Here is a 72,089-nt window from a genome sequence, read left to right on the forward strand (position 1 = left end):
AAGGAGAGTACCCTCAATAATGTGGAGAGGCCTCATCCAATCAGTTAAGGGCCTTGAGAGCAGAACACCAAGGTTTCCAGAGAAGAGGGAATAAAGAATTCTGACTCAAGGCCATAACACAAAAATTCTATCTGAATTTCTAGCTGGTTGATTTGCCCCACAGATTTCAAACTTGCCAGCTTTCACAATCACATGAACCAATTCCTTAAAAATGATTCTTTTTCTCTCTCTCTCTAAATATACACACACGTAAATGTATATATATATATGTATTCTCTATGTGTATATATGCATGCTTTCTGTATACATATAAACATACACACACACATATACACATACATATATAGACACATACATATTCTACTGGTTTTGTTCCTCTGAAGAACCCTCACTGATAAAGTAGCCAACTCAAATTTTTGTGAAACTCTGTGTAGGCCAAACAAAACACATACCTGGGCCTAGATCCTACGTCACGCCACCAGTTTATAACCTCAGTCCCCCGACAATCCAGCCCATCTCCTTAGGCATTAACGTTTCATCCACACATTCCTTTCCCATGTTACCTTCCCAGTCAAATCCATTGCCTCCTAAAAGCACAAGTCAAGAGCCAAATAAACTTCCAGGCTCTTCTCTTTCAGGAAGATTCTATAATAATTTGATGCCATGATGATTTCCACACATTACTTTTAGTTTCTTCTATATTTAGCATTCATAGATTCTACTTGATACTTTATACTATGTTTATTTTTTATTTATTTATTTTTTGAGACAGGGTCTCACTCTGTTGCCCAGGCTGGAGTACAGTGGCGTAAACTTGGCTCACTGCAGCCTCAACCAGCTGGGCTCAAGCAATCCTCCCACCTCACCCTCCTGAATAGCTGGTACCACAGTCACATGCCACCATGCCAGGCTAATTTTTGTGTTCTTTGTAGAGACAGGATTTTGCCACATTGCCCAGGCTGGTCTTAAACTCCTTAGCTCAAGCAATCTACCTGCCTCAGCCTCCCAAAGTGCTGAGATTACAGGTATGAGTCACCACACCCAGACTTATCCTATATTTATAATCTTTTTAAATTGCTCTCAAAATATTATTGACTTCGTCTCTCAAATAATAACAAACATCTAACCTGTAGAGATTGTCTGCCATCATTCAGCAACTTATAACAAAAACAAATTGCTCTAGAAATTAGAAGACATGAGTTCCAGTCTAAACTCTGCTATGAGTTTAAGGCAGAGTGACCTTGAGGAGGTCACTAAGCATCTCCTGGCTGCAGTTCCCTCATCTGTAAACCAAGATGGAACTACTTAACGGCTAAAATGTACTTAATAGTCACCCTGTGTGAGATTCTGTTCTACAAGCTTTACGTGTATTCATTCACTTAATCCTTAGAATTTTATAAGGAGGTACTATTATATAGAATAAACAAAGGTGAAGAAATGTGAAGTTACTTGTCCAAGGCAGGCTTGCAAGCAATGGAACCAGGATTTGGACCCAGGCAGTCTGGTTCCTGAGTCCATGTTCCTAAACATTACATTAAACAGACTCATAATGCATGCTGCATAATTCCAAGCAGCTCTAAAGTTCAGTAATACTACTTTTAAAATCACCTTCAGTATGCTCTTTATTATAAACATAAGGACCCAATAAATGTTTGCTAAAACAAGTCAACTACTTAATTTCAGGTTTGTTACCATAATGACCTGTCTGGTTGCCTAAGTATGGTGGACTAGATTTGACCGAGACCACTTTCACAGGTCACCAGTTGTATTAGTCTACTTTCATGCTGCTGATAAAGACATACCCCAGACTGGGTAATTTATAAATAAAAAGAGGTTTCATGGACTCACAGTTCCATGTGGCTGGGAAGGCCTCGCAATCATGGTGGCAGGCGAAAGGTGCATCTTACCTGGCGGAAGGCAAAAGGCATGTCTCACACGGTGGCAGACAAGAGAGGATGAAGCAAAAGGGGTTTCCCCTTACAAAACCATCAGATCTCATGAGACTTATTCACTACCACAAGAACAGTATGAGGGAAACTGCCCCCATGATTCAATTATCTCCTACAAGGTCCCTCCTACAACATGTGGGAATTATGGGAGCTACAATTCTAGATGAGATTTGGGTGGGGACACAGCCAAACGATATCACCAGTGATGGGTTCTAATCTGAAGGACTTTCAAGCACTAACTTGGCCATGAAATGCCTGTCTACATTTCATCCTATATTCAGACTTTAAGTTACTTATGGGTCAGCTTTTATCAAACATCATTTGTTTCTTGTAACGTAAGATGAAAAGATGTCCCCAGAATTTGTTTCTATGGCAAGTCCTTTGAAAATGTATTACATGCTACTACTGATCATGTAGTTGGTACCAAAATAGGCAGTTCCAGCTGATGACACAATCCCAGAATATAAGAGGTAGCTTTTGCCAATAGAAGCAGAAGCAGTAAACCTAGGCAATACCATTCAGGACATAGGCATGGGCAAGGACTTCATGTGTAAAACACCAAAAGCATTGGCAACAAAAGCCAAAATTGACAAATGGGATCTAACTAAACTAAAGAGCTTCTGCACAGCAAAAGAAACTACCAGCAGAGTGAACAGGCAACCTACAGAATGGGAGAAAATTTTTGCAATCTACTCATCTGACAAAGGGCTAATATCCAGAATCTACAATGAACTCAAACAAATTTACAAGAAAAAAACAAACAACCCCATCAAAAAGTGGGCAAAGGACATGAACAGACACTTCTCAAAAGAAGACATTTATGCAGCCAAAAAACACATGAAAAAATGCTCATCATCACTGGCCATCAGAGAAATGCAAATCAAAACCACAGTGAGATACCATCTCACACCAGTTAGAATGGCCATCATTAAAAAGTCAGGAAACAACAGGTGCTGGAGAGGATGTGGAGAAATAGGAACACTTTTACACTGTTGGTGGGACTGTAAACTAGTTCAACCATTGTGGAAGTCAGTGTGGCAATTCTTCAGGGATCTAGAACTAGCAATACCATTTGACCCAGCCATCCCATTACTGGGTATATACCCAAAGGACTATAAATCGTGCTGCTATAAAGACACATGCACACGTATGTTTATTGTGGCACTATTCACAATAGCAAAGAGTTGGAACCAACCCAAATGTCCAACAACGATAGACTAGATTAAGAAAATGTGGCACATATACACCATGGAATACTATGCAGCCATAAAAAATGATGAGTTCATGTCCTTTGTAGGGACATGGATGAAACTGGAAAACATCATTCTCAGTAAACTATTGCAAGGACAAAAAACCAAACACCGCATGTTCTCACTCATAGGTGGGAATTGAACAATGAGAACTGATGGACACAGGAAGGGGAACATCACACGCTGGGGACTGTTGTGGGGTGGGGGGTGTGGGGAGGGACAGCATTAGGAGATATACCTAATGCTAAATGACGAGTTAATGGGTGCAGCAAAACAACATGGCACATGGATACATATGTAACAAACCTGCACATCGTGCACATGTACCATAAAACCTAAAGTATAATAATAAAAAAAAACACACACACACAAAAAATAAAATAAATAAATAAATAAATAAAATTTAAAAAAAAGAGGAGTGATTCTGGCATATTGTTATAATTGTTTTATTTTGTTACTGGTTATTGTTATTAATCTCTTATGCTGTACCTAAAATTAAACTTTTATCATAGGTATGTATGTACAGGAAAAGCACAGAACCTATAGAGTTTGGTACTATGTGAGGTTATGGGCATCCACTGACGGTTTTGGAAGGTACTGTCTAAGGATAAGGGGGAATTACTGTATAGGACTATTTATGCAATGGGTGCCAAATAAATACTCTGCACATCTTCAAAAAAAAAAAAAGAAGCAGAAGCAGTGACCTTAAAAGATGAGTTAACCTGGGTATGGCAGATGCTGTCAATAAACCTCTCATATCCCCCTCTCCCCATGTAGAAGTCTTCAGAAAACACTACCCACAAATACCAAAAGATTCCAACCTTAAGCACCTGTATCTCTTTACCCAACGGCATGTTCAGCCCAAGCTTAGGAGAGACCAGAAGTGCCAAAGAATTAATGTGCACAGGAGCAACCCCCAACCAATGAAGAATAAATAATCAACTTCCTTCTCCATCAACAGGCCAGTTCTGAGGCATGTTTCACCTATTTTCTTAGAGGATACCAGAGGAATTGAGTCCTCATGCCCAGAGTGATCATCAATATATCCGTTGTTGACTTCCCCCTTCTCTGTCTCACCATCTCATTCTTTCACCAGGCTTCCTGGGATTATTTCCCAAATAAATGACTTGCATTCAAATCATTATCTCAATTTTGGAATCCATCATTTTTTAAGAAATTTAAACTAAGACACTGAACCTTCCATTCCATGTTTGTTTATTCCTGTATCTCAGTTTTAGGAGCGGAGATCTTCAAATCAATGTGGCATCATACCTCCCATATCAGCCATCTAATAGTGCTTTGAGTTTGCCACTTGGGGAAGCCACCAATTGTGCACGACAATGCTTTGCAAGATTGTATAAATATACATTGAACACACACACACACACACACGAAGCAAAATAATTTGGAGCAACATTTCCCAAAATACATTCCAAGGAACAGTAGTTTCCACAGAATTTTCAATAAATTTTACTTGAAAAACCATGCTAATGTCAAATAAATTTTGGAAATAATAGGTTACAGAATAGAGGGATATTATCTATACCACGATTCTGTTGTGCAAAGAAAAAATCGCATCTATTTTCTATAACCAATCTCATCTTTTTTCAGGGTCTTCATTCCCACCAACAGGAAAAAATTAAACTTTCCACTTAAAAGTACCTCAGTGTTACCAATTTTGAAATGGTCTCTTTGGAGGTAAATATTTAGCTAAGTCAAAGTTCAAACTCCAGGCCGGGTGTGGTGGCTCACGCCTGTAATCCCAACACTTTGGGAGTCCAAGGTGGGCAGATCACTTAAGGCCAGAAGTTCAAGACCAGCCTGGCCAAAATGGAGAAATCCTGTGTCTACTAAAAATACAAAAAAAAAAAAAAAAAAAAAAAAAAAGAGCCAGGCATGGTGGCACACACCTGTATGTAATCCCAGCTACTTGGGAGGCTAAGGCACAAGAATCGCTTGAACCTGGGAGGCAGAGGTTGCAGTGAGTCGAGATCACACCACTGCACTCCAACCTGGGTGACACAGCGAAACTCTGTCTCAAAACAAAACAAAAAGTTGAAACTCAGAGCTTTTTCTCCCCTCTCAAACAGTGTCACCACCACCATCTCAAGGTGGCTTCTGGGCACAGAGTGAAGTACACACATATCCTCATGGCAGATGGAAGACAAGGAGGGCACTCGGCTCCATGTGCTGTCCTCTGAATGGCCCTCTATGCCCTTTGCTGAGGCAGACCCCCCGCCCAGCAGAATTACCTAGAGAGATTGTTAAGAATACAGATCCCCAACTCCTTTCTCTGGATGTTTTGATTCAGGGAAATTGGAGGGAAACCTAGGAATCTGTGTTATAAGTTTCCCAGAGGGTTTTGATGTAGCCAGGATATAAACTGGCATTTGTGAATCATTAGTATACCCCACCCTGTTTCCTACCAAGCTTTGAACTTCATTCTGTACTGTGAAATAGACTCATAACCCATTATCTCACATTAAGGTGTATATACATGGTTTACTGTTGTCATCATCTTTATTCATATTGAGGCATACAGGGGACAAAGAATATAAGGTATCCACAGTGAATCTTGGCACTGTTAGCAAACATACTGATACTGCAATTTAAATACGGTAATCACAGAATTTTCAAAACAGAACTGAGGAGACAAAAGGAGAAATAGGATCATCTGATATTAATTCTGGTTATTTCAATACCATTAAGAAGGAGGAGGTTCTAAGAAAAGCCACACAAAATCCCTGTGGGAAAGGAGAAGCAGTTTCATAAAGAAAGATAAAAAGATTTAAATATAATTTACTTTTACTAAAAAACACATCTAAAACCCTGAAAATTATATCTCATTTAAAAGCTGCTGATAAAAGAAATTTGCTAATATTTTTCTATAATTTTGTACCTTAAACATTACATAAATTATTAGTTGTCTCTCTGGTATTTGTATAATAAAGGAGTTTATAATATCACACTTCTGAAGCATTTTTAAATTATTACATTTAATGAATAAATAGAATTTTTTATATCACTTAAAGTTTATTTCAACTAGATTTCCACCCCCAAGAAATCCTTACATTTCAAATCCTATTAAGTGAAATTTAACCTTATAAAAATCTGATCCAAAATATTATGTCAGCCTATTTTTTCAAGAATAATCTTTTGTATCAATCAGAACATATTAAATTGGACTATGGTTACAAACGATCCCAAGATTTCAACAGCTTGACCTACCAAAGGTGTATTTCTTGCCCACATAAATGTCCAACAGGGGTCAGCTGGGGGTTCTACTGACCCCAGTCTCTCAGGAGTCAGGTAGACACGGTTCCATCACAAGTGCTTCCAAGGTCTCCACAGCAGAGGGAAGGAAACATGGCAAATTGTGACAAATTTCTTCTCACATTTCATTGGTCAAAGTAAATCACATCATCACTCCTAATTTCAAAGGGTGGGAGAATATAGTCGTACCTCCTGCCTTCTGAATTTGAGTACGCATGACCAGCCCTATTGACTACCACACTTGCCTTTGGTTTTCATTTCCTTTGGACCTTGGCACCATGTAATAATCCACGCTCTTCCCCTGTCTGGGACTCATATTATCAATCCAACAAATTTATATTATCATATCACCAACAACAAACATTGAATTATTTTAGAACTATCATATTAAAGCAAAGTTTCCTTTCTTTTTCGTAAAAGCAGTATGTCTAGTACATCTAATTTAGGCAGAGCCAGCGTACTACATGTAAGTTTTTTTAAGAAGAGAAGTTGGGTCCAGGCGCAGTGGCTCACACCTGTAATCCCAGCACTTTGGGAGGCCAAGGAGGGTGGATCACCTGAGGTCAGGCGTTCAAAACCAGCCTGGCCAACATGATGAAACCCCGTCTCTACTAAAAATACAAAAATTAGCCGGGCATGGGGAGGGGTGCCTATAATCCCAGCTACTCGGGAGGTTGAGGCAGGAGAATCTCTTGAACCTGGGAGAAGGAGGTTGCAGTGAGCCAAGATCATGCCATTGCACTCCAGCCTGGGTGACAAGAGCTAAACTCCATCTCAAAAAAAAAAAAAAAAAAAGAGAAGTTGGTAGCCTGGCTGTGACAGAGATGACTAGTTATTCACCAAAGACCGGCCCTCTGTCTCCACCCCATCCCCACCCCCACCATAGGTAGAGTCACTGCTGAACTGCAGCAGGAGCTGTATTTCTCTGACCCCCATTCTCACAATACTCAATGAAATGTTGATGGAAGTGGCATTTCCCATGTTAGACCCAGCCCTAAACCTCCTGCACCATCCTCCACTCTCATCTTCTAGCCTGGTATCGATGCCTGAAGCTTTCTTGAAAGCCACGTGTTGAAGAAGGCAGAGCCCCTGTCATCCCAGTCTCCAAATGACTACATCACACAGACCTTCCACCAGTCTCCCTCCTTGCTGACAGTACATATAAACCTATTACGAAAAATAGTTTCATTTTTAAAGTTCACGAAAATAAACTTTTATTATGGTAAACTTTCATAGTGATGGGGTAGAAGAATAAATTGACAAAACACTTCAAAAGTGTGAATTTTAAGAGTTTCTGGGGGCTGGGCGCGGTGGCTCGTGGCTATAATCCCAGCACTTTGGGAGGCTGAAGCGGGCGGATCACTTGAGGTAAGGAGTTCGAGACCAGCTTGGCTAACATGGTGAAACCTTGTCTCTACTAAAAATACAAAAATTAGCCAGGCGTGGTGGCAGGCACCTGTAGTCCCAGCTACTTGGAAGTCTAAGATCTGAGAATCGCTTGAACCTGGGAGGAGGAGGTTGCAGTAAGCCAAGATGGCACCACTGCACTCCAACCTGGGCAACAGAACAAGACTCTGTCTCAAAAAAAAAAAAAAAGAAAGAAAAATTTCTGGGGTTAGCCTTGACAATGACAAGTTCTAACAATGTAACCCCGTAGCTACCTATTAATCTCTCTTCATGTTATGTGCACCGTCTGATTAGAACAGAATTTCCTGGTGAGTGAAGGAAGAAGTGCATCGTTATAGAACAGTTTGGAAAAGGCAACAGGGTTAGGACTGCCAGTTTCTAGTTTTGTAAAACCCTTTACTTATCACTTCCACTCACCATAGAGACAAGATATAATCATGACATCAATGATTGTCTAATGCTGGAAGGCTATAATTCTAAGTGTCTCATGATAGAAGTAATTCATAACACATGAAATTAGATGTAGGATAGTACTTAAATTTCATCATATTCATAAAGTTCTATTATGTATAGTATTTTCTTGGCAAACATAATGCTACGTGTTTGCCAAACCTATTTTCTTTTCCCTCTAGTCACATAGATAGGCTGTATTTCCCAGCCAATCCCATGGTTAGATGGGTCATGGTGACAGAGTTCTGGCCAATGGAAAATGGGCACAAAAATGTGAGCCATTCTCAGACTGAATGGAGGACTCAAGGCCCAAGGGAAAATCAGAACCACCAACTAGAAGGAGGCAGGTTCAGAATGAATGATTAGAACAGCTCCTCTCCATCCAACCTGCATGGGACTATAGGGTGAAAAAGAAACATGCCACTGAGATTTTGTTACAGCGATCAGCACAGTTAGCATAACCTAATGAATATGTTAAGACTATTTCATTTGTCTCAGAGAACTATGTCAAAGACTAAAACTGGCAGGGGTGGGGGTGGAATGTTAAGTATACTTGAATAAAGCCATGATTTTAAAAAGAAAGCAGGGGGTCTTTACAGATGTACTGCATCCCCTCTTCTACTCCCACTTCCACCCTGTTCAATTTGGTTCTTCGTAATTATTTACCAATGTCTACAAATGAAGGCCATGTTTCTTGCCATGGCCTTCTCAGGAACACCATGGCTTGACCACAGCCCACCCTCCTTGGGCCTCCTCTCCCATTCAAGGCTACTTAAGTGAATGAATTTCACTCTTCTGAACTTTGGCTGCCTTACACTATTCCCTCTCTGGAATGCTCTTTCCCCTCACCCCTGCCTACCTGAATTGCGCTGTTCTCCCTGCCACTTCTACTGTGGTCTTTCTGCTGAAAGGTTCAGTTGGAAAGGGCAGCATCCTGCTGTGACTCCTGCAGCCCTTTCCCTGTACAGCCCAGAGGACACTTCTTACATGCCATGCTTTGTGATGATGACAAGTGCACATCTTCTCTGCCCTGCTAAGTTTCAAGTTCCGTGCACACAGAAACTCCATGTGCCATTACATAAGATATTCAATAACAAATGCTTAATGAATGCATGAACACAATGCACTCATGGCATTCATTTATTGCATAAGTCAATGAATAATTGAATGGAATGCCACAACATCAGCTTGAATGGGAGACCCCTTTCCCTCCAAATGAGTCTGAATTACCCGTGGCCCCCAGCCAATATAAAGATGGAGCCACTATGCCAAGGGCAGAGCTTGTGAGAGGCAAACCCAACAATTCCGATCTAGGCTCCACTTGAAACATCAAGGTTCACATGGAAAGGAGTCTGCAAGAATGTAGCAGGAAAAGGAGGGTGGGGTGGGCGAGAAACACTCTTAATTGTTTAAGAAAGTATGGCCAGGTACAGTGGCTTATGCCTGTAATCCCAGCACTTTGGGAGGCAAAGGCTGGAGGACTGCTTGAGGCCAGCAGTTCAAGACCAGCCTGGGCAACATAGCGAGACCCATCTCTATGACAAATTTAAAAATTAGCCATGCATGGTGGTGCACCACCTCCAGTCCCAGCTACTTGGGAGGCTGAGGTGGGAGAATTGCTTGAGCCAGGGAGATGGAGGCTTCAATAAGCCCTGTTTGCTTCACTGCACTCTAGCCTGGGAGACACAGTGAGAACCTGTCTCCAAAAAAAAAAAAAAAAAAGGTATGGAAAGTAGCTTAAATCTTTAGATAAAACTAATTTTTGACATTCACATACAGAAAAGTGATCACTGAGTGCACAAGCTTTTTATGTGCCAAGCTTCATGAACTTCCACAAACTGATCATAAGCTAGGCCGGCACCCCATCAAGAAACTACCAGCAACCCAGAAGCTCCTCCCCTTCAGGTTGTACATACTATTTTAAAAGAAAAAGAGGCAAGAGGGGAGGAGGAGAGAATGAAAAAGGCTCGAGGAATGGAGACTGCCCAGGCATCTATTTGAAAAGAAAATGAGAAATGCTATGGCAGCAGAGGGGCACACCCGGGGGAACTCGAGCCCTCACTGAGACACACCCTGCAAGGCATTTCCCAATCCGCAGAAAATTCTCACGTGATTCAACAGACGCACATGATGGGTAATTCCAGAAAATGCAGGCCAAGCTTTGGAGGCAAAAAGATTCCTCCTAGGTACAGAGCAAGGCAGGTAGAGATCCCTCCCTGTCCCACCCCAGGTCCCTGCAGGAGCAAGTGCCGTTGTCCGCAAGGTCCTTGTCTACCCGTCAGGAAAGAAAGCAGTGCAGAGGCCACTGGAATAAAGTTGATTTTTGCTTGAAAAGAAGAAGAGGGAGGTGCAGGGCCATGGCCTCACAGCGACCCGGCTCACCCTCCTGGGGGCCAGGAAAGCACTTGGCTCCTGGCCAGCCCCACCACCCGCTTCCCAGCCCCAGCCTGCTTTGCTCCTGTGCCCTTTTTCTGAACCTGGAGAGGTGGGGCACCCTCTTGGCTTCCTTCCAGCTGGATGTGACTCCTGCCAGACTCAAAGCTGAGAACCCAGGGCTTTGGAAGGAACAATGTTCCCTAAGAAGGCCTGAGAAGCAGCTCCTATTATAATCTCCCTTCCAGCCTCAGGACCAGGGATTTGAGAGCAGACTCCAACCAAGCTGGTCTACTCAGTCTTCCTCTCTCCTAGGACCCTCTGCTATGCTCTTGAACAGGGAAAATCCTATGAAGGAAGGAAACAGACTTGGTTCAGAAACTACTCCCTTATTGCAATCAGCTTTGTCTCTGTCAGGATCATGGTGTGTGTGTGAGAAGTGGATGAGACAGTTAGGTAGGTGATTAGATAGGTGCATAGATAGGTAGATAAAATTCCTTAGCAGCAAGCAGGTAATTCTGAAGGCAGGGACTCAGGGATGGGTCTGAATATCCATTCTGTGGGAGGATTTCTTGCTCACAGGACATGGTACCAATGGTCTTTGGTCTTATATTTCAGTCAATATTAGGAATGGAACAAAGAAAACTACTAAATTGGACCAAATAAGAGCTATAAAGGAGATGTTTCTAAAGCATTGTGGTTCCTTATAATGTCAAATTAGGTTCCCTCCTAAGTTCCACACTCTGCAGACCATTTTCCTCCCAAGTTTCACACTGCAAGGTTTGAAGAGGAGGCAGATTGGAGAGTTTTATGTTACGTGGTTATATGGAAGGGAGGGGCTGTCTGGGTTTTGGTTAGTCTGGGAGGCTCTGGGAATATCACTCAGTACTCCCATTGCTTCTGTAAATACAAAGGAATCCAATGGCTTCCAAAAAGAGAGACTCTATACAAACTAACCATTCCATCAACATTTATCAAGGCCCTAGCTTTGTATGTGGCAAGCACTGTATTAAGCTCTGGGGAATACAGTGAGTGAATACAGAGCAGTCACTCAAAGAACCCAGTCTGCTAGAGGAGGCAGCCCAGTCACCAGCTATCCTCACCCAGGAGAAGTGCTATGATGTCTGCCACTTACCACCTATGGCACCAAGGGCAAGCCACTCAACTTCTCTGTGCCTTGCTTTTAGCACCTGTAAGTGGAGATAATAGCAGTGCCTCTCTCCTTGGAAGGATGTGAGGATTAAATGAATGAATGTACTAAAGTTCTTAGATCAACGTAAGACTCAAAGAAAGTGCCATAAAAGAGTTAGTGAGCCAGGCACAGTGGTTCATGCCTGTAATCTCAACACTTTGGGAGGCCAAGACAGGCAGATCACTTGAACCCAGGCATTCCAGACCAGCCAGGGCAACATGGCGATATCTCATCTCTAGTAAATATACAAAAAATTAGCCGGGTGTGGAGGCTTACACCTGTAGTTCCAGCTACTCGGGAGGCTGAGATGGGAGGATCACTTGAGCCCGGGAGGTCAAGGCTGCAGTGAGCTGAGATTGCACTACTGTACTCCAGCCTGAGCAACAGAGTGAAACCCTTCCCTAAAAAAGAGTTTCCACTTATTGGTGGTGATATTGTTATTGTGGTGGTTACTATTGGGAGACAGCTTCCCTAACCCTATGCTTTCCTGACCAGAAAGCCCTCTCAGTGGAGGTTACTCATTCTGAATACCAATGAAGCAGGAGCTGGTCAAATGGCTGAGGGGATGAGAGAAGGGGGAGGGAGAGGAGAGAGAATGAGGGGAGGGGATAGGACACAGGGAGTGACACACAGAGGCACAGAGGTGTGGTGGAACACAGAAGGTATGAGAGTAGAAATTGGTGGAATTCAATCATGGAAGGGAATTGGAAGAGGAGAATCTGGAAGAGAGAGTTAAGGATAGTTCATAAGAGATAAATCATAAAAGGTCTAACGTATTATGCAGGCCGGGTGTGGTGGCTCACACCTGTAATCTCAGCACTTTTGGAGGCTGTGGCAGGTGGATAACTTGAGGTCAGAAGTTCAAGACTGGGCTGGCCAATATGGTGAAACCCAGTCTATACTAAAAATGCAAAAATTAGTTGGGCATGGTGGCGCATGCCTATAATCCCAGCTACTCAAGAGGCTGAGGCAGGAGAATCACTTGAACCTGGCAATTGGAGGTTGCAGTGAGTTGAGATCACACCACTGCACTCCAGCCTGGGAGATAGAGCTAGACTCTGTCTCAAAAATAAAAAATAAAATAAAAATAAAGTATCGTGGCCGGGCGCAGTGGCTCACGCTTGTAATCCCAGCACTTTGGGAGGCCGAGGCGGGGGGATCACGAGGTCAGCAGATCGAGACCACGGTGAAACCCCCTCTCTACTAAAAATACAAAAAAATTAGCCAGGCGTGGTGGCGGACGCCTGTAGTCCCAGCTACTCGGAGAGGCTGAGGCAGGAGAACGGCGTGAACCCGGGAGGCGGAGCTTGCAGTGAGCCGAGATTGCGCCACTGCACTCCAGCCTGGGTGACAGAGCGAGACTCCATCTCAAAAAAAATAAATAAATAAAATAAAGTATCACGCAAAGGATTTTGGATTTTTAAAAACCAATTTATAGAAAAATATTTTCCAGAAATTTGTGAAGTGCTTACTACTATGTATTGGCAAAGTTTAACTAAACAAGGAAACAAAAATGCGCTCAATGGTCAGTTTCTGATACTAAGAATGGAGAACGAAGTGGAAGGTCCCATAGGGACCTAGATCTGGCTGTAGGTCCATGTAGTTGTGTTGACTGTGACTGATTTCCCATAGCTTCTTTTCTCAGAACCTGAAGTGGCTCCCCCCCACCCACACGGCATAATAATAGCCTACATTCCTAATGGCATCAAGACTGTAGTACAGTCTCCTACAATCCTCCCTAATCCCATTTGTCCTTACAGTCAGAGCCCTGACATTTGGTTCTGGTGTCCACTACTCTCTAGCCAGCCAGGAACTCAGGGGACAAATCCTGATTAGCTTAAACCATTCACATAATTCTATCCCCTTTCCTACTGATTGGCTAAGGTATCGATGGGCCCTTGCCACAATTCTGGCCAGAGACATAAGGGGACCCAGAAGACCTTTGGGAAAGTCTTCCTCTCTCTGAAAAAGAAACACACAAGATGGCATGGACTCTTCTTCCTCTGTGTGTCGTGTTGGTGTTTGATACCTGGAATTCTGTACCTTCTAGAGTCATCTAACATAATATCTTACGTAGTACAGTGAGGTAAGTTTTTGTTCCATTGAAAACTGAAGATTTATAACAACTTCCTATGAAATATGTAGGGTGGTTGTTATCCTTTGGTAGATTAGGAAGCCAAAAGAAATGAAGGGGCATATATGAGGCCTAAAGAATGTGCAGGAATAAACCTAGGTCTCATGAATGTGTGTGTTTCTACAATACCAGGATGCTTCTCTTAAATCTTACCAAATACAGACCAAAAAATATCAGGCACAGCTTCATAAAGGTTTGCCTTTGTGCTCAGACAACAAAGCAAGGTATGAAGGTGAACTAAACTGTCAGATTAGATTAAAATGCCTTTTTGCATATTTATCACAATGTATAAACCATCTGAAGCTGAGCTAAAAAAATATGAAAAGATGATCATGTTTTTTCAAGATGAAAGATTCCCTCGAGTCTGAGTGACACAGCTACTCCAACAGTAAATAACCAATAACAGAGTTCCCAGCCAGTATGCCCAAAGCAGTGAGGTCCTTGGGGATGCACCCGTTGTCTCACGCTTTGAAGAGCTTCCTCAGTTCACCCCAGTGTGCCATACACATGTCACCACTATTTACATGTGGCAACACATGAAATACGTATGGGAAGCACACACTTGTCTGGCCATGTCTCTCCCCGTCTCTCGCACTGCTCTCTTTCTCAGACTCTCCATTTCAGTGAACTGATCTGTTCACTGTCCCACAGTTGCCTTCTGGCTTGAGGACTTGTCCCTGTGATTCCTCTTGCCTTGAATCCTGGACCTTCCCCTGCATATTTAAAACAAAAATTTTCAAATCTCACCCAAAGTGAACTCCTCCAGTAAACTGTTGGCTTGCATAATGAAAGTTACATCACACAGTTAAACCGCTTGGACTGCATATGCTAACGCATTGCACATGTTATTCTTTCCTCTGCATGTTCTGTCTCTCCAAGTAGACCATAAATAATCTCTCTGAAGGCCATTGCAAAGAGCCTTCCTCATAACAAATAATTAATTTTTAATGTCTATTAATCACTGATACTTCCTACTGTGTTCTTATTTTCTAAACTGTTCTATCTTGTCATTGCTGTGACCACTGATATGATATAGAAGGTCAGAACCTTTGACTGTGTTTTTTTTTTCCCAACCAAAATGATTTCTATGTCCACAGATTCACAGAAGGGAAAAATAATATATTATTAAAACACGATATTAATGAGGACTGAAGGTCTTCTAAATATTCTGGTGATATAAAATATTCTTACTCGTAAAGGATGCCTCTGCATGGAGGAAGTATCCACAGAGGAAGGAAATCTTTGCCATTACTTCCGCCTGGGAACATTTACTACAGATAGTCAAATTTTAGTGGCTATATTAAGATTTAGGGAAAAGCAGGGTACTTTTAATCTCAAGCCACCAATAAACCTGACATATTTGCATGTTTAGTCATAAAACAGAAAATCCTTTGCCTAATCAAACTTAGCTGAATAGTTCCTTCAGAAGCAGGCAGGGCCAAAGAGGCTGAGTCTCGTGTTTCTGGAATAATGTGGCGTGTGTGTGTATGTGCAGTGCCAGATTGGGACTTGGCCCCCTGGAAGTGACTGAGCCAGGACAGGGAATGGATCTATTGAATGGTCTGGGGAACACAGCTGGCCTAGCTCATGGTCCCTCTGAGGTCAGCCCTCCCATCCTCAAACCTCCTCCCACTCCACCCACTCCCAGGAACCCTCCCACACACTCTGGGTAAAACACAGCTTGGCAAGCTCTCACATCATGGCTTGGTGGCTACAGTGTGTTGATCTTCCCTCAGGACCAACCAAGAAAGCCAGCCTCGGTGCTTCTAAAGCTGCCAGCCTCCTAAGGGAGTATTCCTATATAGGAATGTACTTTGAGAAGCTCATAAGCCCCCTCTAAATATTTGGGAGGCAGCCTTTGAATTAAATTATATGCCTGCTGATGTCAACTATTAGAGTGCTATTTACAAGTTAAAACCCAAGAGGCATATGTAAAAGGAGGTAAGTCAAATCAATCATTTATCTCAATATCAGAGTAAATCAGAGGAACTCTGAATTATATACCTCCAAGAGACTTGTGAAGTCAACTCCTTTCTATCTGCTGCCCTTGAAGCTCAGCTAGAGTCCCTCAACACCCCGATTGGAGGATGAACTCTAGCATAGGGAATTCTGAGATGGAGGGAGGGGGCACTGGTTCAGGATGCTTGGAGGTTCTGGAAAGAACTGAGGTCACCTGGAAGATACAACGCTACTCTAAAAATGATTCAGGATGGCTTTTCTATGCATTCTCTACTCCCATAGGAATCAGGACCCAACTCCCAGGATGGAATCTGCCTGATGCTATAACAGTGTTCAGCTCCCCAATTTCCCCATGATACCAGGCAACCTCCTTCTATTTTGTCTACAGTCAATTAATCAACATTGCTGACAGTAAGGCTCCATTGTCAACACAGGATATTTTCTGAAGCATTAATTTTTGTTTCAATATTTGATCCTTCTTTGGAATATAATGTGTTACAATGTAGTAGTACTTAGTATTAAAATCAAAATACCTTTTTATTCATCTTTCAATTTTAATACTTTTAGCATTTCAACCATTATTTGAAGGGTTACTTACTGCAGTATGTCACATTTATATACACACATACACATACTGCAGTGCTTTCAGTTTGAGCCAGTGATATTTTAGGCCCCAAACGCTCTGAAAAAATAGAGAAAGCTCTCACCAAGCTAAGGAAGTGAGCTCCCAGACCATGCCTTTAAAAATTTTCAGCTTGATAACTTAGTCCTCAAGATTACTAGGTTTCTCTTCCCCCACCCCTCAGTTAGCGTGTGCGAACAAGGATTCTTTTGAATTCCCAGGAGGAGAATGAGTTTAATTTGACTGGTAAAAGTTTTCCTAATAGGATACCTAATACTGTGGCTCTTAGAACTAGCTACAAAGATATTTCATATGTTTATGTCTAATAATGGGTAATTTTGGTTTGGATTTATGTCATTTTGTCTCAGTATCACAATTTTTGAAAAATTAGTTCAAAGAGAAAAAAAAAAGAAAAACCATGGTAAACATTGCTCAGTCTCATACTCCTACCCTCTCTATTGCTAAAACAGGAAATGCATTTCTGACACTTAAAACGAGCAATCGCACGTATAATCAACTTGGTTAAAACTTCCTTCCTGGTAACTGCAACACTTCCTCTGCATCTGGATATGAAGGGAGCCCCAGAAAAGCGGAAGAATTTAGATGCACACTGGATAGGTTTGAATTTGTTTTGTTTTCAAAAATTAAACAAATGATCCTTCAGCATCATCGCCTCCGCTGCTTTATCAGGTATTGCTTCCTTCTATTTTTTGCTCTTTGTGGGGTCTGACTCGGAATAGTGGCACTTCCTTCTCGGCTAGATTATTTTTATCTGAAACTGTTGTCGGTTCTCGAGATGATACTACCACCGAATGTCTGTGTTTCATTGTCTAGTCCAACCTGTATTGTGGATATCCACAAGGTTCCGGCAATAGTTTTGCAGGTGCATCAGATTTTTGTTTTCATTTTGGGAGGAAAAGGGAGGGCACGGCAGCCAGGCTTCATATTCCTACAAGTGCATGCTTCAAGATTACTGTACTTACAGTGTTTCCAACATCTTCTCATAAAAGGGAAAAGCTTCATAGCCTCAACCATGAAGGAAACCAGTGAGTATTAGTCAGCCTGTTTTCCTCTGCATCTTATAAGATCGTTTGGTATCACTGAGGCAGAAGTTATTGCTGTGTATTTATATGCTGCCTAAATTTGGACATGTTTTATTTCAAGTTAGTGTCAATATCAATGTATCTTACAGTTGTCTTCTTTGTTAGTTATTCTATAATGTAGCAAAAGACCAAAGTGAATGTTTTAAGCCACAAGAGACAGTTCTTTGGGACAGTTGGTTTCACTTACTAAGTATAACTTCATATTTTAAGAGAGGGAATATTGGTTTTAAAAGTTAAGCCAAGATTTGAACATAAGTTTGGATCAAATGAAATTTGTCTTTCTTATCTTTTTATCAAGCTCTCCTTTTTTGTATACATCAAATGCTCCACTATTTCTTAAGGAAATACTGTAGTTTTAAGTCTAACATTAGTTATTTAAGAGAGTAAATGATATTTTCTGAAACATTAATTTTTTGTTTCAATAATTGATTCTTGTTTAGAATATAATGTATTACAATGTAGTGATACTAAATATTGAAAGCAAAATACCTATTAATCTTTCAGTGTTAATACCTTTCAAATTTCAATTACTATTTGAAGGATTTCATATTGCAGTATGTCCCATTTATACTTAAGTGCTTTGTGAAGGGTAGGTACTTACTGAATTTTGTGGAAAGAGTGAGTAGGTTAATGAGAATAAATTTGTGAATTTGTGTTACAAAAATGAAAATACTAGAGCAAAAAAGAAGTTAAGTGATTGGGGGTCTTAACAGAAGGTCACTGGAGTCCAGAAATCCTGCCTTCCATCCTGTGGCTCCTCCACTATTAAGTAGAGACAGATCAAATTAACTTAAATTAATTAATTAAACAATGTTAAAATTACCTAAATGTTCCTATTGGGAGAGTACAGCCTTGGGTGACTCTTCTAAGATACTGCCCTAATATAGCAATGACAGCCAGAATGCTGACAAATTCCATGATTCAAAATTTTACATATATGCAAACGGTTTTGACTGCAACTTTACTAATTCCGACATGTTTTAGCTTTACAAATGAAACGACTTGCTTTCCTAATTAGAAAGAAAAAATGAAACCAAGAGACAGGAAATTTATTAGGGAGTAGATCCTGGGTCCAGGCAGTTTGAAAACAGGCAACGTGAAGCAAGGTTGGGTGAGGTGTCTGGGTTCCAAGAAGTGTGAGACTTAACAAAGAGGAAGTAAGTTAAAGGCCTGTTTTCAAAGTGAGGTTTTTTGGCATCTCGTGTTGCACCTTGTAAACTGGGACTTGATCCTTAACTGTACTATTTTAGACATCTATATGTTTCAGTGTGTTTAAGAACAATTTCCATTCTGAGCCATTATAATGTGTCATGCGCTGTGCTGGATGAGTGTTTTACCTACCTCTTTAAAATTTTCAAAGTATACAAAAGTAGAACGACCAATAAGCCCCCATATACCTATCACCCATATTGAACAAGTATTACTTTATTTAACTCTCCCTCTGGGGCATTCATTACTAACCCGTTTGAGAGATAAGAAATAGGCTCGGAGATTAAACAGCCCAAATCACCCAGAAAGTAAGTGGCTGGGCCAGAACTCACGGGCCCGACTCCAAAGCCCATGCTCTGAAGGGCTATAGTGCTTCCAGTTTAAAATACTTGGTTCCTCTGGGTCCCTGTGCATATGTAGGCCGCCTATACCTCCTCTTCCCTCATCTCACCAGAAAATATAAGGGGAAAGTGCCTTTCTTGTGACAAATCCCTGTGTCCCTCCGCTCCCAGGTCGCATAGGGCATGGAGCTGGAGAACTATGAACAGCCCGTGGTGCTGAGAGAGGACAACTGCCGCAGGCGCCGGAGGATGAAGCCGCGCAGTGCTGCGGCCAGCCTGTCCTCCATGGAGCTCATCCCCATCGAATTCGTGCTGCCCACCAGCCAGCGCAAATGCAAGAGCCCCGAAACGGCGCTGCTGCACGTGGCCGGCCACGGCAACGTGGAGCAGATGAAGGCCCAGGTGTGGCTGCGAGCGCTGGAGACCAGCGTGGCGGCGGACTTCTACCACCGGCTGGGCCCGGACCACTTCCTCCTGCTCTATCAGAAGAAGGGGCAGTGGTACGAGATCTACGACAAGTACCAGGTGGTGCAGACTCTGGACTGCCTGCACTACTGGAAGGCCACGCACAGGAGCCCGGGCCAGATCCACCTGGTGCAGCGGCGTCCGCCCTCTGAGGAGTCGCAAGCGTTCCAGCGGCAGCTCACCGCGCTGATCGGCTATGACGTCACGGACGTCAGCAACGTGCACGACGACGAGCTGGAGTTCACGCGCCGTGGCTTGGTGACCCCGCGCATGGCAGAGGTGGCCAGCCGCGACCCCAAGCTCTACGCCATGCACCCCTGGGTGACGTCCAAGCCCCTCCCGGAGTACCTGTGGAAGAAGATTGCCAACAACTGCATCTTCATCATCATTCACCGCAGCACCACCAGCCAGACCATTAAGGTCTCGCCCGACGACACCCCCGGCGACATCCTGCAGAGTTTCTTCACCAAGATGGCCAAGAAGAAATCTCTGATGGATATTCCCGAAAGCCAAAGCGAACAGGATTTTGTGCTGCGCGTCTGTGGCCGGGATGAGTATCTGGTGGGCGAAACGCCCATCAAAAACTTCCAGTGGGTGAGGCACTGCCTCAAGAACAGAGAAGAGATTCACCTGGTGCTGGACACGCCTCCAGACCCGGCCCTAGACGAGGTGAGGAAGGAAGAGTGGCCGCTGGTGGACGACTGCACGGGAGTCACCGGCTACCATGAGCAGCTTACCATCCACGGCAAGGACCACGAGAGTGTGTTCACCGTGTCCCTGTGGGACTGCGACCGCAAGTTCAGGGTCAAGATCAGAGGCATTGATATCCCCGTCCTGCCCCGGAACACCGACCTCACAGTTTTTGTAGAGGCAAACATCCAGCATGGGCAACAAGTCCTTTGCCAAAGGAGAACCAGCCCCAAACCCTTCACAGAGGAGGTGCTGTGGAATGTGTGGCTTGAGTTCAGTATCAAAATCAAAGACTTGCCCAAAGGGGCTCTACTGAACCTCCAGATCTACTGCGGTAAAGCTCCAGCACTGTCCAGCAAGGCCTCTGCAGAGTCCCCCAGTTCTGAGTCCAAGGGCAAAGTTCAGCTTCTCTATTATGTGAACCTGCTGCTGATAGACCACCGTTTCCTCCTGCGCCGTGGAGAATACGTCCTCCACATGTGGCAGATATCCGGGAAGGGAGAAGACCAAGGAAGCTTCAATGCTGACAAACTCACGTCTGCAACTAACCCAGACAAGGAGAACTCAATGTCCATCTCCATTCTTCTGGACAATTACTGCCACCCGATAGCCCTGCCTAAGCATCAGCCCACCCCTGACCCGGAAGGGGACCGGGTTCGAGCAGAAATGCCCAACCAGCTTCGCAAGCAATTGGAGGCGATCATAGCCACTGATCCACTTAACCCTCTCACAGCAGAGGACAAAGAATTGCTCTGGCATTTTAGATATGAAAGCCTTAAGCACCCAAAAGCATATCCTAAGCTATTTAGTTCAGTGAAATGGGGACAGCAAGAAATTGTGGCCAAAACATACCAATTGTTGGCCAGAAGAGAAGTCTGGGATCAAAGTGCTTTGGATGTTGGGTTAACAATGCAACTCCTGGACTGCAACTTCTCAGATGAAAATGTAAGAGCCATTGCGGTTCAGAAACTGGAGAGCTTGGAGGACGATGATGTTCTGCATTACCTTCTACAGTTGGTCCAGGTAGGGTATGTTGGTGTTATCAATGGAAGCCTTCTCAAAAGGAATTTATTTGCATATGCACAGGCACTCCATTCAGTTGTCATCAAATGCCCTTTGTTCAGAGCTTCATCATCGGCAGAAGTAGATCTAATGAAGCTGCCTCAAAAAGTAGTAAACTGGGCCGGGCGCGGTGGCTCACGCTTGTAATCCCAGCACTTTGGGAGGCCGAGGCGGGCGGATCACGAGGTCAGGAAATCGAGACCACGGTGAAACCCCGTCTCTACTAAAAATACAAAAAATTAGCCGGGCGTGGTGGCGGGCGCCTGTAGTCCCAGCTACTCGGAGAGGCTGAGGCAGGAGAATGGCGTGAACCCGGGAGGTGGAGCTTGCAGTGAGCCGAGATCGCGCCACTGCACTCCAGCCTGGGCAACAGAGTGAGACTCTGTCTCAAAAAAAAAAAAAAAAAAAGTAGTAAACTGTTCCATGTACATTTTTACTGTCTTTGAGGGTTTGCTGACAAGCGTTTTGCAGACATTAGTACTTCACGTTTTTATTTATTTAATTTATTTAATTGGCCATGTGGGAATACTTTGTTCTCATTTATTATTTTAATGATAGATTCCACTTACTGAATGCTTCCTTGTGCCAAGGCTCCAAGTGACTGACATGCTTTCAATGTATTATCTCATTTAACTCTTCCAATAACTATGATGGAGGTCAGATTAACATTTGCGCTTTGTACATGAGGAAACTGAGGTACAAAGAGGCTAAGTAATGTGCCCAAGGTCACATACTTTGAAAGAGGTAGACCAGAATTCAAACCCAGGAGGTCTGCCTCCAGATCCTGCTCTTTTCACTACCCCAAATCCTTCACAAATCCACCACCATATCCTTCATCAGTCTGGTGTCAGGATTTTGGGGCTAGAGATATAGGTCTTACTCTCTGTCTATGTCTGTTACAGTTCACAGAATAGTATCTCATATCTGGGTAGAATCTTGAAAGCTCCTCTCTGCAGATAGGTACAGGACTGTATGTATTTCTACTCCGTTTCTCATGATGTTCCCTGGGGTCCTGAGAGGAGAAGTGATTTTTCTAAGGTTTAGCTAAGAAGTTAAAGAAAGAAGGGGGAACAGTTCCCCTGCTCACTTTAGCAGTTCTCAACTTACATTGTACTGCTTGACAAGGGAAAGGAAGTAAAGGAATTTGAATAGAAATGCTATTTTAGAGCAAAGACCTATTCATTCATTAATTCAACAACATGTACTGAGAAGACTGGCATTAAATGAGTACACACATAAATAGATGTTTAATACCAAATTGTAACAAATACTTTAGGGAAAACTATACCGTATTATGAGAAAACAGTCCAGGGGTCCAAGGGACACTTAATTTTGATTAAGAGACCCAGGGACAGTTCTGAGTAAGTGACGTTTGACCTGAGGTCTTTAGGATTAGCCAGACTAAATTTTACACACTAAACTGTCTAATCACTATCTGTATTTATAGGAAGTTCTGGAGTTTTCTGATAAGCATTTTGGATAGCCTCAACTTTAACTCTCAATCTTCACCTTCCTGTTAGTCAGATACTTAAAACATTACATTTGGCTTTGTTTTCATCCATTAAATATATTCAGTAGTTTTTTTCACTAGTTCAGATATTTGTATAACACTAAAGAATTTTAGAATAATTAAAGAATCTTCAGTTTTCTAGCTCTCCATAACAAAAACAACATGAAAAAAACTTGGATGAGCTCTATTGCAAATCCCAAGGCTAACAGGAATTATTTTTCATTGTCATGTTCACAAGTAAACTTTAAAGAGCTGGAAAATAAATAATGTTCTTTTTAGAAATGTGTTAAATGAAAGAGGTCAATACATAATATTAACATTGAATTTGTGGTCTTAAATCTGAAGAAGAATAGTCATTTGTAAAACTACTTGAGACATTTTCAGCTATGGCTAAATGACTCATTCCTGATCAAAATGGTCTCCTAGTTGAGATCTGCACTGTCTTTACAGAAGTGAAACCTGAAGAAGGTCAGAAAGACTCACATCTGGGTTAGAAACTTAAAACATTGCGAAAATGAGTACTGGTGGCTAAAAGACCACATTCTCAGAATTAAGGCCTTTGATGCAGCTACAGTGGCACCTATTTGATCATACTTTTGAAAAGCATTTTTGTAAACACTTGTATAATTGAAACATGATGAAGCCACTAGTGATCATGTCCAAACTGGAAAACCAGAGGAAGAATTATAAATCCTTCCAAGAAGCCTCCAGTTCCTAAAATATAAACTAGAATGTGAATTTCTTCTGTTCCTTAGGAAAAAAGGATACACCATTTCTATTCATAAAGTGTATACTCTGAGATATTTAATATTAAGTCTCTCTTCATGTTTACATATGACATCTATCCTCTAACTTTATATATGCTTTTATAATAATCTGAATAATGTTTGTTAGTGTTGCTGCTTTTAAAATTATGAACTATTTCAAACTTACAGAAAAGCACAGAGAACAATGAAACACCTATGCACTCACAAGATTTAATTGTGTTTTTTACATTTTATCGGTTCTTCCTCATCAGTAATGGAGCTGTACTAAGTCAATATTCTCTAATATCAGCCAAGTGATATGAAAATTACTAAACACTAAAAATGAAGATCAAATTATACTTAAGAAAACATAAAATCAGGGACTTTTGGACAGAAAGCTCTGTACACACCACAGTGTGGCAGGGGGTAGTTATTGCTCTGTGTGGATTGATCTAGAGCCACTGTTTACTTGTAGTTAAGGACCTGTGAGACAGTTCAGTGACTTGCCAGTGAGATGCCAAAAAGGGAAGCTATAGGGCTTTTAGGACCTTTTCATCTAACAAATATTTTTCTCCTTACATGTATTATACTATATCTCCACTGTCCATTTTCTTTCTCACATTCTCTCTTACCTTCCACTTTATCGATTGGTTACAGTGTCTCCATCTTTCCCCTCTACCCCTCCAACAAAACCAATAAGACCTAATTAGAGAGAATTCCCTCACCTCTTCACCTTTGAATTTATCAACAGCACATGACTGTGAGTCAAGAGTTTCAGCCTCTAATCCCAGTTATGTCATCGGCTGCTCTATGATCTTAAGCAAGTGGTTCAGTCTGGTCCTAAGTGTCCTCTAAAAGACAGGGTTAAACTAAAGTGACTGTTAAGATTTTCATCTTTCTAGCCATGAAGACCCAGTAAAGTAGAGCACCAGTTCTTCTCCATTTCCTTTTCCCTGATTCAACAACATAGAGTACAGTCCTACAAATGCCAATGTGTTCTTCCTTTAGGCTGTGAAATTTGAACCATACCACGATAGCGCCCTTGCCAGATTTCTGCTGAAGCGTGGTTTGAGAGTAAGTACTTCCATTTTGATAATAGCATGAAATTTTAAGTTGCCAAGAATTAACTGGTAGACCTAAAGCATTAGTCATAATAATTTCAACTTTCTTGTACCTGCCCTCAGAACAAAAGAATTGGTCACTTTTTGTTTTGGTTCTTGAGAAGTGAGATAGCCCAGTCCAGACACTATCAGCAGAGGTTCGCTGTGATTCTGGAAGCCTATTTGAGGGGCTGTGGCACAGCCATGCTGCATGACTTTACCCAACAAGTCCAAGTAATCGAGATGTTACAAAAAGTCACCCTTGATATTAAATCGCTCTCTGCTGAAAAGTATGACGTCAGTTCCCAAGGTACGGTGGCTATATTTTCTTGGTTCTCTTTCCAAATGCCTTCATCTCCAAATGCCCTTGTTCCTACAATTCTTTTTCTTCCTGGAATCCAAGTTGCATCCTCCTGAAGGCACCAAGAACACATTTTTGAGTCTTCTGTCTGCATGGAGTAAACAAATTTAAAGCTCTCCTTTTACAAGTTCATAATTTTTAACTATATATTTACATATTCTTAACTCTGAAAAATTAAGTAGCATTATGCAGATGTAAGATGTAGTTTTTAAGAACAGTTGCATACACAAAGATTAGATATTTCCAAATCTTTACCTTTTTCTTCACATCTCTGAATATGCACATATAGTTTTCAAGTTTTCAGTCTTATAAAAAGATGAAGTTTTGAGAGGCTATTTTAATTTTTTGGTATTTCCTCGTCTATATATCTCAGAGTAATATATAGAGATACATTCATTCTTCCCTATCTGGTGTCCTACATCGTAAATTCAACCAAGCATGGATGGAAAACATTTGGAAAAAAAATTGCATCTGCATTGAACATGTACAGACTTTTTTTCCCCGTCATTATTCCCTAAACAGTACAGTGTAACAACTATTTACATAGCATTTACATTGTATCGGATATTACAGGTATCTAGAGATGATTTACAGTATGTGGGAGGAAGTGCATAGGTTATATGCAAATACTACACCATTTTATATCAGGGGCTTGAGCATTCATGGATTATGATATCTGCAGGAGGTCCTGGAACCAATCCTTACAGAGACCAAGAGACGACTCTGTATCTGTGTGTGTGTGTGTGTGTGTGTGTGTGTGTGTGTGTGTGTGTGTGTGTAAAGGTAATAGACACACACACACACTACCTTCTCTCTCAAGCCGTTTCCAATATCTTATTCCTACCCTAAGAAAACCTGCCCCTGCCCTAGGAAAATTAATCACACCTTCTCTGTATTTCTGTAGATTTTGGTTGATACTACATTAAATTAAAGTCTTTAACATATCATCCTGGTCTGGTAAACTGTATAAACCTTGAATCTAGAGAATATCTCTTTTTCATTTTTATATACCTAGACCTAGCACTATGGCTCATTACGTAGACACTTCATGTACTCAACCAGTATTTTAAACTCCTGAATATTTAAAATTCCTTTCTCCCTTTGATTCTTACAATGCTTCCTCCTAAAAATGATAATGGTAATAATAATATTTTATTTGTATTTTAAGAAAGGAAAACATTTGTACTGACCCTCATTCTGTCAGTTATCCAGTAATTTTTAATTCACATACTTTGCCTTTAGAATTTTAAGGCTGTCACATCCATCTTCTCTACTTCTCTACAGAACCTAACTTCCTCTTCTGAAAAGAAATTACAGAACCCTAACCAAATTCCATGTATTATTTTCTTCAAATGTCTGTTCCTCAAATCAGATGGTAGTTTAAAGTTTAATGTGCCGGAAAGAAAACTACAGTATTAATTCCTTAGCATCACCCTCAGAGCATCCTTCTCTACTTGGATTGTGTAGGTGTCTATGTGTTATCCCACATATATTCACATATTTCTGTCCCCTGTTGTAATATGTGTACATGGTTATGTTGCTCACCTTAAGCCCAATGTATCTTGCTACCTCATATGGTTAGTTCCTCAAAGGCAGGGCCCACCCTCTTTTCTCCTGCTCTACACCAGAACAAATACATAGAATGCTATGAATAAGTGTGTTCTCAGGAAATGTAACAGATAATATTGATGATTTCTGGAACTCACATAACTCTTGTATACTTTTGACAATTACAGTTATTTCACAACTTAAACAAAAGCTTGAAAACCTGCAGAATTCTCAACTCCCCAAAAGCTTTAGAGTTCCATATGATCCTGGACTGAAAGCAGGAGCGCTGGCAGTAGGTATCACTTGCATGTCTCCGTGTGGTCTTTATGTCTTGAAGATGTCTAACATGCTTGCTGGGGCCCAGTACTTAAAAGCTAATGTTTATGCAGAGGCAGGGAAGCTGGAGAGTCTCTAGATGGGTTTCTCATAAGCCCTTGTCTAATCACTGGTTATGAAAGCCTCAATACTGGATAATTTCCCTTCCATATTTTTTAAAATCTGCTTGAGATATTCTTTGTATACAATAAAAATTGTCCATTTAAAATGTAGAATTCAGGGAACAGGCACGGTAGCTCACGCCTGTAATCCCAGCACTTTGGGAGGCTGAGGCGGGCAGATCACGAGGTCAGGAGTTCAAGACCAGCCTGGCCAACATGGTGAAACCCCGTCTCTACTAGAAAATACAAAAGAAAATTAGCTGGGCATGGTGGTGCATTCCTATAATCCCAGCAACTCGGGAGGCTGAGGCAGGAGAATTGCTTGAACTAGGACCTAGGAGGCAGAGGTTGCAGTGAGCCGAGATCACGCCACTACACTCCAGCCTGGGCGACAGAGCAAGACTCCGTCTCAAAAGAAAAAAAAAAAAAAAGTAGAATTCAGTGAGTTTTGAGAAATGTATACAATTATATAACCACCACCACAATTAAGATCTAGATCATTTCCATAGACGTTATAGAAAAAGTTCTGTCATGTCCCATTGCAGCTAGTCCTTCTCCTCCCATTCTCTCTGCTAATGCAACAGATCTACTTTCTATTATAAAATGCCTTTTCTAGACTTTTATTAAGAGGAATCATATAGTACATAGTTTTATATCTGAATTATTTTACTTTCCATAATGCTTTTAAGATTCATTCATGTTATCGTATGTATCAGTAATTTGTTTCTTTTTATGACTTAGTAGTAGTCCCTTGTATGGATATACCACAGTTTGTTTTCCATTCATTTTTTTGAGTGGGGTAGTTGGGTCAGATGGTGTGTGTGTGTAATTTTACAAGATATCACTTTTCCAAAGTGGTTATACCATTTAAATTCCAAAAAATATACTTCTGTTTACTTAAAAAAAAAAAAATCCCAGCAATGTATACAATGAGTTCTAGTTGTTCCACATCCTAGCAAGCACTTGTTATTATCAGTCTTTTTAATCTTAGCCATTCAAATGAGTATGAAGTGGTATCTCACTATTGTTTTTATTTACATTTCCATAATAAGGTTGAGTGTCTTTCTATGTGCTCATTCTCCATTAGAGTACATTATTCTGAAAATTTTCTATTCAAATATTTCACCAGTTTTTTAGGTGGGTTGCCACCTTTTTTTTTTTTGAGACGGAGTCTCACTCTGTCACCCAGGGTGGAGTGCAGTGGCACGATCTCGGCTCACTGCAAGCTCCGCCTCCCAGGTTCATGCCATTCTCCTGCCTCAGCCTCCCAAGTAGCTGGGACTACAGGTGCCCGCCACCATGCCCAGCTAATTTTTTTTTTGTATTTTTAGTTGAGACAGGGTTTCAGTGTGTTAGCCAGGATGGTCTCAAGCTCCTGACCTCGTGATCCACCTGCCTGGGCCTCCCAAAGTGCTGAGATTACAGGCGTGAGCCACCACACCTGGACCTTAGTTTTATTTATGAGAGTTACTTATATAAACTGGATACAAATTCTTTATCAGATATACATTTTACAGATATTTTCTGTTAGTCTGTGGCTTGCCTTTTTATTTCCTTAGAGGTGTCTTTCAAAGAGCAGAAGCTTTAAATTTTGATTAAGTCAAATTTGCGACTTTTTCTTAAATGGTTTGTGCTTTTGGTGTCTTATCTAAGAAATCTGTCTAGAACTAGCACAGTGTCTCACACCTGTAATTCCAGCACTGTGGGAAGCCAAGACGGGAGGATCACTTGAGGCAAGGAGTACGAGACCAGACTGGGCAACATGGCGAGACTCCATCTCTACAAAAAATAAAAAAAAATAGCTGGGCATGGTGGCACATGCCATAGTCCTCACTACTTGGAAGGCTGTGGTGGGAGGATCACTTGAGCTCAGGAGTTTGATACTGCAGTGAGCTGTGTTTGTGCCACTGCATTCCAACCTGGGCTACAGAGCGAGACCCTGTTTCAAAAAAAATGAAAAAGAAATCTATCTAATCCAGTGCCTCAGCCTGGGGTAATCCCTCTGTCTGCCAAGGGACATTTGGCAATGTCTGAAGACAATTCTTGATGGTTATAACTGGGAGAATGCTATTGGCATATAGTGGGTAGAGGCCAGGGATGCTGCCAAATACCCTGCAGGGTACAGGATAGTCCCCCAGAACAAACACTATCCACCCCAAAATGGCACCAGTGCCAAGCTTAAGAAATTCTGGTTTAATTCAATGTGGCAGATATTTTTTCTTAGAAGGGTTATGGTTTTAATTCTTACATTGAAGTCTGCAATCCAATTTGAGTTAATTTTTGTGTACAGTGTGAGGTGAAGGTCAGAGTTCATTTTTTAATATGAATATCCAGATTTTTCAGCACCACGTGTTGAAAAGACTGTTTTGTTTTGTTTTGTTTTGTTTTTCCTGGAGAACTACCTTGGCACCTTTGTCAAGTATCGACTGACGATATGTGTGGGTCTACACCTAGATTCTCTGTTCTGTTTCACTGATCTAAATGTCTGTCCTTACATCAATACCACACATTCTTGCTTATGTTTAAATAACAAAGCACTTCATATACGTGTGCTTATACAGGCAACAGTATACTTCCATTAACCCCCGCATCCTTTGCATTATTTTTATTATGATTTTAACTTCTACATATGTTATAAATGGCACAATAAGTTACTATTTTTGCCCTAAGCAGTTAAAAAATAGACTTAACAGACTTAATAGATGAAATAATTTTTAACTATTCACCTTCATATTTACCATTTTTGGTACTCTTTATTGCCTTATATTGGTCCACATTTCCTTGAGCTTCTAACATCTTTTCTACGCAAGTTTGCTGATAATAAATTCTTTCAGCTTTTGTTTATCTGAAACACTTTATTCTGCTTTCATTTTTGAAAAATATTTTCCCTGAATATGGAATTCTAGATTGACTGGTTTTTTTCTTGCAGTAACATTTTTTTCTGGCTTGCATATTTTCTGATGATGAGTCTTATCTTTGATTCTGTCTGCATAATGTCTTTTTTTCCCCCAGGCTGTTTTTAAGATTCTTTTTTATTTCTGGTTTTCAGCAATTTGATTATGATGTACCCTGGTATGGGTTTCCTTTGTGTTTAGCCTGCTGGAGTCTATGGAGCTCCTTGAATTTGTGAGTTTATAGTCTATCAAATTTGGAAATTTTTCAACCAATTTTTTATGTTGTCTCTTTTCTCTCCTCTCTGAGACTTCAGTTACAGTAATTTAGAATGCTGGACTCTGGGCTCAGTCTGGATTTCCTTCCTCTGTGCTGTAGCCTAGAAACAGCCCCCAGGCAGTAATCTGGGGCAATTACAGGGCTCACTTCATTTGTCTTCCTTTTCTCGGGGATCACGGACCTACACTGCCTGTTCAATGTCTGAAAAGAGTTTTATATATTTTGCATAGTTTTCTGGTTGTTTATGGCAGAACGGCAACTCCTGTAGCAGTGAAGCCACATGAAAAGATGAGGAAGTTCTTCCCCTGAATGTTTAATTTTATATACAATTACCAGCAAACTGGCGCTATAGCAAAAGCACACGCTGTCCAGTGTCCATTATTTAGAGATTGGTAGGAATTATGACATATTAATACAGTTTCAAATTGTGTTTGCTTCTTTAAACGACTACATCACAATTTTGATCTGTGGTGAACTCACCTTTGCCTGAAACACCTACCTTTTTTATGTTTAAGTGAGTAACTGCCAAGCCACATTTCCCCTGCCTTGAATTTATTTAGATGTATGAGGTTTAGGGGGAGGGCATGTTGTACCTAAATGCCAGATTTTCCATTTATTTCTGTTAAATTTCATCTTCTTAGATGTAGCCTATTGCATCTGATTCTGCAATAATAGTGTTTTTTTTTTGACATTATGGTAGCATTAGAATTCTTTTTTCAAATTAAATCTCAGAAGGCGGACAAATATAATAGCCAGGTTGCTGTCTATTAAAGAGGATGTGGGAGTGTCAGAGCTCTGTGTGCGTGGGGAGGGTGAGATCTGCCATACCTCTTAGGCACTTCCAAAGACTCTTGTGGTTCTTTGGAGCACAGTTTGAGAGGTACTGGTTTAAGAGTTGTGAATTCGCTCTCACATGGCATTTCCAGATTTGGTGAAAACAACTTCTGTATTTTTACCCGAATATTGAAAATCATTTTCCAACTAGGACTTTGTCCTTGTTGTTTATAGTGATGTTTTGCAAGAGAATTTGTGTCTCCACCATGTATATTCATTATTCATTGTGTGTGGGGAACATGTGACTGCTTCCTTACAGATTGAAAAATGTAAAGTAATGGCCTCCAAGAAAAAACCACTGTGGCTTGAGTTTAAATGTGCTGATCCTACAGCCCTATCAAATGAAACAATTGGAATTATCTTTAAACACGGTGATGATCTGCGCCAAGACATGCTTATTTTACAGGTATGCTAATTTTAAGATTGTTTTCAATTATCTGAAAACAATTCTATATTCCATCAAAAACATGCTTTCTCCTACTGGCTCTATTCCCACTCTCTTCTTTCATATGATGAATTGTGATCAAATATTACATCATAGAGAGTTTTCACTTGGGGAATATGGCTGCAGACTATGAGATATGCAATCTAATGAGCATTATGGTTCTGTCCAAGTTGCATATCTAACACTCCCAAGTAGCCAGATATACCTCCCTCACCTGATGTCTTTTTTATACACCCCATTCGAAGCTTGATAACATAGAAAATAGCCATATTTATCCCCAGCACTCACTTCATTCCTGCCCATAGACATGTCTGCACATCTCTAGGCATTCTTTTAGATACATCTCCTCTGATGCACATAAACAAATCAAGCAAATGATTTGATGGGAAGGAGAAAGATGAACAAGTAGGTCACCACAGAAATCCTGCAGGTAAGTGACAAGAGTGAAGTACTGTTAGGGCAGAAGGTGAATGGTCAATGTATCAGTGCTAATTATTTTCATATTTTCTAACATTTCCAGATAAACTTTAGCTTCACAAGTCTGTAAAGTAATATTCTCCAGATTCTAGTTGGTCAGTGTTGTAGAGGTAATAATTTCTAATACTTAATATGGTTTATTTGAAGTAGACAAATCACATTGATTTCAAGGTAGCCTTTTTAAAACCGGTCATGTTTCCAATCCTAAGTTTCTGTTTTTACTTATTTCTAATATAGAAACAGGAATACCTTTGCTTTGCCTTTGCTTTGCTTTCAAGAATGGTCTATGTTTTGTCCAGGAGGTATCTTAGAAAAGAAAAAGAGAAATCCTTCAAACTTTTTGCAAGTTTATTAAATTTCAAATAAATCTGTAGAATATTTTGAATTGTTTGAAGATGGACACTTTAAAAACACAAAAATTACCCTGTTGGTCCTCTCATTCTGAGTGAAAGTTTGCCTTTGCCCTTTATGTACTTCGTGGTTTGGTTTTGTTTTTTTTTAATTTTTTAAGGTGAGGTCTTGCTTTATTGCCCAGGTTGGAGTACAGTGGCACGATCACAGCCCACTGCAGCCTCAAACTCCTAGGCTCAAGCAATCCTCCTGCCTTAGCCTCTGAAGTAGCTAGGACTATAGGTGTGCACCACCATACCTGGCAAATTATATTTTTTGTAGAGATGGGGTCTTGCCATGTTACCCATGCTGGCCTCAAACTCCTCGGCTCAATGAATCCTCCCACCTCAGCCTCCCAGACAACTTTCACATTCTTCTCCTTTTCTTTCTGTTCCTCATAAGAAAACCAACAGTGTGGACCTGGAAAATAGCTCTCTGGTCAAAAAAAACCTCTCTGCCCTTCACTCAACAAAAACACAGCCTTTCCTTCTCTGGGCCAGGCACTAGCCCACAATCTCCATTAGACTCTTCATCCTTCTATAGGAATGATCAAGATTGTGAAAGACACCATGACAATTGCCAGAATTACTGGGATTCTAGGCATGAGCCAGATAATCGCCAAAATTGCTGGGATTCTAGGTGTGAGCCATCATGCCCAGCCTGCTTTGTTTATTTGTTGGGGCACATAGTTTGGCAGCTAAGGGCAAGTTATTTAAGCTCTTTAAGGCTTTGCTCCTTCACCTGTAGAATGGGAATAATAATCCTATCCACATTATAGGGCAATGCAAGGATCATACATAAAGCAGCAATCAGTATATATTCACTATCATTATCATCATTGTAGTTACTGCTGCTTTGGTTGTTGCCTTAGAGTAATAAATATGTGTAAGGATGTTAGAGTTTTGTGGTAAAATAGACACAAGTAGAGCAGAACATTTGAACAGAGAGGTGATGAACCACAGCTAAAACCCACTCCAAAAGAAAAGTATTGGCCAAGCATGGTGGCTCACGCCTGTAATCCCAGCACTTTGGGAGGCCGAGGTGGGTGGATCACTTGAGGTCAGGAGTTTGAGACCAGCCTGGCCAACATGGGGAAACCCCATCTCTACTAAAAATACAAAAAAAAATTCGCGGGCATCATGGCGCACGCCTGTAATCCCAGCTACTCAGGAGGCTGAGGCAGGAGAATCACTTGAACCTGGGAGGCGGAGGTTGCAGTGAGCTAAGATCACACCACCGCACTCCAGCCTGGGCGACAGAGCAAGATTCCATCTACAACACAAAAACAAAAACAAAACAAAACAAAACAAGAAATTTATTTATCCTCTTCCCCAAGGTACATTTCGAAACCAAAATTAACAAGCTCACAAAGAAGAGAAACTTTAGAGTACCAGATTGACCAATAAACGTACAGTTGTTACTTATATGTTTTACATTTACTTTCATATTTTGTGTTACTAGATATGATTGCTATTTTTAAGGGAGAAGAAAAATATATTAAGTTAATATATATATAATATAAACATATCTGTGTTTCGATGCCCAGATTCTACGAATCATGGAGTCTATTTGGGAGACTGAATCTTTGGATCTGTGCCTCCTGCCATATGGTTGCATTTCAACTGGTGACAAAATAGGTATGTAGTTACCTCAGGAGATGAATAGACCACTCAGCTCATTTGAAAAGATTATAATTCCTTCAGTGTAGACATTTAATAACTGAAAAATCATAATCTTAATCTGTATAAAAAGGAAGAAAACATTTCCATGCTGGTGAATGTGACTCTCAATTTAATGTGGATATATTGAAAATACATGAATGCATGATTCAAATCCCTGTGACTATACATGGAAATGATTTTAGTAAGAACTTGTTCCCTCCTCTTTCCTTCTCCATCTCTAAACTTTAACTCATTTCATTACACATTAAACTTTTCTCTCACAAATAACATTTAAAAATAGATGGAAAGATCTGTCACTTATTTTAGTATTCCAGAATTCACATTATCAAAGTTATTACACACTCTACTATCAGGTATTTTTATAGACATTCAGCATTAGTTTCAATCAAACATATGTTTATTCAAGTTTCTGATCTGAGAACTCTACAAAACCATTTACATTTAACCCTGTAATTTAAAAAAGGAAAACGCACAGATTGCCATCTGAGGAAGGATATGCTCAGCATATAAATGCTTTTATTTATTACTATTCAAAACCAGCCCTTTCCTCTTGTCATTCTGGGATATTGAAAACATATCCCACACAACTTCCATATCCTCCTTCTTTCCTTTCTATTCCTCATAAGAAAACCAATAGCATAGACCTGGAAAATAGCTCTCTGGTCAAAAAAAAAAAAAAACAAAACCCTCTGCCCTTCACTCAACAAAGACATAGCCTTTCCTCCTCTGGGCCAGGCACTGGCCCCCAATCTCCATCAGACTCTGTGTATCCTTCTATAGGAATGATCGAGATTGTGAAAGATGCCACGACAATTGCCAAAATTCAGCAAAGCACAGTGGGCAACACAGGAGCATTTAAAGATGAAGTCCTGAATCACTGGCTCAAAGAAAAATCCCCTACAGAAGAAAAGGTGAGCTCATGCTTTTTCCCAGTCTAATGGTTCCTTACAAGTTGTCATTTATATAGCAATAGTGGCTTCACGTTTTCAGAGAATCTGCCAGTGTCTTGCCTCCTGACATATTAGTGAAGTTTTTTACTTGTGAAATAATGGAGGTTTTAAGTACCCTCCCATGGTGACAGCATATCTCTGTGAAACAGAGGCATTCAGTTCAGGACTCCATGAGCATTTGCTTCTCTTTTGATTATCAGGCATGCTTTGCTTAAAATTTGGTTCTGTCAAATAATCTGTTAGTACTTTTTATGGCTATTTTTGTTGTTCAGCCAAAATATTTAGTTACCATGTATAAATTCTTATGTACCTGGGAAATACAACATACACAACAAAGTAATTTATAATTTGCTGCTGAACTCTAATCTAAATGGTAAATCATGGATGCTGAAAATGTCACTTCCACCATTCCTTGGAAGTGCATATGCTCAATCCTTCACAAGCTGTGTGTTAGCTGTTTGGCTGTCGTTTAAATTTCTGCTGCACAGGATTAGCACTTCTCATTTGCATGGTGAGCAGCCTTTTGGGGAGGAAATATAATGAGTAGCACTTATTAATCTGTTATACATGTGGATCTGTGAACCCAAGCATACTCTTAGTGGTCACAAGCAAAACATGTTCACAAATGAAGGAGAAATTACCATGGGTTCTGTATAGTTGTTGGCAAGTGATGCATGGAGAGGAAATGAACCCTTTGATTAAATTGCTGTTGCCCTTTGACTCCTGTTTCTTCCTCATGCCATTGTGATTCACTGAATCTTCACCTAAAATATAAGCAATGAGAAAGGTGGCAATTCATAGATATAACGCTAATGAAATCAGGCACAAATAACTTGCTCTCTGAAAATGGTTTCCAGAGTAGTCTCTTTTTAGAAGTCATTTGTAGATTCATGATGTTTTTTGTAGTTAGAAGACAACTAATATTCAAATGCATTTTAATTAGTTTCAGGCAGCAGTGGAGAGATTTGTTTATTCCTGTGCAGGCTACTGTGTGGCAACCTTTGTTCTTGGAATAGGCGACAGACACAATGACAATATTATGATCACCGAGACAGGTGAGTTTATTTAGTGCAGAATAAACTTTTATTGTGGTAAAATATATATAACATAACATTTACTATTTTAACTGTAATTAACTGTAAGTGTTCAGTTCAGTGGCATTACATATGTTCACCTTGTTGTACAACCATCATTACCATTCCTCCCCAGAATGTTTCCATCTTCCCCAGCTGAAACTCTGTACCCATTAAACACTAACTCCCCATGCCCCGCTCCTTTCAGAACGGAGTAGTCTTTAAATGGAGTTTAAGACTAGAGCACATATTTAGAAGTCATTGTGTAGGGACACTGGTGCTTCAGTTACTCTAGAGCAGTGGCCCCCAACCTCTTTGGCACCAGGGACCGGTTTCTTGGAAGACACCTTTTCCACGAGCAAGGATGGTTTCAAGATCCTTCAAGAGCATTACGTTTATTGCGTACTTTTTTTTCAACTCACTTGCCACTATAAAGCCTGCCACCAGATGCAGCTCAATTTTCACTTGCCACTCACTGAGAGGGTTTTGTTATGTAAGGAATTGATTTATTACGGTCTCTGTGCAGTGAAACCTCTCTGCTAATGTTAATCTGTATTTACAGCCACTCCCCAGCGCTAGCATCACCACCTCAGCTCCACCTCAGATCATCAGGCATTAGATTCTCATAAGGGGTGCACAGTCTAGATCTTTCTTGTGCACAGTTCACAATAGGGTTTGTGTTCCTATGAGAATCTAATGCCACCACTGATGTGACAGGAGGCGGAGCTCAGGCAGTACTTCAGGTGATGGGGAGCAGCTGTAAATACAGATGAAGTTGCTCACTTGCCCATCGCTCACCTGCTGTGTGGCCCAGTTCCTAACAGGCCATGGACCTGTCCATGGCCCAGGGGTTGGGGACCTCTGCTCTAGAGAGACCACCTCACTTGAGGACTAAGGTGTGAGTGAAGGAAGAAGAGGCAGGAAATGAGTCTTAAGAAGGCAAAGTTAGAGGGACCGCTGGGAAACTAGGAGAGGGTCATATCCCAGAAGCTGGCGAAGGTGGGAGTGATCACCAGTGACAGATGTTGCAGAGAAAGAACAGAAAGAACTAATAGATATCCTTAAATCTCCCTAACCCACTCCACTTTAGTGGTTCACTGTCCACTCTGACAGTAGTCAGTAGTGGCCACCAAAGCATGAGATTTTTCTCTATGAATTTGGGCCATTTTAAGAGTAGAGTCTGGAAAAAGCATCAGATGGGGACAGATTGCTTACTTCTTATGAGAATTAAAAGAGAAAATGTATCTATGGACAATAGAAATGATAAAGGGATAAACAAATAAGATGATGATTATTGTGGTGGTGATAGTAGTAGTGGTAGAAATTGACCCAAAGGAGACTCAAAATGATTTGCTTCTATCATGCTGCCCAAGTTTCTGAGATCAGACGAGCTTAGATACATTCAGGATGGTATGGCCATAGACGGCTACTCAAAAGGAAAAGGTGAGTAACCCCTGCCCCCAAGCAGAGTAAAACATCAGTCTATCCTGAGTTACATAAAGAGCATGAGAGAGTCTTAGGGATAATGATGACATACTGGCCAGAGAGTTTGATTTATGTTTCTAAGAATAATTTTGAGATGAGAATTTTATAGTGGCATCTGGCTGTCATCTAAAGAACAGCAGAAGGATATCAAAAACATACTTGGTTCAAAGAATGTTTTGTGGCTACGACTTTCACACACCTGCTAAGACGAAAAATATCACAAACTGACAAACATTGTAAAAAATGCTTTCAACACAAGATAGCTCATTTTTAGGCAACTCAAAGAAATATTTTAAGGAACAAAGTGCTGTGCCACTGTAATGATGTCATACTTTCTTCTCTTAAGGAAATCTATTTCATATTGACTTCGGGCACATTCTTGGGAATTACAAAAGTTTCCTGGGCATTAATAAAGAGAGAGTGCCATTTGTGCTAACCCCTGACTTCCTCTTTGTGATGGGAACTTCTGGAAAGAAGACAAGCCCACACTTCCAGAAATTTCAGGTAAGTCACCTCCTTCTTCATCGCCTGCTGAGAATAGCACCCAAGCAGATGGTGCCTGCAGCGCACCGCAGCCCTCACCTCTCACTCAGCTTGGAGGCCGGTCCAGCCTCTACCCCTACCCTCTTCTGGCATGGCCAACCCTACCTCCTCCCTTTCACTTCCATTCATTCCTTTCCCAGGTGCAAAATGACACTTCTCAGTAATCTTCCCACCTAAAACCAAACAGAAGTAGAAATATTGCATAAGCAGTGGGATGGGCAAATGTGGAACACCAGGATGATGCTGGCACTAAAGAGGGCTTTCAGGAAGGGTGTCTGCTGAGCAGGTTAGCCACTAGATATTTGTCTATTCAAGACCTTAGCTAGAAGACTCAAATTTTACACATATTTTTCAGAACTCTCAAAAGTTGTGAGCTTCTCTTGGTTTTTGCTATAGGTGAATTCTTGATGTACCAACTGGGCTTATCTCATTTTTATAAGGGAGAATACCAAATATTTCATTTGAAATCTTGTTGGTCTGATCACAGGTTCTGCTAAGACCTCTAGCTTTTCCTGCTTACCTGTAAACAAGCTCTTACATGAGTCTGTCTGTCTCCCTGAGAGTGTGTAGATCAGGGGAGTCCAATCTTTTGGCTTCCCTGGGCCACATTGGAAGAATTGTCTTAGGCAACACATAAAATACACTAGATAGCTGATGATCTAAAAAAAAAAAATCACAAAAAAGCCTCACAGTGTTTTAAGAAAGTTTACAAATTTGTGTTGGGCCACATTAAAAGCCATCCTGGGTTACATTCGGGTTGGACAAGCTTGGTGTAGATTCTACTGGCTTTCCATTCCTTCCTGGTCTGTAACTAGTTTTGACTATCAAATACTTCAAATACCCAAGAGAATTAAACACTGGCAAAATTAATAACTGTTAATGAACATAATTCATAAGAGTTGTAACTACTACTGTAATATACCTATGTTATAGCAACACAAACACCAAACAAAGAATAATTACTTTATATGTACATTTGCCTTGGGTGCCCTTTAAATAGCTTAAACATGATTTGCTTTGCATTTCACATCTCAGACTTGCTCTCTTTTCCCTGAGTCTCTTCTTGAGTCCAAGGTTACCCTTGGGAGACGACATGACCCTTGAAGTTCAGTAGAACAGGAAGTAGGATACATTGTTTTGAAACCTGTCTGTTCTTGTTTGTTCTCCTGACTGATTTTCAATTTGGTGATTACAAGACTTACCCTCCCACAGTTCCAGTGGTGTTGTCAGAGAAACTGAGATCTATGTGGCCAGATGGTCTTGTGATTTTTAGTGTGTGTTTTTCTGCATAAACTCAATTGAGTTTCAGGCTATTTCCAGGGACTTGACACATTTCAGTCCTGTTTTTCTTTAAAGTTAAAAATCACATGTTTTGACAACTTCCTGGAACAGAAAAATGGTTCCAAAAAAAAAAAAACCCTGGAAGAATTTCACCATTTAAAGGGGGGAAAACACTCATGTCTTCTCTCCTCTCAGCGGGGTTCATCTGTTTGTCTGTTTGCTTCGGACAAACAGAGCAGCAATAAACTGCAACTTAAAGAATCAGACATACACAAGGAATTTGGCCTCATTGACGGCCCTTTTTTTGGTTTTTTTGTTTGTTTTGTTTTTTTTTTTTTTTGAGACAGAGTCCTCCCTGTCGCCCAGGCTAGAGTGCAGTGGCATGATCTCAGCTCACTGCAGCCTCCGCCTCCCAGGTTCAAGCATCAAGCAATTCTCCTGCCTCAGCCTCCAGAGTAGCTGGGACTACAGGTGCGTGCCACCATGCCTGGCTAATTTTTGTATTTTTAGTAGAGACAGGGTTTCACCATGTTGGCCAGGATGGTCTCGATCTCTTGACTTTGTGATCCGCCTGCCTCGGCCTCCCAAAGTGCTGGGATTACAGGCGTGAGCCACTGTGACCAGCCGGCTCTCCTTCTTTTTGTATATATGTTCTCTTCCTTTTTGCCAGGAATTTTTCCTAGAATGACTGCACATCTGTCCTGTTGCTGACAACATTCCCATAGACCCTCTGGTGCCCATGTCACCCTGTCAGATCCCAGCAGTACTTCTCTTTCTTTGCTGTTGTTGCTATTTTTAAGTTTCAAAATATTCTTTCACAAAAAGATCTGCAGTATGGGGAGGCCAAGGAGAGGTTTCTTCCCACTATCGGCATCTTCCACCCAAAGCAACAAACCTTTGCAGTGAGCCTTTGTGCAGTCTGTCCACTCAGTCTGGAATATTTCTCCATCCTTAGTGACCAAAGTTTGTTTCTCAAGCCATTAAAACCTTTTTTGCTAAAGCAACGTTTAAGCAGTGTGCTCCACTAAAAACACACTTTGGTACATTTGTTGTACTTGTGTGTGTCCGTGTTTTGGAGTACTGTTAAACATACGTGTTAAGCATACATGTTAAATGCCTGTGAATCTGTGCACGTTGAGCCTTAAGCACACATATAGCATAACATGGTGGTTGAAAGGGTGGGCTTCGTAGCAGAGAAACTTGAGTTTGAATGCTGGACCTGCTACTTAATAACCACATATATGATGATTATTCATCCTTTCATAACATCAGTTTCTTCATCTGTAAAGTGGGAATAATAAGACCTACTTCTTGTGCTTTTTCTAGGGATTACTTAAATGAAATATTCAGAATGCTTAGCCCAGTGCCTAGATCATAGCAGAAAATCAATAAACGGTAGCCGCCATTGTTGTAGTCATCACAGTGTGTCTTCAAACTTTGAAAACTTTTAAGTTGAGAAACCATTTTCGAAATGAGATCTCGGGTAATATATAAAACAAAGTAGCATGCTCTGCTTAAAGAGTAAGTGGAGGCCGGGCGCAGTGGCTCAAGCATGTAATCCCAGCACTTTGGGAGGCCGAGGCGGGCGGATCACGAGGTCAGGAGATCGAGACCACGGTGAAACCCCGTCTCTACTAAAAATACAAAAAATTAGCCGGGCGTGTGCTTCCCATTGTCGGAGAGGCTGAGGCAGGAGAATGGCGTGAACCCGGGAGGCGGAGCTTGCAGTGAGCCGAGATCGCGCCACTGCATTCCAGCCTGGGTGACAGAGCGAGACTCCGTCTCAAAAAAAAAAAAAAAAAAAAAAGAGTAAGTGGAGTTCCAGCTCCACCTGTTCTGCTTCCCCTTCCCCACCCCCTCTCTGCTCACCCTCTCCCTGTGTTCCCTCATCCGTCACAACAGGAAAAAAACCTGAACACCACAGCTTTAACTTACATACATGCAGAATTTCCAAAGTTTACAGCATGACAAAGATGGACGGCAGATTTTTTCATCATATGACTCTGACCTTGTGGCAGTTTTTTTTTTCTTTTACATACTGCTGAGCCTTCCAAAAAGATTTTCTGTTTCTTGGTTTTATGTTGTCTTTTAGAATCGAAGTTCTTCAAGATCAGGGACCACATCTCTAAATTCTCCAAATAGTGTCTCAGAATCTTGTATAATAAAGGCTGCCATTTTTAGGGAAGCTGGGAAATGTTGTATACATTTGCATTTTGAATTAAAGGTGTCCTCATTTCCAGTGAATCGCTTATTTTGAATTGATAAGGTTAACTAATACATGCTGTGTATTTGAATAACCTGTTAGGAACAATGGAGAAAAATTGACCCACTTTTTTGTTAAGGGTGAGGTGAGCCTGGTCCACAAAGAAAAGCATACCTAACTAGTGGCTTGAGCATGGAAGTAAGAGGAACTGAAATAAGCTCTACTGCGTCCCACCTCTCTGCTTCCCAAGGGAGCTACTTTAGCCTAGGACCATAGTCACGATTACTTCTAGAATAGGGGAGAGTTCAGGAACAAGCTATAATTAGATAGAGAAACACAAAACCAAGGCCCAGCATTTGAACCCAGGAGTATTTGTTAGCCATTGGAGCAGCATCCTACACACAGGTGCTAAACAGACACATTTCAATGGTGACGATTTTGATAAATTCTCCACAGAAAAATCTCCCTTATGGGAGGAATAAAAAGGAAAACAGTGTTTTTACTCATTGGTAATTTATTCTAGACCACGTTATTTTAAATTTCACTGAACAGTTATAGAATATATATAATAAACAAATATATTTATATCATTGGCAAATGAAATTTGGCTTCTAAGTTTTTTTAAATGTCAAAATGTGTTTTTTGTTGTTCTTGTTGTTTTGTTTTGTTTTGTTTTGTTTTGTTTGAGATGGAGTCTCGCTCTGTTGCCCAGGCTGGAATGCAGTGGTGTGATCTCGGCTCACTGCAACCTCCGCCTCCTGGGTTCACACCACTCTCCTGCCTCAGCCTTCCAGGTAGCTGGGACTACAGGCGCCCACCACCACACCCAGCTAATTTTTCGTATTTTTAGTAGAGATAGGGTTTCACCTTGTTAACCAGGGTGGTCTCAATCTCCTGACCTCGTGGTCCAGCTGCCTCAGGCTCCCAAAGTGCTGGGATTACAGGCGTGAGCCAGCGCACCCAGCCCCAAATGTGTTGTTTTTTAAAATTTTAAAACTAGTAAATGTTGTTTATTAAAATCAAGAGCCAGCAAAATATTGAAAATACCAAAAGACATAAAAATTCATTATCCTGCTTTCCAAAGATAATACTGTCAACATGTTAAAGTTTCTCCTTCATTCAATTAATTAACTGTTTAGTCTTTTTAGAAGATTGTAAATTAATCAGAATTTGCTTAAAAACTGAACTTAAGAAATAGATATGTTCGTCTCTTCAAATTGAGTAAGGCTGATTAACATCCATGAGATAGTAGTTTGTCATTTTGAATAAAATCTAAATATCCAGGCTTGGCCTGCTAGGCCCTGTGTGAGGAGGCCCCTGCCCCTCCAGCCTCATGCCACACTGTTCCCCTCATCTGCTCCCTCATCACTGTGGCCTTCCTCCACATCTTACCCCATCCCAGCTACCCACTGCTTTCTTCCCAGAATGCTCTGTGCTGCCCTGTGGTCTCAGCATAAATGTCATTCTGCAGAGCAGTCTTCTAAGTCAGTTCCCTCCTGTTACCCTTTGCCACAGTCCCCTGCCAGGTCCTTCATTGCATATATCACAAAATACATTTATTTGTACTGGTTTGCTGTTTGTCTTTCCCTATCCCAACTGTGAGCTCTGTGCAGCAGGGCCACATGTGTCCTGTGTCCCTCACAAGGGGCTGAGCCACAGTAAGCACTCGGTAGGTGTTTGCTGAGTGGAGTAGTGGAGGGACAGCACCTCGTAGGGGAGGAGCTGGATGAAACTGGATAACCTCTGGGGTGTCTTCCTTCCATATCATACATTGTATTCTGTGAGTTTCACAGTAACTCAGGACCAGATTGACAGACCACCATCACATGGAAGGTAATAAGCCTTCAGGAGGCAGGTTAAACATGCATACATTGGATGAGGAACTAAATCCAACTGTGAAATTTAATGTTTCATTAAATAATACAAATATGTGAGTGTATTATGGTACATATTCACATTTTTGTAGAGATTTCCTTATTGACATAAATCTTAAATATTTCTTTCCAGTCAGAGCTGTACCTTTTGCCAAGAGAACAGGGCATGGAGTGTATACACATAGTGTACATTCAATACAGGACAGTGGTTAAAGGGCAGGAACAACTTGTTCTTTTATAAACAAGCATTTTGGAGATGCTCTGTGCACACAGTAGGCACCAAGCAAATCTGAAGCCATCAAGGAGCCAAATAACACGTCCACAGACAAATCTATGCAAAGCAGGTCATTTGAGGAGTGTCTTTAAAAGGCACTTGCCCCTAGATGTCACTCTTAAGAAGCATTTTACAGGAGAAAAGCCTGGAGCCCATTCGTTGTGTTATTTTAATCTAGGATGACTGTGGAAATTTTCTTGCCAGTTTTATCAGGCCCGCCCTGTTTCCAGTTCCGCAGTCTCATCCCCATGCCAGCGTATACCCAAGCCTCCAACCTGGAGGCTCAGCCACATGCCCAGTCTCTATGCAGGGTCCTGACTCGGGAGGTTTTTAAGAACCTTCGTTCAGAGTACATCTCTTGTGTGGTCTAGCTCTACTCTTGGGTCCCATGTTGGTGTAACTGCTTCTCTTTCAGTTTCTCCACCAGAGGTCCCTCTGTTTGTTACCCAGCTGCTAGAACTAGGGCCCTAATCCCTCCTGTCATTTTTCTTCTGGAGACTCGAGTATTCTCCCAAGCCCAGCCACAGGGACCACAGAGACCTTGTGATCTGACATTCTTCCGAGGGCTGCGGCCATCTCAGCATCATTTCCGGTCACTATTCTCTACCTCCCCTTCCTTTGTGTGGTAGCCCTCATCCTTGTCTATACTTATAACCTGCTAGGCTGGATTTTCTCAGCCTCCTGCTCTAGCCTGTTGTAGTTACCCAGCCTTATTCACCATATACAAAACAGGACACTAATTCAACGCACACTGACTAAATACGTACTACATTTTAGGCACCGTGTCAGACATAAAGAAGGGTCAGGTACCGCCTTTGGCAAGGCATGATATTTTCCCAGTTTGGTCCCTTTCAAATACAATTGTTCCCTAATTCATCCTGATTTTAAAGTAGTGAATCTTGTCCAATATTGAACTTGGCTTCTGAACATTAAGCATTCATCCATCTTATATATGCAGATTATCTGTAGTGTATCAGACACTCTATTGGGCACAGGTGAGACAACAGAGCATGGTCCCAGAACATGGCAAGAAAGCTACTTACATAACTTTGTGCCAAGGAATACTTTGTGCTAAGAGTGTCCACAGTGGTTTGCAGAGGGAGCAATTAATCCTGCCCTAGAGGATAGAAAAGGGCTATTCAGAGAAGCATGTGTTTTTCTCAGGCCTTAAGGGATGCATTCAGTTTCATTTTTCCAGGCAGATACAGGGAAGGGAGGGAACATCCAGACAGAAAGAACAGCACGAGCAAGTGCATGAAGTTAGAAAAGTACATACAATCAGTATTTAGGAACAAGAAGTATATTTACCTGGTATGGCTAGAAAGTGGGTATTTCTGGAAGTGTGTAGTCGAATTTGAGTCAAGAAAGGAAATTTGGGTCCAACTTGAAGCAGTACATAGGCTGGATTACAGGGGTGGAGGGTAGAGCAGAGCAAAGAAGTCATTTGGAGCTCATTCGATTAATCACAAATAACCATAATTAAGGTCTATTACAGGTCAAGCGGGAGATGACCAGTTCATCTGTCACCCATAATGTACTGAGCTGATAAAGGATTCCGTCTTGGGATCTGCACCCTGACCCACTGACTAGGCCAGGCTCAGCCTCCTCTGTCTTAGTGTGAAGACTTTCAGTACTCACTATCTCTCCATATTATGCATTGGAAGATATCCTCAAAGACGGGTCTGATTTCAGCCATTTGTAGGAGTTTGAATATGTTGGTGTGATATCTCCCCCATATGCAGACTTGTGGGGCTTGTCAAACTATTAGGACTTTATTAAGCTTGTCAAATTTAAATTACTATTCTGGAAAATATATGAATCCAAAACTGGAAAGATAATAACCTTTTAATTGACATTATTCTCTCAATATTTAGTTTCTTTCAGAACATTTTGTCTAACATAGAATATTGTCAAGGACATTGTTTACCATATTACAAAACATACTCTATCAAGATCTTGTGAAAATTCTATTGGTCTTAGTTTCTAGAAAAGCTGTGCTTCTCCTAAATAGAGATGTTTTCTTTTAAATTTTCTGAACATTGACTAGAGTAACAGATTATGTCCTTTTAGCTAGAGATATATTTGAAGACTTCCTGTAGCAAGTACTGTCATGCATTGCTTAACAGTGGGGATACATACAGAGAAATGCATCATTAGGCAATTTCGTCATTGTGTAAACACCAGAGTGAACTTACACAAACCTAGATGGTAGTCTTCCACACACCTAGGCTATATGATATAGCCTATTGCTCCCAGGCTCCAAACCTGTACAGCATGTTACTTACTGAATACTGTAGGCAGTTGTGACACAATGTTATGCACTTGTGTATCTAAACACATCTGAACAGAAAAGGTACAGTAAAAATATGGAATTATAATCTTATGGAACAACTATGATATATGCAGTCCATGGTTGACCAAAACATTGTTATGCAGTACATGACTGTATATAGGACTTGTGATGTACAGTTTTAAATTAGCCTCCTTCCCCAACCCATTGTGGATTGTTTCCTTTCCTTTTTTCAGCCAGTTCTAACTAATGTTATTTTGACTTTTGTATCTCCAACTAGCCCACCTTAAATCCTTTTTGGAACAAGGCTGAAAGATAAATCATACACACACACAGACACACACACACACCCCTACATGCACGCTATCAGAATATTGACTAAAGTAGAACAGCTTATTGTAACATTTAGGTTTCTAATGCACTTCTAGCTAAATATTCAAGAAGATGGCAGTACAGCCCTTCCCCTGGTAAACAGAGCTAGTCTGAGAATCCTTTTTCAAGTACTTATAGATAAAAATCCTAATTCAAACTCATCAAAAGCATGGCCAAGTACCAGACACACTCCTCTTTCGGGTTTACCAGAAAGTGTGCTCTCATGCACTATTAGGTCTAATAATCAGTGACCTTCTCTGTTTTGCCAAAATAATTCCTAAAGACTGGCTAGCCAATGCATTGATTTTTATTAAAAAAACAAAAAACAAAATAAAATTCTCTGCCTTTGACTGGAATGATTTTTATCCATTGTCTCCTTCCTCTAGCAGAGGCAACATTACTATTTAGGAAAACTAAGTGGAGGTTCCACTTCATTTCTAGATGAAAATGGAGGATTTTGATCTTAAGAAAAGTATTTCATGTGACCTCAGACAGTCTGTAGCAGCCACAGCTCATCAGTGGTTAATAAATTAGTAGATTGTATATAGAAGTAGTTTGTTTTCAGTTTAGTGAACTGATAGTTGGGGCAGTTAGCAAATCAAGTAAAAGTTTGGGCCCTGAAATGATAATGAATTCCTTTGTTCCCAAGACTTCTGAGGGCGGTAGCTTTGTAAAAACAATTCTTTCTGTTAGTACTAGATGCTATAATTAAGGCATTTGAATCAACAATGAAATTGAGAGCAGATGTACTACGTAGGCTCAATCTATTTATTAGCTACTAATGGAGAATGTTCTAGCTAATGGCATTAATAATAATGTAGTGTTCCCCACATTTGTACTCATTAACAAGTGCATTAAACCAAGTCCTCGAAGTCAGATTTTTCCCTTACTCTTCTTCTCTCAATAATACAAATCCTTCAACAGTCAGTTAAGAAGGAGAGAATGAGGATGTTTGAGGTCAAGGAGAGGCAGCCCTGGCAGAAGGGAAAATTACAGCCAGTAACTTCTGTGTTCTGTGTTTTCCCCTGAGCTCTCCAGGCCACATCCTCATAGTCCCTGAAACCACAGGCCTCTAGGCCAAGGTAGTATCAGAACACTCCCACAGACCCTGTGGCTGAGTCCAAAAGGCAGAAATGAAACTTCTGGGGCTGAGTGGGCAGGGCAGGTGCTCAGCTGTGCCCCCCAAGGTGAGAGAACCACCTGCAGGAAGCCAGTGTTGCTGTATGCTTCCATCCTGCCCACCTCAGTGGGCCAGCACCATGACAGCCTCCCTTTGACACTGGTTGGAGTGAGGCTTATCCCTGACTCCAACCTACCTCACCCCCTAGGCCTTTACTAAGAGACCTTGTGGGCAGATGGTCTAGAGGGACAGTGAGCCCCTTAGCGTTGAACAGTATGTGTATTCAATAATGCAGCTCCTCGTGGTATTGATTAGTAATCATAGCCAACTACTTATGTAGCACTTAAATCTCACCACAACAACATGAAATCGGTATCATTCTTATTATTCTTAATCTATATTTAAAAGAGGTTAAGTGACTTCTCCAGTGATATATAGTTTACCAGTAATAAAGCCAAAATTAGAATTCATTCAGCTTGATGTGAATCTGTGTTGTTAACCACCACAACACACTGCCTTTCAGCAAAGGGTGATTAAAGCTGCACCAAGTCTCTAAGTGTGTACAGCCCGTCAGAATCTCGACACTGTTTGACAAGCATGGGACATGCAGTTAAACTGGGGAAGAAATTTCTTTCTCATAGAAGAGATCCTTGTGTGTGAAAATTAGAACTATCTGAATAAATTAGAATCAACAGAAATTCTTTATGTGAGTGAAGTAGCCTTCGAGAAAAGCAGGGCAGTTATTTCCTTTAACGCCTCTCCTTGGGTGCAGCAGAGATAGGTGAATTCCTGTGTCACTGCTTAACAAGTATTTACTGAGCACCAGTGGATTGGTGTTATAATAACTTGGCCTCAGTTTAATTTCCCTCCTTGAAAATTTTCTATTAAAATGAGTTTGACCACACAGTGGGTTCACACAGCAGGGGATTTGTGTGGATCCCCCAGTGTATGGAAGGATAGAAAATAATTAAAAATCAGAATGTACTCTAATTCAAAACCAAAAGGCATCCCCATCTATGTCCTTGTGAAAATTGTGCAAGTTGGCAAATTAATGAGGCTGTTGCCTGGGGTGAAGTCTGCACTTAGCCTGTGTAATTACTAAGAAATGAGAGAGACCTCAGTGGGTCCTACGGATGAGCAAAATAAAATAATTTCCGGACATAAGTGGAGTCATTAAGAATGCAAGAGCACTAATGCACTGGGGCCACTTCCAGGGGACAAGTGATGGCTGGGCAGCAGCAGCAACAGCCCACACAAGTCTCCCACTTCTTGGTGAACAGGGAGGAGATGCAGAGGGGATGGTAGGCAAGGGAGAGGACTGACATTTATTGAGCCTTCACTAGGTACCGGCCTCCATGCTGGGCGCTTTTTGTATACTGTCTCACTTAGAAAATGCCAGAATATTCCATGGGTTTTGTATCGCATAGGATGATGTGTACACTGCCCAGCCTTGACATACAGAATGACACAAGCCTGACCTTAATTATCATTGCAGTTACCCTGCCACACACAAATGTCACAGACAATATCAGCTAAAAGCAAAAGAAAGCTCACTATTAATTTTTGTCCTATAAATTTATATTCTTTTTTCTATAGAAATATTTTGTGTTAATTTACCAAAATGGGATGCATTGTTTTATACCTACTTCTTAAACACTTTTACATGTTTATTAAATATCCTTCTACAGTATATTTCTAGTAGTTCCAGGACATGCAATTTTAAGTACTTTTCGTGAATATTTTTTTATCAGTCCCCTATTGTAGGACATTATTAATAGATTGCTTTCAAGTTTCCACAATTTTAAACCATGTTCTAATGAACATCCTTATAGATAAATCACTGCAAAATTATTCAGTATTTTTAAAGGTAGATTCCTAGCATGGAAGTTGCTGGGTAAAAGGATATAGATGTTTTTAAAGCCAAGTTTATTGAGGTATGTTTTACGTAGAGTAAAAATCACCCTTTCTTTTATTTTTGGCTTGGGGTACACATGAAGGTTTGTTACACAGGTAAACACGTCACAGGGGTTTGTTGTACACATCATTTCGTCACCTAGGCGTTAAGCCCAGTACCCAATAGTTATCTTTTTTGCTCCTCTCCATCCTGTCATTCTCTCCTCTCAAGTAGATCCCAGTGTCTGTTGTTTGCTTCCTTGTGTTCATAAGTTCTTATCATTTAGCTCCCACTTATAAGGGAGAACATGCGGTATGTGGTTTTCTGTCTCTGCGTTTTTGCTAAAGATAATAGCCCCCAGCTCCATCCATGTTCCCACAAAAGACATGATCTCATTCTTTTTATGGCTGCATAGTATTCCATGGTATATATGTACCACATTTTCTTTAATCAGCCTATCATCGATGGGCATTTAGGTTGATTCTGTGTCTTTGCTATTGTGAATAGTGCTGCAGTGAATATTTCTGTACATGCATTTTTATGGTAGAATGATTTCTATTCCTCTGGGTATATACCCAGTAATGGGATTGCTGGATCAAAATGGTAGTCATGCTTTTAGCTCTTTGAAGAATCGCCACATTGCTTTCCATCATGGTTGAACTAATTTATACTCCCACCAACAATGTATAAGTGTTCCTTTTTCTCCACAACCTCACTAGCATCTGTTATTTTTTGACTTTTTAGTAATAGCCATTCTGAGTGGTGGGAGATGGTATCTCATTGTGCTTTTGATTTGCATTTCTCTAATGATCAATGATGTTAAGCTTTTTTCATATGCTTATTGGCTGCATGTATGTCTTCTTTTGAGAAGTATCTGTTTGAGTCCTTTGCCCACTTCTTAATGGGATTGTTTTTCTCTTGTAAATTTGTTTAAGTTCTTTATAGATGCTGGATATTAGACCTTTGTCAGATGCATAGTTTGTAAATATTTTCTCCCATTCTGTAGGTTGTCTGTTCACTCTCTTGATAATTTATTTTGCTGTGCAGAAGCTCTTAAGTTTAATTAGATCCCACTTGTCAATTTTTCCTTTTGTTGCAGTTGCTTTTGGTGTCTTTGTCATGAAATCTTTGCCCATTCCTATAACCAGGATGGTACTGCCTAGGTTGTCTTCTAGGGTTTCTATAGTTTTGAGTTTTACATGTAAGTCTTTAATCCATCTTGAGTTGATGTTTGTATATGGTATAAGGAAGGGGTCCAGCTTCAATCTTCTGCATATGGCTAGCCAGTTATCCCAGCACCATTTATTAAATAGGGAGTCTTTTCCTTGTTGCTTGTTTTTGTCAGCTTTGTCAAAGATTAGACAGTCATAGATGTGTGGTCTTATTTCTGGGCTCTCTATTCTGCTCCTTTGGTCTCTGTGCCTGTTTTTGTACCATTACCATACTGTTTTTGTAGCCTTTTAATATAGTTTAAAGTCATGTAACATGATGCCTGCAGATTTGTTCTTTTTGCTTAGGATTGCCTTGGCTATTTGGGCTCTTTTTTGGTTCTATATGAATTTTAAAATAGTTTTTTCTAGTTCTGTGAAGAATGTCATTTGTAATTTGATAGGAATAGCATTGAATTCCATTGGGCAGTATAGCCATTTTAATGATATTGACTCTTCCTATCCATGAGCATGGTATGTTTTTCCATTTGTTGGTGTCTTCTCTGATTTCTTAGAGCAGTTTTATAATTCTCATTGTAGACATCTTTCACCTCCCTGGTTGGCTGTATTCCTAGGTATTTTATTCTTTTTGTGGCAATTGTGAATGGGATTGCCTTTCTGATTTGGCTCTTGGTTTGGCTGTTGTTGGTGTATAGGAATGCTAGTGATTTTTTACACTGATTTTGGATCCTACAACTTTGCTGAAGTTGTTTATCAGCTGGAGGAGCTTTTAGGCAGAGACTATGGGGATTTCTAGATATAAAATCATGTCGTCTGCAAACAAAGATAGTTTGACTTCCTCTCTTCCTATTTAGATGTTCTTTATTTCTTCCTCTTGCCTGATTCCTCTGACCAAGACTTCCAATACTATGTTGAATAGAAGTGGTGAGAGAGGGGTTCCTTGTCTTGTGCCAGTTTTCAAGGGGAGTGCTTCCAGCTTTTGCCCATTCGGTATAATGTTAGCTGTGGGTTTGCATAAATGGCTCTTATTATTTTGAGATATGTTCCTTCAATACCTAGTTTATTTTGAGTTTTTAACATGAAAGGGTGTTGAACTTTATCGAAAGCCTTTCCTGTGTCTATGGAGATAATCATGTGGTTTTTGTCTTTAGTTCTTTGTATGTGAGAATCACATTTATTGATTTGCATATGTTGAACCAACCTTACATCTTGGGGATGAAGCCTACTTGATCATGGTGGATTAGCTTTTTGATGTGCTGCTGGATTCAGTTTGCAAGTATTTAGTTGAAGATTTTTGTATTGATGTTCACCAAGGATATTGGCCTGAAGTTTTCCTTTTTTTGTGTCTGCCCGGTTTTGGTATCAAGATGATGCTGGTCTCATAGAACGAGTTGGGGAGCAGTCTCTCCTCAATTTTTAGAATAGCTTATATAGGAAGGGTACCAGCTCTTCTTTGTACATCTGGTAGAATTCAGCTGTGAATTGACCAGGTCCTGGGCTTTTTTTGGTTGGTAGGCTATTTATTACTGATTCAATTTTGGAGCTCATTATTGGTCTGTTCAGGGAATCAGCTTCTTCCTGGCTCTGTCTTAGGAGGGTGTATGTGTCCAGGAATGTATCCATCTTTCTGGGTTTTCTAGTTTGTATGCATATTTGTAGTAGTTTCTGATGGTTGTTTTTATTTCTGTGGGGTCAGTAATAACATTCCCTTCTTCATTTCTAATTGTGTTTATTTGGATTTTATATATATCTATAATATATATATATGGCTACTTTATATATATATTAAGGATAGTTAAGTCTTCTTGTTGAACTGAACCCATTACCATTATGTAATGCCATTCTTTGTCTTTTTTGATCTTTGTTAGTTTGAAATCTGTTTTGTCTGAAATTAGGACAAACCCCTGCTTTTTTTCTGTTTTCTATTTGCTTGGTATATTTTCCTCCATCCCTTTATTTTGAGCCTATGAGTGTCATTACTCATGAGATGGGTCTCTTAAAGACAGCATTACCATTAGGTCTTGCTTTTTTATTCAACTTGCCACTCTGTCTTTTAAGTGGGGCATTTAGCCCATTTACATTCAAGGTCAGTATTGATATGTATGGATTTGATCCTGTCATTGTGCTATTAGCTGGTTACTATGTTAGCTTGTTTGTGTGGTTGCTTTACAGTGACACTGGTCTGTGTGTTTAAGTGTGTTTTTTGTATTAGCTGATAGCAGTCTTTCCTTTCTATATTTAGTGCTCCTTTGAAGGTCTCTTGTAAGGCAGGTCTGGTGGGAATGAATTCCCTCAACATTTGCTTATCTGAAAAGGATCTTAAGTCTCCTTCACTTAGGAAGCTTAGTTTGGCTGGATATGAAATTCTTGGTTGAAGATTTTTTCTTTAAGAATGTTGAATATAGGCCCCAAATCTCTTCTGACTTGTAGGGTTTCAGTGGAGAGGTCTGCTGTTAACCTGATGGGGTTCCCTTGTAGGTTACCTGCCCTTTCTCTCTAGCTACCTTTAACATTCTTTCCTTCATTTCAACCTTGGAAAATCTGATGATTATGTATCTTGGGGATGATCTTCTTGTGTAGAATCTTGCAGTTCTCTGTATTTCCTGAATTTGACTGTCAGCCTCTTTAGCAAACTTCGGGAAGTTTTCATGGACGATATCCTGAAATGTGTTTCCAAGTTCTTTGCTTTATCCTCCTCCCTTTCAGGGATGCCAGTGATTTGTAGATTTGGCCTTTTTACATAATCCCATACTTCTCAGAGGTTTTTGTTTTTTTTTTTTCATTTCCTTTTATTCTTTTTTCTTTATTTTTGTCTGACTGTCTTATTTCAGAGAACCAGTCTTCAAGTTCTGAGATTCTTTTCTCAGCTTGGCTTATTCTGCTATTGATACTTGTGATTGCATTGTGAAATTCTTATATTGTGTTATTCAGCTCTGTCAGACCCATTAGGTTCATTTTTATACCAACTATTTCATTCTTCAGTTCCTGCATCACTTTATTGTGATTCTTATTTTCCTTGGATTGGGTTTTGCCATCCTCCTGAATCTCGATGATCTTTATTCCTGTCCATATTCTGAATTCTGTGTCTGTCATTCCAGCCAGTGCAGCCTGGTTAAGAACTCTTGTTGGAGAACTGGTGTGGTTGTTTGGAGGACATACGACAATTTGGCCATTTGAGTCACGAGAGTTCTTGTGTTGGTCCTTTCTCATCTCTGCATGTGGGTGCTCCTTTAACCAGTTGTAGATTGAGTACAGTCAACAGAATTCTTTTCTGGATGTTTTCACCAGGCCAAGGCTTTGTGCAGGGTCTTTATTTGAAGCTGACTTCTTGTCCCTGGTTTCAGAGGGAGGTATGTTAGTGAGGTATTTTTGGTGTTGAAGCTTTGGGGTATGATCCAGCAGGTGGCACTTAGGCTTATTGGTCAGTTGGTAGACTCTTGCTTGGTTGTGGGGCTCCCCCATGTTACCTCACAGTTGCAGCCATGTTCTCTGTCAATGCTCTGAAAGTGTGGGTTTCTCTCCTCCTTGAGTGCTGTCTGTAGATCATGACTTGGCACTCCTTGGATGCCCACTGCAGCTCTCGGGTAATCTCAGTGTTTATGTTCCTTCCCCAACTTGGAGGCAGCAGAGGAAGGGACTTTGGTATTGGTTGTGGCCAAGGGTCATTTGCTTGTCACCTGGGGACTCCACCCAGAGAGATGCAGGTCAGCAGTGGCTCAGTGCAAGCGCTCCAGGATGGAGAGTCTGTGCTGTGGGCCCAAGCCAGGGGTTTCCTGTCTTGTGTCAAGCAGTGCGGGGGGTGTGTGGGATGCACGGGAGACAGACTGGCCTCCTCTCCTTGGGTCAGCTGCAGCTTGCTGGAGGTGTAAAATCACCCTTTCTGCTGGAGGTGTACAGTTCTATGAATTTTGACAAATGCATCAGTCATGTAACCACCATCACAATTAAGTTATATAACATTTATAAGCACTTTAAAGCTTCTGATGCATGTTAATCAAATTATCTGCTGGTAATATTATATGTATTCCTATCTACCATCAGCTTATAAAATGTGAACATTGGGTATTGTCCTTAAAAGACTAAAAAAAAAATTCCAGTTTGTAGGTAAATTTTCCATCTCATTTTAAGTTACATTTTTTAATATTAATGAGATTGCATATTTTTTCATAGGTTTATCTGTTTTTATGTCTTACAGTGTGAACTTTTATTATGTTTTTGGCCTGTATTTCTAGCCAACTATCTCTTTCTTATTGATTTTTAAGAACTATTAGGGGGCTAGGGCTGAAAGAGTGATCTGTCATGTTGCAAATACATTTTCTTTTGTCATTAAGCCTCTTTTAATATTATATATAGCTTTTTTTCTCTCGAAAGTTTTAAGTTCCTGTAGTCTTACCATCTTTTCCTCATAGAGTCCACCATGGAAGTCATCTTCATAAAGTCCTTTCCCACTCCATGATTATTTAAATATTTTCCCTTTTTACATTTAATTCATGTGGAATTTATTTTTGGTATATCACATGGAGTAGAATTTTATTTTCTCCCCCAAATGATGAACCACTTGTCCTGGTCCCATTTATCAAATAATAGATCTTTTCCCCACCAATTTGAAAAGTCACCTGTATTGTATATCATATTTATGTACTTAAGTATGTCTCTGAACTTTCCCTTCTGTTCCACAAAATTCCTTGTCTTTTTGGGAGAAGAATACATACTGGTTCACACTGTTTTTAATAATGTAGTTTTATAAAATGATTTAATATCTGGTTTGGCAAGCACTACTTCTCATTATTATAGTTTTTCAAAATGTTCTCTCAGGCCCTAATTATTTCAGATGAACTTTAAACCATATCTGAATTTAAACACCCAATAAGAATTTGTATTGAAATTTTATGTTTATAGATTAATCTAACAATAATTTATATCATTATAAGCAGTCTCGTCACTGAGGGATGTTCAAAAACTGACTCATTGCTCTTCAGAGATTAAAGTTTTATAATTTTTTAAGAGTATAAAAATTATAAATTATAAAAATTATAAAAACATAGGTTCTACATGTTTTATGTGTTCATCCTAGGAATCATGTTATTGTTGTTACCATTGATTTTAGCATCTGTTTTTGCATTTTACTTTCCAACTTGTGGATCCTACTTACAGCATTCTATTTATTAATTGTTATAAAAAGCTAGTTTATTAAAAACTAGTTACAATAATACTTGATTTTTTAAAGACAATTAGGTCATTTGTAAATAATAAGTTTATCTTCAGTTTTCTGATTTTATTTTATTTTATTTTGTTTTATTTTATTTATTTATTTAGAGACAGAGTCTCACTCTGTTGCCTAGTTTGGAGTGCAGTGGTGTGATCTCAGCTCACTGCAACCTCTACCTCCCGGGTTCAAGCAATTCTCTTGCCTCAGCCTCCTGAGTAACTGGGATTACAGACCCATGCCACCACACCCAGCTAATTTTTTTGTATTTTTAGTAGAGATGGGGTTTCATCATGTTGGCCAGGCTGGTCTTGAACTCTTGACCTCAAGTGATCCACCCACCTTGGCCTCCCAAAGTGCTGGGATTACAGGTGTGAGCCACCACACCAGGCCCACTTTTCTGATTTAATACTTCACTTCTTTTTCTGGTATTTCATTATTTAGAATTATTTTTATAATTTCAAATAATTCTTCACATTGTTATATTTTAATGACATATGAAGTCATATATTTTTTAAATCAAAAATAGATGTTAATACAGTACCTTATGGTGAATTAATCCCTCAGCTTTAGAATAAACCTTATTTGGCTATGGTGTATTAATCTTTTAACATTATGCTCAATATTATTTGAAATATATATATATAAAATCACTAACTTTAGTTTTCTTTAATATACTATCTTTGTCAAGTTATGGTATTAAGGTTGGATTATTCTCATGTTGTAAAATTGAGACTCTTGCATTTTTCTATGCTTTGGAACAATTTAAATGGCATAATCATACCTGTTGCTTAATAAGCAGACTTAACTCACCTGTATCACCTGCTCCAAAGCTTTTTGGGGGACCATGAGCCATAGCATTTTTTAAAGCCCTCTCTCTCACTCAGTGTTCAGAATTTGTATTAAAATTTCAAAGTTCATTTAACAATTTTGATTATCCGAAAGTGAAAAGCTAATTCATCTGTTTTCTTTTTTTTTTTTTGAGACGGAGTCTCGCTCTGTCGCCCAGGCTGGAGCGCAGTGGCGCGATCTCGGCTCACTGCAAGCTCCGCCTCCCGGGTTCACACCATTCTCCTGCCTCAGCCTCTCCGAGTAGCTGGGACTACAGGTGCGTGCCACCATGCCTGGCTAATTTTTGTATTTTTAGTAGAGACAGGGTTTCACCATGTTGGCCAGGATGGTCTCGATCTCCTGACCTCGTGATCCGCCTGCCTCGGCCTCCCAAAGTGCTGGGATTACAAGCGTGAGCCACCGCGCCCGACCAATTCATCTGTTTTCTTAGACTTGAACAGAGTATAAAATAAACATGAAAACTAAATCTCAAACATTTCCATCAGTTCTTTGGATTTCATTAGTTCTTGGCAAACATTATTTACACTTACATAAAGTTTATTGATTACAGTATGATGTTCAAAAGCTGACTCATTGCTCTTCAGAAATTACAGAAATGTCTAGCCTCAATCTCTTGGGAAAGAAACTGAATTAAAAAGGTAGCATAAGAAATAAGATGAAACTTGTCTGTATCAATTAGTTTTCCTTGAGCACTCCCTGGATATATGCAACTACACGAAAGTATTTAAGAGATTATAAAAACAGTTTCTCATCAAGTTTTTCATCTGAGGCAGGGACCTACCTTGTTTGTGATGTTTTCTCCTCATGGACAGGTAATGCTATGTATATTTCAGTACATCCCTGTAATCTTCAGCCTACTTGTTAGTTACCATAACAACAGTAACAGCATTTTCTTCTCCTTTATCCAGGACATCTGTGTAAAGGCTTATCTAGCCCTTCGTCATCACACAAACCTGCTGATCATCCTGTTCTCCATGATGCTGATGACGGGAATGCCCCAGTTAACAAGCAAAGAAGACATTGAATATATCCGGGATGCCCTCACAGTGGGGAAAAATGAGGAGGATGCTAAAAAGTATTTTCTTGATCAGATCGAAGTTTGCAGAGACAAAGGATGGACTGTGCAGTTTAATTGGTTTCTACATCTTGTTCTTGGCATCAAACAAGGAGAGAAACATTCAGCCTAATACTTTAGGCTAGAATCAAAAACAAGTTAGTGTTCTGTGGTTTAAATTAGCATAGCAATCATCGAACTTGGATTTCAAATGCAATAGACCATTGCGAAAGCTGGCATTTCAGAAGTATAGCTCTTTTCCTACCTGAACTCTTCCCTGGAGAAAAGATGTTGGCATTGCTGATTGTTTGGTTAAGCAATGTCCAGTGCTAGGATTATTTGCAGCTTTGGTTTTTTCTCATTTGTCGGTGGCATTGGAGAATATTCTCGGTTTAAACAGACTAATGACTTCCTTATTGTCCCTGATATTTTGACTGTCTTACTATTGAGTGCTTCTGGAAATTCTTTGGAATAATTGATGACATCTATTTTCATCTGGGTTTAGTCTCAATTTTGGTTATCTTTGTGTTCCTCGAGCTCTTTAAAGAAAAAGATGTAATCATTGTAACCTTTGTCTCATTCCTTAAATGATGCTTCCAAACAGCTCCTTAGTGTCTGCAGGTGTTAGTGGTGTGCTAAAAGCAAGGAAAATGAGTTAGTCTTTTCAGTGTCTTTTGCAATTCAATTCTTTTGTCATGTATAACTGAGACACACAAACACAGCAGGAGAAATCCGAACCATTGTGACTTGACCTTCCTCTGCTGGTCTTGTTCCAGGGTTATGAATATGAAAAAATAGAGATGAGACTTTTTGTGTCAATTCTGTCCACAAGAGTGAGTTATCTAGTATGATTAGTATAGCTTTCTCCAGCATGGCAGCAGGAAGTAACTACAGGGCCTCTTTTATGCCTGACATTTCTTCCCTTCCTATTTCCCTGCCTCCCTTTTTCATCAATTGCGATGCTCCCACAACTCTTTACAGACTTGTGAAATCTTCAAGAACACCTTTACTCTAGAACTCAAAAATTAGCTGAAAAATAATTACTTCTCAAGGATTATTAGAATCTTAGGTACTTATTTGTAAAGACATTTAGTGACTTTTTTTTCAAGTGTCTTATTAAAGGAGGCATTCTAGAAAATATGAATTAGTTTCCAAATGCCTTAATTTTAAACTTTGGCCTGAACAGTTTTTTCTTTTTTTAATAGAAGAAGATATTTAATATCTTAAAAATATTCCAAGTTAGGAAGAACACTACTTGCCTTATCCATTTCCCATTTAAAGGACTTTTAAACTTTGACATATCCTTCAGATTTCCTAAAAGTAATTGAAATATCTTACTTTAAAAATATTTTCACCTCTTAAATATCTCATTATTTATTGGAGGTATTGTTTAACCTTAGAGAGACCATTAAATTATTTATAAAATATTTTGTAATTACCTGTAGTTAATACATTACATAGAAAAAAACTCTATGTTAACAGTGTCTATGTTTAAGTATAATCAGATATAAATATATACTTAATTTTTTAATTTTAAAAATAGCTACCTGTTTGACTTTGAGGTAGCCCAGACATTTTTTTTTTTTTTTTTTTTTAAATGTGTGCAAAAGCCCAATGGTTCCTAAGCCTGGCTGCAAGGAAGAATCAACAGGGACACTTTTTAAAAACACTCATCAGCCTGGGCAACACAGTGAGACCCCATCTCTAAAAAAACTTAGCTGGGTATAGTGGTGTGTGCCTATAGTCCCAGGTACTCGGGAGGCTGAGGCAGGAGGATTTCCTGAGCCCAAGAGGTGGAAACTGCCGAGAGTCATGATCATGTCCTTACAGTCCAGCTTGGATAACAGAGCGAGAACCTGTCTCAAAAAAATGAAATAAAAAATAAAAACACCCTTGCCTGCGCTCCATTCCCAGGTTATAATTTAATTACTGTGGGATGAGGCCCAGACATCAATATTTTTCTAGATTCTTTAGGTGATTCTAATTCACAGCCAGAGTTGGAAGCCCTGCGTGGCCTTTGAAGGTCTAGATGATTCAAATTCTTCCTTGCCCTTTGAGCTTTTCCCCGTCTCACAGGTATCTAGAAAAAAACTCCTCTTCTTTGGCAACCTGTCCTTTTAAAATCACACTCTACCTGCCTGTACAGAGGACCATGCCCTATAATGAAATGTTTATTCCTCTCTATAAATGTAGGATAAACATTTTGTGGCACTTCTGGACCAACTATTCCCTACTATTCTTTTGAAGAAAGGCAGGAAGAGTACTTTTTAATTCAGAAGAGGATGTTTTCACTATTCTGATAAACAATAGCGAAGTTCAGACCTTGTACAGATTCTTTTTATTTGAATTGCTGAAATAATTTCTCGATGATGAAAAAAAGATTAGAGAGGAATATATTTATATTTAGCTTATTGGCACATGTGCATACATATTTCCTCTTCAAATGAACCAGTTCTTTCATTTCATTATGCTAATATATATATCACATATATGTGCTAAATATATATATCACATATATGTGCTAATATATATATATCATATATGCTAATATATATATCACATATATGCTAATATATATGTGCGATATATATATATCACATATATATGCTAATATATATATCAGATATATATATATGCGATATATATATATATATATATATATATATATATATATATATATATATATATATCACAGTTGGGCTTGATTCTTCCGTATTCCAAAGAGCATAATTTCAGTTCTATAGACTTACACATAAATAAAAATCATCTTTGTGGGCTTCCTTCCTTTACTGTTCCCAGTGAATTACATGACCCACAACTTCTATACCTTTGAAAATGTTCTAGAACTAGAATCATCCTGCTACTGGGAACTACCCACAGCTCTATCTTCAATGCCAGATGAAAACACAGATCACAAGTCAGATGAATCAGGCCAAAGCAACTTTTATGTATATCTAGGACTGGCGACGTAATTTGCAGAGCCCAGTGAAAAATGAAAATGCAGGCCCATCATTCAAAAATTATTAAGAAATTCAAGATGGCAACAGCAGTTGTCACACCAAGCACAGTGCCTTTCTGAGCATGAGGCTCTGTGTGACTGCATGGGTTCATGAGACCAGCACTGTGTGCGTCTGAATGATGGCTTTGGTGTTCAGTTTAGCACACACAGTCTACCACGTCTGCATGAGTGGTAAATATAGTGCCTGGGTCAAAATGTTGCTTCTGTTCAAATCGAAATACCTCATCTCTATGGCTGTACATTAGGACCTAGAACAGTGGCCCATTGTTCTTAGACTGGAACCATGTCCACTAAAATAAACCTAAGCAGATGTTGTAGACCTAGCCCCAAAGGACTGCATTTGACTGCTTCAGTGATACTTTGATGAAAGTATGGAGAAGTGGAGACATAGATAAAATATATCACTTCCCAAAGAAAACTCTTGACTTAAAAACTTAACTGTAGTAAATATATCTTTTTCAGGTGATGAATTATTGTTTTAAAAAAGGTTACATATAGGAATTCTGCAGTATATTTTGGAGGCTATTAGTGCTATATTAATGGAAATTAATTATTTTTTAATAAATAATAAAAAATAATCTAGAAAGTAAGTTTCCAGAGCAAATCTGACCTAGCATTTGGTATGCTAGGCTCTGCTTTTCATGATTTTGAAATAAATCATAATTAGACTTAACAATATGAAGAAAATAAACTTGTATTTTTAAGTGTTCTGTTGGCTTATTTTCTGTTTCATCCAACCCAATAATTCTGGTAAATAAATTTGGTTCTAGTTTGGTGCTTGTCTGTATATTCTCAAAGATTCATTTCAGGACAGGTATCTGGGGAACATAAAACACACACCTTGGCCAGGCATGGTGGCTCATGCCTGTAATCCCAGCACTTTGGGAGGCCAAGATGGGCGGATCACTTGAGCCCAGGAGTTCTAGACCAGCCTAGGAAACAACATGGTGAAATACTGTACAAAAAATCTCAACAAAAAATACAAAAATTAGCCAGGTGTAGTGGCACATGCCTGTAGTCCCAGGTACTCAGGAGGCTGAAGTGGGAGGATTGCTTGAGCCCAGAGGCTCGAGGCTGGAGTGAGGCATGATTACGCCACTACACTCCAGCCTGGGCAACAGGGCAAGACCCTGTCTCAAAAGAAAAATATCACTATTGAGGGCCCACCACCTACCAGACACTGTGCTAAGTACCGGGGATTCAAATACGGAGCAAGATTGACCTAGTCCCAGTTCTTACCATGTTTATAATATGTTAGTGACAGCTGATACTTCATAATAGGTGCATGTTTGTTGTAGGTTGAACTTTGTCCCCCAAAAAGATATGTTGAAGTCTCAACCCTGGTGCCTGTGAATGTAACCTTATTTGGAAATAGTTTCCAAATAAGGTTATAACAGATATAATCAAGTTAAGGCAAAGTTATGAGAGTGGCCCCAATCCAAGGTGAGTGCCATGTGATGGAGGCAGAGATGCGTCTACAAGCCAGGGAACAACCTGGGGCTACTAACAGCTGGAAGAGGCCAGGAAGGATCCGCCCCTAGAAGCCTCCAAGGGCTCATGCCCTGCCAGTGCTTTGATTTTGGACTTCTAGCCTCTGGAAGTCAAAGAATATGTTTCTATTGTTTTAAGCCACCAGTTTGCAGCACTTTATTATGGATCTCTAGGGAACTAAAATAGTGTCAATACCCAAAAATTTTGTGGAGGCTTTTATTTTTTAGTAGGGGGATCACAGAGGTTATGTAAGTACATCTCTTTTCTGCTGTTAACAAAAGATTTAATTGCATGCAAAATATTTAAAGGGCTAATATTCTTAATATATAAAAAGGTCTAATAATTCAATAAGTAAAAGATAAATACCTTATCAGAAAATAATTCACAAGAAAAGAAATATGTGTGGCCAATAAACATATGACCGCAAACCCCAAGTCATGATTGATTAAACAAATGCAAATTAAAATAAGTTTATTCTCCCTATCAGCTTAGTAAAGACTGGTAAAGTCCAGAGTGAGTACTAATTTTAGAGAAAGGGCACTCTATCAAATTGTTGAAAGCAGTGCAAGTTGGGAAATTCATGCATGGCATTTTGACAAAACTTATCAAAATCAAGGTATCTATTCTCTGACCCAGCAAGTCCATATTTAAGAATTTATCCTTCAGGAATTATTGCACAAGTGTGGGAAGACTTATGGTCAAAAATAAGTTGTCAACATTCTTTATAATAACCAAATTTCAAAATAGCCTAAAAGTCCTTCAGTAGGGGACTGAAATCACATTGAAATTACATCCACACAGTGGACTCACAATGAAGCCTTTGAAAAGATAAATTAGATCAAAATGTATTGAGATCTATGTAGATAGATCTATGACATACTGAGGAGTGAAAAAGGTGGTTACAGGACTGTATTATGCTATGATTATATTTGAGTTAAAGTGTAGGCTTATATATGCATGAAAAGGCTGGGAGGATGTTTTTACACCACACTGTTAATAGTAATTTTTTTTTTTTGAGATGGAGTCTCACTCTGTTGCCAAGGCTGGAAGTACAGTGGCACTGTGTAGGCTCACTGGAATCTCCATTTGGGTTCAAGCAATTATCCTGCCTCAGCCTCCGGAGTAGCTGGGATTACAGGTGCCCACCACCATGCCTGGTTAGTTTCTATATTTTTAGTAGAGATGGAGTTTCACCACATTGGCCAGGCTAGTCTTGAACTCCTGACCTCAGGTGATCCACCCGCCTCAACCTCCCAAAGTGCTGGGATTACAGGCGTGAGCCACCGTGCCCGGCAAATAGTGATTTTTTTTTTTTTTTTACCTCACATTTATTTTTTTCCATTGAGTTTTAGGAAATGACTTTCTATTATTTGAATTTCTTTATAAGGGGAAAAAGTTATATCTTTTCATTTTGAAAAACAACACAGTCTGCATAATAATTATATCCTTTAGCTTACATCATGACTCATTTGAAGCTCAGAAAATTTGGTTTCTCAAAAGAAAAAAAATTATGTGAAGTCAATAATTATTAAGTAGCAGCATCAAAGCTATTGTCAGAACTTCTTGGTGTAAAAATGTCCATGTAAAAGTTTCCTGCTTTACCAGCCACACCTGGTTTTGATCTGTTGTACTGCTAAGGCTGGCCTTGATTTCTCCCCTAAAATAGCAATGCTTTTGGAGAAGGACCTCTAAGGATGTTGTCTATTAATCAGTGAGGGATGCCTTGGCTGGTGCAGCTCTTCTCAGCTCTGCAGACCTCATGCAGCCAGTTGGCCATGCTGAGCTCTCTAGCTCACATCTGAGGTCCCCCTTGGAGGTGCAGACAGCCTCATTTTCACTTCTCATGAATGTCAGATTCTTTTCTAAGCATTTGCTCATTAGTATGAGTAAAGCTCATTGCCTGCTGCTTGGGTAAGAATTTTCTCTCTGGAGCTGGACTCTGAGTCTGCATCCATAATGCACTTGGCATCTGTCTTGGGGACTGTAATGGGGCACAGGGATATACCAAGGAATGCAGAGTCCATTTGCAGCACCTCAGTGGCAATTCTCTACCTCTCGCAGCAGATGGACAGCCATCTGAGAAGTTTTATACTCAGAGAATCAAACTCAGAATCTTTTGACTACATGTAAGACTTAAAATGGGGCCTTACTACCTGGCAGAGATCCACCCATCATTATCACCACTGTGTGCAAGGTCTGTAGCTACACAGCACCTTCCATCACCAGATGTGTATGGTGGCCAAAGCTATGCTGGTCCCCAGCACCCTCCACTCTGCACCTCTCCTTTGCATCACTAAGCACCCTGTTCTACAAAAACAACAACAACAACAACAAAAACAAAAAGAAAAAAAACAGCCCTGTTACTACTGAGGGCTTCCTCCGGTCAAATCCCATGGTCACACATCACTGCCAAATCCCTGACCTCTCCCAGGATCTGCTCTCCCCAATCTATGGTTCAGAGAAGACAGTTCCTCATTTTTGAAGCAACTCCTTGCTCAGGCACTACCTGCTCAAAGTGGCAGGGCACATTCTACAGGCTTTCAGCAGGTAGACGGATTTGATTACTTTAATCTGTGCAGATTTAAAGGCGTATGAGACTCGTGAGATCCTGGAGAAAATACAGAGTGAGCATGTGTGGCTGTGGACACAAGGTGACATTAAGCCAGCAATTCGGAAATAATCTATTTTAGAGCCTGAGCAAGACACTGCAGGGGCAGTTAATATGTAAGATAGAAGTAAAGAGTGGTTTAAGTGGCTTTGGCATTAGATCATTCCAAATTCAGGTACCAATTGTCACTTGAACAGGTTGCCAAGTTTCAGCCCTCTCCTCTGTAAACTAGGGAGGACAGTATAGTACCTGCTTTACAGAATTACTGTGCTGATTAATTGAAATAATGAAAATGAAGCATTAAGTAGAATTCTGGCCAAGAGGTAATGCTCAATAAGTGATCACTATCATTTCTATATTCTTTTTAAAGAAGGCTAAAAAATCTCAAGAAATTAAAGCCAAAAGTTCAATGGCATCACCCTTGGAGTGTGACTTTTAGGAGTACTTTAAATGATGAAAATCTTAACAATTTTCTAAGTACAGTATCTTCTCAGTAGGACTTCAAAGGAAAAATAATTTCCATTCTCTGTCAACATCAGATACCAAGGAATCTTCTAAATAGCAACCTTCTCTGATGAGTTATTCTAATCAATGCAAATTAGTTCTTGGGTCTGGGCTTAAAGAAAAATAGAGAAGCTAGAATCAATTGACAATGCTACCAACTCCCATTTGCTTTTTGAATCAGCTTTATGGAACATTGCATGAATAAATTTCACCAATTTTCAATGTAGAATTTGATGAGTTTTAATAAATACATAAACCCATGCACCTACCACTATGTTCAAGATAAAGAACAATTCCATCACTCCAGAAAGTTCTCTCATAACTCTTTGCAGCCAATTCTAACCCCTAAGAACCACTGAATTGCTTTCTATCACTATAGTTTTGCATTTTCTAGGATTTTACATAAATGGAATCCTACAATATGTGGTCTTTTGTGCCCAGCTTCTTTCACATAGCATAATGCTTTTGAGATTCATCTATGTTGCCTAAATAAAACATAATTTACGAAGGCTCTGATTCTGGACAGATTTGCTGCAGTTCATTCTAGAGCCAAATGCCAAGTTTCATTTTTAATTGTCTGCTGTGTATGATTATCCATACCAGTGGCTCCTGCTCCATTTTAGAGTATTAAGAGACCTCATTATTATTATACTTACCTTGTTGCTATTTATACAAGATACTAATAGTAGGTGATAAGAAGCTTTCATTTCAGAGGCTTTATTTTCTCGGATTTGGTTTGGTTTGGTTTGGTTTGAGATAGGGTCTTGCTCCAACCCAGGCTGGAGTGCAGTGGTGTGATCATGGCTCACTGCAGCCTTGACCACCTGGGCTCAAGCAGTCCTCCCACCTCAGCCTCCCAAGTGGTTGGGACAGAAGCATGCACCACCACACTGGGCTAATTTTTTTATCTTTTGTAGAGATGAGGTCTCACTGTGTTGTCCAGGCTGGTCTCAAACTCCTGGGCTCAAGCGATCCTTTCACCTTGGCCTCTCAAAGTGCCGGGATTACAGGCATAAGCCGCGATGCCTGTCTCTGCTCTGGTTTTAAAATAGTGTAGGAATAGAACACATTCTTCACTACTGCTAAAAAAAAATCCCCTCACGGGGCCAGCAGACAGAAGAGCACAGGAACACTTGAAGTCAGCAGAGAACCTTAAAGAGACCTTATGGAGCAGTTTCTCAAACTTCACCATGCACATGTATCACCTGGGGTTGCAGACTCTGATTCCACAGGTCTAGGGTGGGCCCTGAGGTTCTACATTTCCAACAAGCTCCCAGGTGAAGCCAATGCTGGCAGTCCCCAGGCCACACTTTGCATAGCAAGGCTCTGTAGGACATAGAGGTAGATTCAGTGAACGAGGAAAGTCAAATCAACAAGAGTGCTGAAAATATGTACCAATCTGTGCTTGTGCAATACTACTCAGAGACATGAATTGTCATCATACATGATGAACTACACACATACATGCATCATCAATCTCTTTTTTCAAATGGTGCCTCAATTTTCTCAGCTGTAAAAGAGGCCTGATAATACCTAGCTCTGTGGGAGGTAGACCCCTAATATGGTCCTCATGATCTTAGCCTCCTGATTCTCATGCCTTTGTGTGATCCCCTTCCTTTGAGTATGAACTGGACCTGTCAACTTGCTTCTAACAAATAAAACATGACAAAGGCGGTACAATTTCACTTCCAAGATTAGGTTATAAAAAGCCTGTGACTTTCATCTTGCAGGCATTCTCTAGCTCTCTTTTGAACCCGCTCAGCTTGATGAAGGCCCTTGCCATGTAGTGAGATGCTCTGTGGAAAGGTCTATGTGGCAAGGAACCCAGGGAGGTCTCCAGCCAACAGCTCGTGAGGAATAGAATTCTGCCAGCACCCGCACTAGTGAGTCAGGGTGGGTATCCTTTCAAGTCAAGCCTTGGGAGAGACCCAGAGCTATATCACCCTGCTAAGCCATCCCTGGATTCCTGATCTATGGAAACTATGAGATAATAAATACTGTGGTTTTAGGCCACCAAGTTTGGGGATAATTTGTTATGTGGCAATAGATAACTAATACATTTCGGAGTTGTCATGAAGATTAAAGAAGACAAACACATTAATGTATGGGAAAGAACTTAGCATAGCGCCTAGCACAGGGTAGTTACTTGATGATGTCAGTCAAATCTAAAAACAGCCAAGTCACAAACATCACCAGTACTTGTAAACAGCACCAGCAGCCAGTAAACTAAGGATAATCCATGTGTATAAAGTTTGCTAGTTTCCCCTTGTCAGGAAACTTTCAGACCCAAAAGTCTAATACACATAAGTACAAAGAAACAACTAAATGTCCACAGGTGTGTTACATATACGTAGACAAACCCACTTTTTTTTTTTTTTTTTGGGGGGGGACGGAGTCTTGCTCTGTCGCCCAGGCTGGAGTGCAGTGGCGCAATCTTGGCTCACTGCAAGCTCCGCCTCCCGGGTTCACGCCATTCTCCTGCCTCAGCCTCTCCGAGTAGCTGGGACTACAGGCGCCCACCACCACACCCGGCTAACTTTTTGTATTTTTAGTAGAGATGGGGTTTCACCGTGGTCTCGATCTCCTGACCTTGTGATCTGCCCACCTCAGCCTCCCAAACAAACCCACTTTTAAAATGTAAGATTGGGCCAGGTGTGGTGGCTCACGCCTGTACTCCCAGCACTTTGGGAGGCCGAGGTGGGCGGATCACCTGAGGTCAGGAGTTCGAGACCAGCCTAGCCAACATAGTGAAACCCCGTCTCTACTAAAAAAAAAAAAAAAAAAAAAAAAAAAACACAAAAAATTAGCCGGGCTGGTGGCAGATGCCAGTAATCCCAGCTACTCGAGAGGCTGAGGCAGGAGACTCGATTGAACCTGGAGGCGGGGGTTGCAGTGAGCCAAGATCGTGCCATTGCACTACAGCCTGGGGGACAAGAGTGAGACTTTATCTCAAAAAAATAAAATAAACTAAATAAAATAAAAATAAAATAAAATAAAACGTAAGATTGTTTTTTTTTCCCCTAGATCTTAGAGCAGGATCAAGTACCCCAGCAGGTACTCAGGCAATGATGATAATGATGATAACGATGATGATGATGATGATGATGATGATGGTGGTGGAAGGGGAGCTCCCACTCAGCTGTGTTTTGTAAAATGATGATCCCACTTTTTCTTCTTATTTCCCCTCTCCTAACTTCTAGTTTATTCAAAGAAGCAAGTTCAATCGCAAGCATCAAGCCAAATGGAAACTATCAAGAAACATTTAAGGGAAGTCAGTCCCAGGCTTAAAGCTGCTACTCTCTTAACAGCAATAACAGCCATTCATCCTCAGCTAGAAAGAAAGAAAAGGATCAGCATTCAGACAGCTCATGCAGAAGCCCTCAAAAGGCCTGAATAATTGTTAGCCATGCTTTTGCTTCTGCCTTCATTTAGATTTTAGCAAACACTGCCACAGATCACTCAGAGGTAGCTAAAACTGGCTAGGGTGGCTAATAAGATGGTGCTGAGCGCTGGAGTAAAGTCACAGATGAGAGCATTGAAACCGGTGGTTGAAACTGGCTCAGTACCACCAAAACCTCTATGAAAATCACTGTGAAAGCCTCTAAAACCAAATCCACATTCAGCAGACATTTATTCAGCGTCTATTATGCATGTGGCCCTCACCCATACTAGATCATCCTGTGGAAACAAAAATAAGTCAGGCACTGTCTGGTGGAGGGAACAGGCTCATACACACTTGACTATAATAGAAGAAAATCTGTGATAAATCATGATCTACTGATGCCCATTCTGTTCTAGGCTTCAGCATCAGGGCAGGAATAGAAACAAGACCTCTTGACTAGGAACACATGACAGATTGTGACGTGTTATATTCAAAGTATAAATAAAGAGCTCTTACGAAGGTGGTAAGAGCTTTTCCAACTAAGGGACCAGGAAAGGCTTTCTAGAGAAAGTGACATTTGAGGTAGGTCTTGAGGTATAAGTAGGATCTCAACATGTGGGTCAGAGCATTCCAAATGCGGTGAGAGTGAGAGCAGCAAGACAAAGACAGCAAGGGGCGAACATGCAAGGTGAGTCAAGAAATACCAATAGAGCACTATGGCAGGAATGCCAGCTTAATGTTGAAAAGTAGAAGCAGAGGTTACAAGGGTCTTGAAACTGAGGAGAGGAGGCTGGATTTATTCTGCAATAAATAGAAAGGCATTAATAACTTAAGAACAATAGTGATATGGCCGTTCATTAGTAAGAACACTTTAGGTTGCTAGTCACTGAAACCTAATTCAAATTGGCTTAAGCAACAAAGAATGTATTGGTTCATTTAACTGGGAAGTTCAAAGATGCATCTGGCTTCAGGCTCAACTGATGCCAAGGAATAAAATGATGTCATCTCTTGGCTCTGCTTTCCTCTTCTTGATTTCTTTCTCAAGGGAGTTCTTGCCAAAGATGTGGCAAAGATGGCAAATCAAATCAGCTTGAGGCTTATATTCTAATAGCTTGGATTCCCTTGGGAGAAGAGATTGCTTCTTCCCCAATAGTTCCATCAAGATCCTGGGCTGAGTCTCATGTGATAACTTTGGTCACCCAGTACAAATATGAACACCACAGCCAAGGGAATACATTGCTTACCCTTGGAGACAGAGTAGGGTCAGCACCATCTAAGCCTCATTAACTCGTTTACAGCGGAAGGGGGGTGTTACTTAAAGGAAAGTCTAAGTGCTGTTTTCAAAAGAAGAAATGGTTGCAAATCTGGCAAAAGAAACTGTTCATTAAAAAATAGAAAAAAATTATTCCAGCGGTAATCTGTTGAAGAAAATTGAGAGAGAGGTCAGGCGTGGTGGCTCATGCCTGCAGTCCCAGCACTTTGGGAGGCTGAAGTAGGTGGATCACCTGAGGTCAGGAGTTCGAGACCAGCCTGGCCAACATGATGAAACCCTGTCTCTACTAAAAATACAGAAAATTAGCAGGGCATAATGGCACGTGCTTATAATCCCAGGTACTGGGGAGGCTGGGGCAGGAGAATCACTTGAACCTGGGAGGCAGAGGTTGCAGTGAGCCAAGATCGCACCACTGCACTCCAGCCTGGGTGACAGAGCAAGACGTTGTCTCAAAAAAAAAAAAAAAAATAGAGAGAGAAGAGTATCCCAGAGGCAAGGAAAACTCTACAATAGAGTAGACAAGAGACAAAATGGTGTGAATCAGGACAGGATCATGGGCATGGCATGGACCAAATAGTTGTTCAGGACTTCACACAGAGTGTCTAGGGATCAAGAGAGAAGTAGATTTGGGAATCATCTTTGTAATAAACATGGTCTGGGGGGCAATATGGTACAAAGTCAAAACTTGATTTCTTCTATATAGCATGTTTCTACCCATGTTAAATAAGTTCAGGTGACCTTAATGGGTTATCATGGTTTACCGGATATCAGAATAAGCACAACCTAAGACAACTTGGGTTGAAGTCAGACAAACACTATGTACACAGGTCTACTGAAAGAAAAAAAAATTATTCTTTCATACTGCCTGTGGATTCACATTTCTCTTCAATTTGCTTTAAAAAGAAATGACTTAAATTTCAACACTAAGATTATAAAATCCATAGCCATATATGTGACATAAGAACTCTGTTCTATATATTACTACCATAGCCCCAAATGGAAAAATGCAGGATTCTCTTTTCATCAAGGAAGTACTAGAAGCAGATGGGATGGGGAGAGAATCTGGGACATGGGGAGTCCTGGCTCCACCCTGGGGCAAGACATGCCAGCCTCCTGGGCTCCCTGATTCTTATCTGGACAAAGAAGAAGTAGAGCTGGACTTTGCCAAAGGTCCCTTTCTTGTCTACCATTTTATGATCCTAAACCCAAAAGTTCCCCAAACCTAGGAGTTTCCTTCACAGGGAAAACTTTGAATCTCCCTGACTCTGTTTCCCTAGCCAACCTGCTCTGTGTCAGTTCTACAAAAAGCCCCATGGTCACTGTCACCAGAAAAATATTATACCACATGGTTGGGGAGCAGCATTCCTGGATAGGTCAACAGCCACCTCCAGTGTGAAGAGCATGGCCACAGTCATGCCACCCACCCCTCAGATGGCCAGTGCAGGAGGACGTCGCCCTTGCAGTCCTATAACATAGAACATGGAGCACAGCACAGCTTAGTTCAGAAATGGCAGGCCCAACAACCAGCAAGCCCTGCCCATTTGGAAAGAAATGGGGTAAAGGACGGGTCTAGCAAAGCTCAGTGTTTATATGAGGGGCCTTTTGGTTGGAAGTAACGGAAAATCACTCTCATGAAGAACAAAGTTGGGGCACTGGCTTCCAAGATGGCCGAATGGGAAGAGCTCCAGTCTACAGCTCCCAGCGAGATCGACACAGAAGACAGATGATTTCTGCATTTCCAACTGAGGTACCTGGTTCATCACATTGGGACTGGTTGGACAGTGGGTGCAGCCCATGGAGGGCAAGCTGAAGCAGGGCAGGGCGTCGCCTCACCCGGGAATTGCAAGGGGTCAGGGGATTTCCTTTCCTAGCCAAGGGAAGCCATGACAGACTGTACCTGGAGAAAGGGTACACTCCTGACCAAATACTGCACTTTTCCCACAGTCTTAGCAACCAGCAGACCAGGAGATACTCTCCCATGCCTGGCTCAGC

General features: G+C 40.5%; 1 protein-coding gene across 2 annotated transcripts; it reads left to right on the top strand.

Annotated features, from left to right (window-relative positions):
- Positions 1-17,168: 17,168 nt before the first annotated feature.
- PIK3CG (phosphatidylinositol-4,5-bisphosphate 3-kinase catalytic subunit gamma) lies at positions 17,169-59,691 on the top strand. Of its 2 annotated transcripts, none has more exons than XM_030825743.1 (11): positions 17,169-17,299; positions 19,434-21,440; positions 24,744-24,809; positions 24,920-25,145; positions 26,933-27,036; positions 31,446-31,592; positions 34,045-34,135; positions 34,961-35,091; positions 36,074-36,185; positions 38,035-38,192; positions 57,675-59,691. In XM_030825743.1, exons 2-11 carry the CDS (start codon positions 19,446-19,448, stop codon positions 57,951-57,953), a joined length of 3,309 nt encoding a protein of 1,102 aa, XP_030681603.1. In that variant the 5' UTR covers positions 17,169-17,299; positions 19,434-19,445; the 3' UTR covers positions 57,954-59,691. The 2 variants fall into 2 exon arrangements, with proteins under 2 accessions (XP_030681603.1, XP_012367595.1); XM_012512141.2 differs by lacking the exon at positions 17,169-17,299 and adding an exon at positions 17,352-17,655 and having other exon boundaries at positions 57,675-59,690.
- Positions 59,692-72,089: the final 12,398 nt, after the last annotated feature.

The sequence above is a fragment of the Nomascus leucogenys genome, chromosome 13 (genome assembly GCF_006542625.1).
Source record: "Nomascus leucogenys isolate Asia chromosome 13, Asia_NLE_v1, whole genome shotgun sequence".
NCBI classification, from domain to species: domain Eukaryota; kingdom Metazoa; phylum Chordata; class Mammalia; order Primates; family Hylobatidae; genus Nomascus; species Nomascus leucogenys.

What these genes read in the sequence shown, in the direction of transcription:
- PIK3CG (XM_030825743.1), top strand. Translation starts at nt 19,446, where the DNA reads ATGGAGCTGGAGAACTATGAACAGCCCGTGGTGCTGAGAGAGGACAAC. An exon ending in AATCCCCTACAGAAGAAAAG is followed by an intron (nt 35,092 to 36,073) that starts GTGAGCTCATGC and finishes CATTTTAATTAG; the next exon opens with TTTCAGGCAGCAGTGGAGAG. An exon ending in CACACTTCCAGAAATTTCAG is followed by an intron (nt 38,193 to 57,674) that starts GTAAGTCACCTC and finishes TCCTTTATCCAG; the next exon opens with GACATCTGTGTAAAGGCTTA.